General features: G+C 39.8%; 1 protein-coding gene across 1 annotated transcript; it reads left to right on the top strand.

Annotated features, from left to right (window-relative positions):
- Positions 1-5,578: 5,578 nt before the first annotated feature.
- Positions 5,579-30,460, top strand: LOC149211840 (uncharacterized). The gene is made up of 2 exons (XM_089390484.1): positions 5,579-6,095; positions 29,604-30,460. Exons 1-2 carry the CDS (start codon positions 5,685-5,687, stop codon positions 30,168-30,170), a joined length of 978 nt encoding a protein of 325 aa, XP_089246610.1. The 5' UTR covers positions 5,579-5,684; the 3' UTR covers positions 30,171-30,460.
- Positions 30,461-72,089: the final 41,629 nt, after the last annotated feature.

Genomic DNA, 72,089 nt, shown 5'->3' on the forward strand with positions numbered 1-72,089 from the left:
TTAAGGACCAACTCTTGTATCATTTGGGGAAGTTATGCCTTCCACAAACTGAAAGAGTTAACATAATCCGAGAAGCACATACTTCTCTCATATCAGGTCATTTTGGTGTAAGTAAAATAGATGCACAATTGCAAAGGTTCTGTTATTGGCCAAGAATGCATGAAATAGTTTCTAGATATATTAAAGGGTGTACTATGTGTGCTAAAAGCAAGCCCAATAATATAAAATTAGGCTTGTACACCCCACTTTCAGTTCCTTCTCGTCCTTGGGAAAGTGTTTCCATGGACTTTGTTGGGGGATTGCCAAAATCTAGAAAAGGTCATGATTATTTATATGTTATTGTGGATAGGTTCAGCAAAATGTGTATTTTCATACCTTGTAACAAGCAGGTTACAACTGAACAAATAGCTAAGTTGTTATTTCAGCATGTATGGGTTCATTTTGGGTTACCCACTTCTATTGTATCTGATCGAGATTCCTAATTTGTTGGGAAGTTTTGGTCAAGTCTATGGGAGTTGATTGACACCAGAGTAAAGAAGAGCACAACATTTCATCCACAAACAGATGGTCAAATAGAGGTGGTCAACAGGACAGTGATCCAGTTGCTCAGAGGCTATTGCAGCAAGCATCCCAAGCTTTGGGATGAACATTTGTGTTATGTGCAACATTCTTACAACCATGTTGAGCACTCTTCTACTCAAAGATCTCCTTTTGAGACTTGTTTTGGTTTTTTAGCAAAGTCTCCCTTGGATTTTGTCTTTAGTAAAGACATAGCAGTTGATGGACACAGTGATGTGGACAAAGCAACCAAGTTCATTGAACAGATCCAAGAAATTCACCACGCAGTGCAGGAACAACTAGAAATAAGTCAGGCCAAGTACAAGGCAAGGCATGATAAGCATCGAATTGAGCATAGCTTCCAAGTTGGTGATCAAGTCTAGCTGTACATCAGCAAAGATAGAATGCAAGGTGAAGGTAAGAAGCTGAAGCCAATAAGGTATGGGCATTTCAAGATACTTGAGAAAATTGAAGAAAATGCTTTTCGCCTTGATTTTCCAGCTTATATGCATATCTATTCAGTCGTTAATGCAGAGAACTTGAGGCTGTATGAACCTTCATTGATTGAAGATCCCGAAGAGCAAAGTCAATTTCCTTCTATTGATGATCTGTTGCCTGAATATTTCAATAAGTTGCACGAAGACACAGTTCTGGACAAGAAGGTGAGAACTACGCTTAGAGGGGATGTTGAGTATCTTAGAAATGGACTCGAAGGTTCAAAACCAAGCAATACATGATGGATAGAAATTGGACAAGTGAGCAAGTTGTATCCTCACTTGATCGATGCTTAAAAACCAACTTTTGGTGGTCCAAAAGCTTTTCAATGGGAAGGCGTGATCCAAAATGGATCCTAAAAACCCTCTAAGTCTTCAACACTTAAGAACTATCACATAAGATAAACCTTCAAGAATGGCGGAAAACACTATCGGGAGAGAAAAACATGAAGAAATGGTGAGAACACAGCCTATCAGAAGCTAAAACAACATTGCACAGGAGCCGTCGGATCTGGCCGATCAATGGTCTAGATCTGATTGGCATATCGCAATCGGAGGTGGCAAGCGAAGTCTATCGGAGGCTACCATATGAAAGTTGCGATAGCGATCAGTGCTAGTCAACGAGGACCATCGATCAAGTACGCAGATAAACGGCCCAGGTTAACTTGCAATATCACATCAACGAAATACAAGGGAGCGCTTACCAAAGGCCCAGGGACTATGCGATATGCGATTGCGATATATCGCATCGCAATATTGCATCAGAGCGATACAAAGGAGCGGGGCCGATACAAATGCGACTTGCGATAGCTAGACCCGACAGGGTTATGGATGAAATTTAATATATTTTGAGTTCCGGTAAAAGGGTTTTTCTATGTATTTCGCATTTTCGTTAAATAAACGAAATACAAAGGAAATGCGCCTGATGCGATAAAGTTGGACCCGAAAGGGTTTATAAATGCAGTTGTATATTATTTGAAGTCCGCCATAAAGCCATTCATCGGGATTTTCAGTGTTTTAATGTATTTTGCAAATACAAAGGAAACCACGGCACATGGGCACTTGCGACTTGCGATAGCAATCAAAGGCGGACCCGATAGGAGTCTAGGGTGGATTCAATGATTTTTGAAGTCCGATAGAAAGAGTTTTTGTGGGTTTTTTAGAGTTTTTAGTGTATTTCTCTATGTAAACAGAGAACGACTATTTTGGGGATTTCAAATGTGCTGATGGTCCCTTCCGTTGCAGAATAGGTGGCCACCTTCCCTGAAGACATTTAACAAATGATTGCTTAACGCTCAGAGGGGATTTGAGCAGACAGAGGCCGGGAGCCAGAGAGCTCAGAAGGGAAAACGAACAGACCAATGCCAATTGGCTTAAAAGCCATTGAATGATAAAGACAGAGGTAGGCAGTGCTAAGACATAAAGAAAACAGAGACAGAGAGTGATCCGAATCGGATCCATAAAAGACTGTCAAAGAACCTTGACTGTATCGGGACGAAACAAATCTCTAAAGAATCCAAAACAACAATAAAAAACACCCTGAACCAGTGGCAATGGCAGCCAGCGTGGAGCGACGAGGACCTTGGTCAAAGCGCGCTGACCAAGGCCCATGGAGACTGCGCGGGAGGTCAAAGTAGCCCCTGGGAGCCTCGGATCGGGAAAAGAAGGTGATTTTTTATGCGCTAGTCGCGCATCGCTGGGCAAACAGGGCCAAAGTGGAGGAGCCTTAAGCACTCGGTCGCGTTGGGAGCCGGAGAACCGCGGGTGGAGAAACGAAAAGCGCTAAAAGGACAAAGGCGGGACCTGCGCTCTGGAAACCGGCGGTATTGATCGGGGCGCCCTCAAACGGTAAATGGTTTTGGAGAAAGCGGAGCAATCCCACTCAACGATTGACACGTGGTGACGAAGGTGAGAGAAAACCGTCGTTGATCGCGCGTTATCGGTTGAGCAAGTCAACCACGTGGGACATGCGTATGACGTTGGATTTGGAGGAGCCCCGATCGGACAACTGAGATTGTGCCCGATGAAAGAAGCGGAATCAACAGGGAATTAAGCCGCGTTCTAAATGGATTTGGAATCCGTTTGACCGCCACGGTGGAGGAAAAACGCATCCATGACGTAACTGAAGAAACGAACCGACGAGCAGGCTGGTGTTGTTCAGATGAGGACACGTGGCCACTTCCCGAGCGTTCATGCTGACGCCGAACAAGGAACGCCAAGCGCAGCTGCAGAAGGCGAATCGACAGAGGTGGAAAAGGAACTGAACAGGCAAGGAAATGAATGGCTAAAAGCCATGAATAGAGACATGATACACAAGGGGAAGTCGGAGTGAAAAGTCCGAGAGACAAAGAAAAAAAGACCAGAATCCCAAGAGGAGGACGGAATACACAAAGAAAGAAGACAGTAAAGCAGAAGCAAGAAGAGACAGAGGGCCGAGCTGACCAGCGGCAGCATCAAGCACCACCGAGCTTGAGAGATTCGAGCCACCCCTAGAGAAGGGATTTGTCCGGGCTGAGCACCACATTGGGCTCTTACCACTGTGGACCAAAAGGTCACAGAGCTGGTAGAAAGAAGAAGATTCTGTGTACTCCAGTGGCTTGGGGAATCCAAGAACCACCCTGCCAAGCAACACCTGCTTCGGGAGAACTCACATTGAGTCCCTGCATTGTAATTCTTTGCTAAAGGCATAATAAAACAAGGCCACCACTGAAAGCTGGACCAGAGACGTAGCCCTGGAGAATAGGGTGAACTCCTTATTAAAATTGCTTGTGTCTTTGTGGTTGCTTACTGCATTTCTCAGTTGTCATTCCATTTAAATGTCTGTGTATTGGAAATCTGATTGATTTGTTGCTTAAATAACACAGAACACACACTAGCACATGAGTCTGTAATACCCTTATGTTTAATAAAACTTCAACTGATGTCACTCATAGGGTGATTATCAAATCAGAGAGTGAGAGGGAGAGTCTGTTTACTCAGAGAGACTTGAGGGATTCAAGTTGACCCTGTTGTTTTGTTCCTGTTGTGTGAGTCTCAATTGAGTTCACATTTGTAAAAACTCTGCTCTTAAAGACATAATAGAGAGGTCATCACTAAAGATTGGACCAGGAGACATAGCCCAGGAGTTTTGGTGGACTCCTTGATTATTTTGTTGTGTTATGTGTGTGTGTCTATTATGTTTCTCTAACTGCTCATTATCTATATTATTCACAATCTTATCAATCCATTGCACTAAATGATATAGGCAAATCCTAACATGAGCCTCTAATGCCTTAATAATAATCTAAGATTCCATTTTTAGATCAATAGTTCAAGCAATAAAGAGTATATGGCATCATCTCCTTAAAAATATGATAATCCACTCACATCAAAAGTTGTCATAGTTTCTCCAAATCCAAACAAAAATTGCAACATGGTTAAACGTTTTTGTAAGTTTCAATATGATAATTAAATATAAAAAAGCTATACAACATTGCATTACGTATTTACGGTGAAAACTTGTAATACTAAATGGACACTTTCTCTCATTCACTTAGAAAGTGTAAATTTGTTAACTTAGTGGCAAAGGCATTGAGTAAAGCACCTAATAAAAACAATAGATTCAATAGATTTAAAAAATCAACCTCAAAACTTTATGTATAAATCTTAAAAATCATCGCACTAAACTTTATATATATATATATATATATATATATATATATATATATTCCAACTAACATGAATTGTTGACCACTTGTAAATCTATATAACAAAATTTACTTAGAATTATATATTGTCTTTTGCAACACATCTAACCACATATAATGTTGTATACCTCATTTTCAATTTTATTAAAATCCTTAAAAATATATATAAATTAAATGATTAAGATAAAATATTTTAAATTTATGATATAATAAAATAGTTACATTTAAAATATTTTAAACTAATCATATTAAAAAAATAATTAGTCAATATAGCCGTTACTTAATATAGTCGTTACCTGGTCAAGAAATTTAGAAATTTAGTTATTGGATGTTTTGCTCTGACTATATAATATGTAAAGCTAGATCTGATTCTTCAACTTGTCCTGACGATGAACCACACTGGTTAGTTCAAAAAGCGTCGACAAATGCTCTTTCATGTAATTTACGCCGAAACACTTTCATAATTCTTGATATAGATCACAAAACCTAAATTCAACAAGAAAATAATGATTATATATATATATATATATATAAATATATATAAATTAAATTAATATTTTATAAGTTATTTGAATTTTGGTTTCTATCCACCTTTCATAAATTTTAGATACAAATAATTTTATGATAATAAATATTTTTATATCATAAAAAAAACTTTATCTTTATTTTTTAATTTTATTAAATTAGAACTACCGTTGAAACGGGAAAGTTGTCCTATGACATGTATACCTACATGGGACATGATCATGATACATACATGCTTGCGTACATGTCCTGGTGATTAGTTATCAAGTATACACATAGCCCCTTTCATGATTAATACGATGCATTTTGAATCTCATAACATACATAAATTTGTGTGGTGAGAAGACATTATCCATTTACTTCCAAAAAATTGGGACGACATGAAATTGAACTGAAGCATGAAGTTAGCACCAAGACTATAATGCGTTTGGATTGCATTCTTTCACCATTTGGGCACCTCTGCCAATTGGGCACTGCCAAAGTATGGAGCCCATGCAGTCTGCATTCTCCTCATCAGTATATTCCACAATTCACAACAGTTCGAGAGTTGGACCGCCGTAAAATTGAACAATATTACAGATTTCCACATAGATTGTACGCTTTCGGAGATAAAAGGCGAAATGGGTCGTGGAATTTCGATCCAGGACGCACTGGCAAAGCCAAGTTCAAGAGCAGGAGCCCTTATGTTGATGACGATAACGACGATGGGTATGATGAGAAGAAGCCATGGTGGACTTTTCCGGACGAAGAGGATTATTACGATGAGAGAGAAGATGATGATGATTATGAGGAGGCTTCTGAACTATCCTGGACAAGCATTGGTGTGCAGAAGGTAATTTATAAACACCCACATTGTTTTTCATGTGTTTATCTGAAGTAGAACTGCTCCTATCCCAATTGAATAACCCAATTCATAAGTTACAATTTACTGAATTAATTACTCATTAGTATTGGCCTAGGTCTTGATAGCAGCTGATCTCTTTAGGTATGAAATATTGTTTTTCTTGCCTCCACTACACACGCCTCCACTACACACACACACATAATGTTCTCCTCCAGAGAGCCTAAAGGATCTATGGACGACTGTAGAGAAAACAAATACAGGTTGTACATTTTATTTCCTCTTGCAGCTCCACGGGATGCAAAAACTCCTTTCATATGTCAAATGTCTAGAATACCTTTCTTTTCATTTTAATTATAGTGCCAAAACTCATGGGGTATGACTCAAACTCCCTACTAGCTGGGTGCCAAAACCAGGCAAAAATCAGTAACACGGCAACAGTCAAAACTCTGCAAGAGCTTGGGGAAGTATATTTTCAGACCCGGAGAATTATGGGTGAAAATTGGCGTACAGTCTGAGACATACTTTTACTCTCAGGCGTCGCAGATTTGTTCCCCTAGGCAAGGTTTTGAAAATTGATTCAAAAACAGCTTTACTGCAGCTGCCTAGTTTATCGGGCAAGTTCAGCGTGCTATGTAAATTCCTCAGACTTTGTCGCTTTATTGGTGTAGTCTTACTCAGAAATTAACAATGAAGTATCCCATACATTTAATCTTCAATTTCTCCTTTGTTGCACATCAAGCACATACAGGGCTCTCAATCTTTTCTTCCATCTGTCTGTCTTTATTGCTAGATGATGTGAACTTATCCTGAATTGACGTATTAAATGTCTCTTGTGCAAATATACCTCTTTGATTTCCCACCTCTTAAGACGAGAGATTTCAGGCTAATGAGAAAATCTATTGGAAGCAATCCCACATACTTGAGAACCTACAATCAGTGTTTCAGAGTATTCTCCTGTCATGGCATTCTCTGGTATATTTCTCTAATCACTTATGAAGTATACTACGTGTCTATCTTAGCAGGCAATATATAGACAGAAAAATCCTTAAATTAGAATGTAGAGGAGCATGCAGCGCGTAGAATTTACTGGCTCAACCAAATGGCAGAAAAGAGTGCAACTCAAAATTGTTCAATGTATCAGTAAAAGACGAAGATGCTTGGGAGCACAGCAAATGGCCTGTATTAGCTAGTATGCAATGATCACATGATTAGGGTTCAGCTAGCCATAATCTCAAACCTTGGGTAGTGACACTATGCGCACAAGCTATTTGTCAGCTTTGTTAACAGCTAATCCCTTAACCTCAAACCTTTGTCACAAATGTTCTAATTTCTGGTTTAGGGCACATTTTTGTTACTCTTAGAGAATTTTTATGGCCAAAGATCTACGGCACTCGGACTTTGAACCTGAACCTGAGGAGGATGCTCTCCCAAAACAACTAGATAATGACTCTGGAACATAAGAACAAACCCCTTACCATTATAAAGAGGGTAACCTTCGGTCTCCCCTTCCATAATGGGTAGGTTTGGTAGTCTTGATATCTTCAAGTTTTATGTGTATATTAAAAAAATTCTAGTTGATCTTGGCAGCACCATGAATACTCTTGATACGAAGTAGGTTTATTGATTGGGTTTCTATCTTGATACATTTGAACACTTCCCTACCTGCATCGTGAATCATAAATAATCAATATGAAGGTGTGGTACATAATGTGGAACTTAGAATGGAAGATTACACCCTCAATAATGATTTTTATGCATAGCCATTGGAGTAAATGTCGTTTTGGGTATTCAATGTCTTATCTCCATAGGGACCTACACCACTAACCATTGAGAAAAATTCCCCTCCTTTCACTAAGATTGTTGTAAAATCACTGTCAAAGGCCTTCCACATGAAAGTATCTAGACCATCGACTCCAAAGTCCAAACACATGCCCAATATTTTTAAGAAATGCTCTTGAACCTTTCCTTGAAGAAGCGGTATCCAGCGCCTTATTTCTGTAGGGACCTAATCCACTAAACATTGTTAGCTTTACTTGGTTGCTCTGCAAGGGATTCTTCTTCACCAGATTGGTGAACTTTTGTAAATCATGTATAGTGTAATCAATAATTTGAATTAACCTCATTTTATGTAGAGTGACTATTGCTAAAGTGAAGGAACAATGGTAGAGAAGCCATGAGGAAGGCATAGCATTAGCGTGAGTGCAATTTATAGACAATCTTATGGTTTGAGGCATGCATGTGCCATCTTTAACTTCTACATATTTAGAGTGTGCTTTGAAGCTTAGGAAGACACATGCCTTTTCTATGTTTAGAAGCATTTTATTGTCTTTAGTTAAGCATAGTTCTCACTTTAGGATAAGGTGGATGATAGAGGAGGTTTTTTAGATTTAGATTGGGGCACATATTCCAAGGAGGGAGGTGCTCTAATCTAGGAAACTTATGCACATAGGTTGGGTACATTTTTCTGGAGAGCCTAGGGTGTGAAAATTTCTAAATAGAAATCCTATTGCAGTGATTAATATTATTTATTCTACTTATTATCTCAGAAATGATTTATTCACAATGTTCTTACAGTAAATATCGAAATATATTCTACTGCAGTCTTCACAATTAAAATATTGCAGAAAGTAAATGTAAGGAAAAAATACTGTCACAAATACAATCACAATGACACAATTATTTTTGGACAATCATCCACAAAAAAACCCAATGTGGGAAAACTGGTGCAACAGATGATGGTTTCTTTATTATTCTTCAGCAAATTCTCATGTACAAATTACAACTAGCAAAACAAGAGTGAGAAATTTCATAGACGCTTCCGGACAAATTTTTGATCTAGGTGAAGTAATCCTCTTCCTCGGAATCCTTTTGCGTCCCTTTGCATCAAACTTCTCACACTGGCCTAGTGTCTAGCTGCCCATGCAGGCTCTGTGTCAATCTGCCTCTTTCTGTGTCACCCTATTCCTAATCTGCATCTTGCTGCCATGCACTCTCGAAAGATGATAATGCCCTCTCTTCCTTTCTCACCTGCAACTCTCCCTCTGATTCGATTTTCTCTTGCCGAACTTTGACCAGTGAAAATCGATCTTACTCGGGTAACTGAGTATCTGCCTCTAGGGTATTTTCCAAGTGCCCATCAAGCCTCATTTTATAATCCTCTCGCTGATCAATCAACGACCCAAATTAGATTTTAATCAATGGCTAGGATCATATTGACTTGATTTTCACCTTCTCCTAGAAGTTTTACCCATACTTTAGATTAATACCCATTAATTATTTTAATTTCCTAAGTCATTAAAAATAATTAATTATTTTAATAACACTGTCTCCAGTTGGAATTTCCCAAAACGATTTCTGGGTATTGGAGAATCATGCATCTAAGCCTCCCTGCAAATTTTGAGACATAGAGCACATCCGATGCTACCAGAAATCAACCCTCCCTCTTAGCAAGGATTGTGCTCTAGCAATGCAACCTGCTGAGGCATCACTCTGTTCTGTAACATCTCCCTCTGTGCTGCTGCTGTCTATTGCTAGCACTGCCACTGCCAAATGTCCCTGCACTGCAAACTATTGTTGCTACTGAAACATATTTTCTACCATACCCATCTGCTCTCTAAATTGAGTGGACTTAGCTCTTCCGAGAGCCTTTGTGAGTATATCGGCTACCTGCTCGCATGTGGGGACATACTGTAGCTGTATTGCCCCACGTTGAACACAGTCTCTGATAAAGTGACATCGGATATCTATGTGTTTTGACCGATCATGAAATACTGGTTTCTCAGACAGTTTGATACAACTATGATTATCACAGTAAACTCTGGTCAACTCCATCCTTTTTATGAACAAGCTCACAAGCAATTTTCAGAGTCATATAGCTTCACATGTAGATGTGCTGGCTGCCATATATTTTGCTTCTGCTGAGCTCAGAGCTACTGATTTCTACTTCCTACTGCACCAAGATATCATCCCTGATCCAACATTGAAGCAGTACCCCGAGGTACTTTTTCGGTCTACTGAACTACTTGCCCAATCTACATTTGTGAACCCATTCATATGACGTCCTCCCTTTGGGAGTATTTCAACTCATATCCGACTGTTCCACTTACATACCGAAGAATGTGGCTAGCTGCTGCTCAATGCACCCTTTTTGGTTCTAAAATGAACTAACTAAGAGTGTTGACAACAAAGAAAATGTCTGACCTAGAGTTGACCAGATACATGAGCGACCCAATGAGCTGCCTATACAAGGTGGGGTCTAATTCTTTGTCTCCTGATGCATCTATTTTCTTCTAGTTGGTGATCATGGGAGTAACCATGGGTCAACAATCCTGCATTCTGAATCTCTTTAGAATTTCTGTAGCATATCTTCCTTGTCTAAGGAAGATCTCCCCATTCTTCTGCCAAACTTCCAACCCTAGAAAATAATGCATCAACTCCATGTTTTTCATGTCAAATTCAACTTCAAGATTCTTCTTGCAATCTTGTATGAGCTTGGATGACCCAGTTAGGAACAAGTCATCTACATATAATACCAGAATAAGTGGTTCATTCTCTACCATCAAATAGTAGAGATTGGGATCAACATCACTCTTGACAAATCCCAACTGCTGCAAGTAACTATCAATCTGACCATACCATGCTCTGGGTGCCTGCTTGAGCCCATACAGGGCTTTCTTTAATCTGCAAACATGAGTTCTCTTCTCATGAGTTTCGAAGCCTTCGGGTTGTTCTATATACACCTCCTCTTCTATCACCCTGTTCAAGAATGTTGTCTTGACATCCATTTGGTGAATCTCCTATCCCATTTGAGCTGCTACAGATCTAACGGATCTGATAAAGGTGTATCGAGAAACTGGGGCAAAGGTCTCTTTATAGTTTATTCCTCCTTTCTGAGCATACCCCTTTGCCACGAACTTTGCCTTGTACTTCTCTATACTGCCATCTTTAGCATACTTGATCTTGTAGATTTATCGTGATCCTACAACCCATCTATCTTATGGTCTAAGTACTACTTCTTGTTGGGCGGTATAAATGCAAGATTTACACCAACATTTAATTTATGAATCCGGGTAAGTAAACTTAGAGGCGTAGCACAATATATGCTCGAATAAGACCTCAGGGATTTGTTAAATAAAAACCAAGCTCTTGCAAGAAATTCAAAAGCAGCATCATTCAGGAAAAATAAACAAGAATCTACTTTTGGCTCCTCTTCTGGGTTGAGTTGACTCCTGCAGTAAGTCTTCCTCAATTGTCCAGAGCACAAGGGAATGTAGGCCCCATTCAAAAGAAAGCGATTCAAAAAATAAAGAATGCAAAACCTCTTAAAAATTACTGCTATTTTGCAAGCATGAAACTAGAAATCACACAACAACTTCATTCCAACTAATCTAAGGAAAGAATCAAGATAACAATGCACTGCTTCTCTTAAAGACAATTTTGTACTTTAGTTGTAAGAGAAATATGCAATAAGAACCAATATATAATTCGTGTTGTTTACCCTGATCTTATTAAATACTTCCTTATAATATATGAAACATTTAATTATAATGAAGAATTATGTGAGCGTTTTGTCAACAAGATTCACAATCTTTCCTTACGCTGATCCTAGCATTTGCTTGCAAAAGTGCGAGAATAAATGTTTTTCTACAAAAGTGTTGGAATCTGTCTCATATAATATTCAAAGGCAATTATGAGTACATGTTAAGTTAAGTTAACCAGAATTCTTGCTCAGCAATTATTTCACCATTGCATTCTGGAAATAAACTTTGTCATGCAACAATGAGATCAGGGTAAATCTTTGTAATAATAAATAAGAGACACAGTTAAAACATTCACCGTTTACTTTAGTTCAGCCTTTATGAAAATACATCCAAAAGCATTGATATTAAACTTAAATAACTAGAGCAGTAAAATAAAGCTTTTGGAATGAAATTGAAAATGAAATGACTAAAAGAAGAGCTATGAAATGAAATTGCGAAATTATCTAAGATCACACTCACACCAAGCAAACTAAAATGCAGCAAAAGAAAGTTAAGAGGTTTGGGGCAACGGACTGGCTGGTGGGCCCAACCATCCAGCTTGTTGCCCTTGCAGCGATTAAGTCACAATCTTTAGAACAATATGGAGAAACAAAATTACTCAGAAGTGATTGCCAAATAAACTCATTTCAGAGTAGAAACCAAAATTCAGAATTTAATGACGAAGAAATTCATTTCAAAAGTCTTGTTACAAATTCATGTAACAATGTTGCGCTGGTTCTAGTGGTTCCCTCGAGGGATCATCCCACTAGTGCGCAACTCCTCCCTGCACAACAAGATCGATTCGCTCCTCCTGCAAACAAATATGATTTACATAATACAATCTGCCATATCCAAAAAATCCCAGCGTTCACACCTATGGGACTCCTTCCTTTTATAATGTTCTTTCATGATAATTTTGGCTCTATTCCTTACCAAATAACATGAGGATTAAATCCCAACTAATATTCATCAATAGAATATCAGTACAACTATTTACCCATTGAAGGAATGAAGATCTAGCACGAATTTCCCAAATCTGGCCGTTTTCTACAATTTTGGAAAAATCGGTTTTTTAACAGAATGTCTCCAAAGAGCTCTGTGTATCTCCTTAACCATTACGAATTTCGGAAAACTGTTTGGAGGCAATATAGCTTGTTATATTTGCAACAACAACCTCTCTCAGAATTCTTTGTTCAGATCCTTTGCCTCGAAAATCATGCCCGAAAATGATTGTTTGAAATCTGAGATGCTAAGATTCTAGAAAAATAGTCTATTTTTTAGAAAACTACCTCAAAGACCGTTATGTAACTTTTAGACCATTACGAATTTTAGAAATCGGTTCGAGGCTTTGTCAATTTGTTATACTGGGAACAAAAACCATGTTCTAGAATTTCTCCATTTGCTTTCACCTGCACGGAAAATGAGGCAAAAGTTGGCAGTTTGGAAACTGTTGCGAATTTGGGGCTGACACATTAATTATTGCCTAAACATAAATCCGTACAACTTGGGTGTATCTTAGCTTATGTGGAAGTGTTCAAACAATATTTTGAACAAAAACCTCTTTCATATTTCCCTAGAGATGTGTCAATGTATGAAAGCCCCAAATTAGCGCAGGCATGTTGGTGGAGGCATGTTGGTGCAAGCACAACTAGTATAGGAACCACTACTATAGGAATGTTAGCACCTGCCACAAAAGAGCTTGACATTAATGACATTTTCACATTAAATTAACAAAACAAGAAGAGTTCATAGATCAACAACTGTCAGCTCTAAATGCCTCTAGATAATAACTTAATAATGCGCAAAACGAATAATAATGATTATAGACACTTAGTATAGGCATAAAATTATTCAGTTAAATCATGAAAATTTGGACAAAATGGAGGCTCAACACTTCCGAGACACCATTCGTCATGATAGAGTTGTATTCTTCTACCATGGCATCCATCCATACTTGGTGTTGCACAACATCCTGAAAGCTAGAGGGTTCTTCAACCTGAGCTACCAATGCTTAGTATTTCTCAAATTGTCTACGCTGCCTTTTCTCAGTTCTAGGAGCTCCAACAAACTCCTTTGTGTCCCTTAGTGTCTGTCGTACTTCTCTGTTGGTTCTACCATTGATGGTGGGAGGCTCAACCAACTCCTCCTCTTGATCCTGTTGTTCCATTTGCTAAGAACTATCTGCATTTCCTCCTTTTGAGGAGATACTGGTACTGGTCACTATACTCGATCCAAGTGTTTGTCCTCCTGCCTGTCCTCCTTGCTGCTCCTGTTGCTCTTGGACTAATGGAACATCTCCTGACTGATCTTTTGTAGGCATCTCACAAGATATCCTGAAAGCTCTGTCCTCCATGAACTTTGCATCCTGTCTCACTACAATCTTCTTGCTACTAGGAATGTAGATTTTGTATGCCTTTGAGGTCTCGATGTATCTTATGAGATACCCTTTTTTTGCAGTCTAATCTAGTTTATTGCGCTTCTCGTCTAGAATGTGACAATAAGCCATGCTTCCGAATATCCTGAGATGACTTACTTCCTACTTCTTGCTGAAATTTGGTACCGGAGGACAGGTGGTTCCCTTAGGCTTTGATCTTTGGCCTAGGGAAAAGTGTCCAAAAGAATTTAATTTTTCTCTTAAAATGACTTTATAATTTTATAAAGTTAAATCTAATTTAAAAGTGACTTTAAGTGATAAAGTTATTAAGTCTAATTTTAAAGTGACTTTTATAAAGTCAATGAAAAATTAGAAAGGAAAAGTGACTTTGGAAATAAATGACTAAGTGGGTCTTTATTGAAGTGGGGTGAATTAAAAAATAGAAAGTGAGATTTAAATGAGCATTTAATCTCAACCATTGATCTAAATCTATTTCAGCCATTGGATTTAGAGATCACCCAAAAGTCACTTGGATCACCCAAAAGTCACTTGGAGTTATATTAAAGGAGGAAAAGGTCATTCATTCTTTCATGAGCAGATTGGGAGAAGGAGAGCAAGAGAGCAAGAGAGATTTCTGAGCAGGAAGGAGAAGGAGACAACAGCTTGGCACACATTCCAAGGCAGCAGTTGAGCAGATTTGTACAGCTGATTCAGCACATAGTGAAAGACAGATTTTTGCACAAACATCGAGGAGCAGTTTGCTGATTTTTCTGCACACAAAACGAAGGTCGTACAGCATTTATTGCTGTCCTGTTTGCTGTAATTTCCAGATTGCTGTGAGGCACGGGAAAGGAGATAAGTTGTAAATTTGCTTGCTGATTTTTTGCTGAATAATTCTCACTGTAAAAAGACAATTTTCAGAAATAAAGAAGAGCTCTCAAACTGGTTTTCCCCAAGAGTTGTAGGGGGTTTTTCCAGGGTCAAGTTGACCAAAAATATCAGTGTTTTAATGGTTGTTTTTAATTGCTGATTTTTATTTCTGCAATTTCCAGCATTCTGAAAAATTTCCAGAATTTGTGTTTTCAGCGATATTTTTTTTTTTTTCAGTCTGTTAAATGTATGGTTATGGGAATGGGCATTTAACTACATGGGAGAAATAAGGTGAAACTGAAAACCGGGGTGGGAAAACAGAAATTTCTACATGATATCAGAGCTTGAGTGTTGAAGGGCAGTTTGGGACAGCAAAAGGAAAAATTACAGTTGCTGATTTTTCACTCAGAAAATTCCAACAAGCTGATTTTTTCATAAACAACAGTTTTATCTTTACTACAGCAGTGCTATTTTTCAGTTTTAGGACAGCAGGATGTCATTGGGATTGAGGGTGGAGGATAGGCTGGATGGGCATATAAATTACAGCGTTTGGAAGGAGAGAATGCAGAGTATCTTTGAGGAGGCAGAAGTCTGGGATATCATGGTGCATACCGCACAGAATCCTGTTGTTGTGCCCACTGATGTTACTCAGTTGGCTGAGTATAAAAAGAAGAACAATAAGGGTAAGAGGCTGATTCTAGACGGAATCAAAGACCATTGCATTCCTCATGTGAGAGGAAAGAGCAATGCCCATGAGATGTGGACAGTATTGTCCAATCTCTACCAGAGTACCAATGAGAACCGGAAGATGGTCGTGAAGGAGAAGCTGAAGAACATTAAGATGGGGAATGATAGTGCAGCTGGATATCTCACAAAGATTACCAATGTGAGAGATGAGTTGGCAGCGATTGGAGAGGCCATTCCACCCACTGAGTTGGTGCGGATTGCAGTGAATGGCCTCCCCCGTTCATGGTTGAACTTTGCTGATGGGGTTTGTGCACGTGAGACCCTTCCCACATGGGAGAGGTTTTGGGATGATTGCATTCAGACAGAGATCAGGAAAGGTCAGCTTGGGGCAGCCAAGCCAGTTGAGCTGGATGAGGATGTAGCACTGGTGGCAGGAGGCAAGAAAGGCAAAGGTAAAGGTAAACAGGGTAACTCACAGAAGGACTATTCCAAGGTGAAGTGTTGGAATTGTCAAAAGATGGGACACTATGCAGTTGTGTGTCCGGAGAAGAAGAAGAAGAAGGGGAAGAACCAGGACGTGGCAGCTTCAGCAGAGATTGAGGACTTTGCAGGTCGTTTTGACCGGGAGTTTGCGTTCACTACGTGTGAGTCCTCTAGTGCAGGATCACCTGCCACACAGGTTCAGAGGGAGCATGCTTTTCCCTCGATTAGCGGAGCATCTTCAGGTATCTGGTATGTGGACAGTGGGGCTTCACGTCACATGACAAGAGTCCGGGAGTACTTCTCAGAGCTTTCAGAGAGTGGCACTGATATTGAGGTAGTACTCGGTGATGACAGAGTTGTTAGAGCAGTCGGGGTGGGGACAGTGACATTTCAGAGGGAGTCCAAACCTCCCTTGAAGGTGTCAGAGGTTCTTTATGTGCCAGGGATGAGGAAGAACCTCATATCCGTCTCAGCTTTGGAGGACAGAGGATATGAGGTACTGTTCAGGGGAGGACAGGTGTTGTTGTATTCCAGGGACGCTCCAGCTGATTCAGCTAGAGTGATAGGTGTACGCCATGCAAAGGTGTACAAGTTTGCATTCCAGCCCCTTTTGGCATTGAGCAATAGTACCGACAGCAGAGCTAACAGTTCTGAGCTGTGTGAGATTTGGCACCGCAGGATGGGACATATGTATCATGGAGCCTTGAGGACATTGCAGGAGATCACTACAGGTGTGCCAGATTTCAGTACTGATCACTTTGATACTTGCAGAGGTTGTGCGATGGGCAAGTTTGCCAAATCCCCTTTTCCCAGCAGTGACAGCAGAGCGACTGGGATACTTGATTTGATTCATTCCGATGTGAGCGGTCGGATGTCTCATGTTTCCTTGAGTGGATATGAGTACTATGTTTTATTCATTGATGATCACTCCAGGAGGACCTGGATTTATTTTTTGAAGACCAAGAGTGAGGTCTTCAAGCGGTTTCAGGAGTTCAGAGCTCTTGTGGAGACTTAGACAGGTCGAAAGATCAAGTCCTTGAGGTCGGACAATGGAGGAGAGTACACCCTTGGAGAGTTTGTTGACTATTGTGGAGGCAAGCATTAGGAGGGAGTTCACTGTTCCTTACAACCCCCAGCAGAACGGGGTTGCGGAGAGGAAGAACAGATCCATCATAGAGGCTGCCAAAGCTATGTTACATGATCAGGGGTTGCCATTGTTCTTGTGGGCAGAGGCTTGCAACACAGCTGTTTACTTGCAGAACAGGAGTCCGCATCGTGCTTTGGGGCACATGACTCCGGAGGAGGCTTTCTCTGGGAAGAAGCCTGATATTGGTCATCTTCATATCTTTGGATGCATTACATACTCCTATATACCCAAAGAGAAGAGGACCAAACTAGAGCCCACCGCAGAGAAGGGTATCTTTGTGGGCTACAGTGAGACCTCAAAGGCCTTTCGGATTTACATTCCTGCACAGAGGAGAGTTGTTGTCAGACGGGATGTGAAGTTCGAGGAGGACAGGGCCTTTAGGAGGTCACGGGAGTTAGAGTATCTGGATCAGCCAGACCCTCAACAGCAGTTGAGTCAGTCGCAAGGATCCAGTGGGCAGGGATCAGGAGGATCCGGAGGTACATCTATGAGGATGTCAGGTCCATCAGTGAGCAGTGGCTCGCCGAGCCAGAGGGGTGGTGCTCCGGGCAGCATGCAGAGCAGTTCACAGAGCAGTTCACTAGGGAGTCCACTGATGGACAGTTCACACGGTACCTCAGCTTCTACAGGTTCAGGTGCAGGCAGGAGGACAACAGACAGACAGTCAGGAGTTCAGGCTACTGATGGTGATGAGGAGGAGGAGTTTCATTCTCCTATGGGAGAAGCATGCTCAGGGAAGAGGAAGCCCAAGTGGCTTCAGGACACCTTGAGAGATGCCACATCTGTTGCTGAGCCGAAGAGGCCGGTCAGAGAGAGTAGACCACCTGAGAGGTTTTGTAGCTATATGGCGATGGTTACCAGCATCCTTGACTCTGAGCCTTCTAGCTATGAGGAGGCAGCTAGCCAGCAGGTCTGGAGAGAGGCCATGCAGGAGGAGTATTCTTCTATCATGAAGAATGATGTTTGGGAGGTGGTGCCGAGGCCTGAGGGCAAATCTGTGGTTACTTCCAGATGGCTTTACAAGGTAAAGCATGCTGCAGATTGCAGCATTGAGAAATTCAAAGCGAGGTTTGTGGCTAGAGGGTTCTCCCAGGTAGAGGGAGTTGATTATGAGGAGACCTTCGCTCCCGTGGCTCGATATACTTCGATCCGCTCCATTATATCGATAGCAGCAGAGATGGGTTGGAAGATCCACCAGATGGATGTGAAGACCGCATTTCTCAATGGCTTCATACAGGAGGAGGTGTACATTGAGCAGCCACAGGGCTTTGAGGTGCATGGGAAGGAGTCCCATGTGTGCAGATTGAAGAAGGCCCTTTATGGCCTGAACCAAGCTCCCAGAGCTTGGTACTCCAGGATAGATGCATACTTGCAGGGGATGGGTTTCACAAAGAGTGAGGCAGATCCGAACCTTTACTTTATTGTGATTGGTGAGGAGCCTCTTATTCTGGTGCTGTATGTGGATGACTTGATCATTACAGGTGCAGAGAGACTCATAGAGCACTGCAAGAGAGATCTTGCGACGGAGTTTGAGATGAAGGACATCAGCTTGATGCATTACTTTTTGGGTTTGGAGGTGTGGCAGGAGGAGGGGCATTTCTTCCTGGGGCAGGGGAAGTATATTGTGGACATCCTTAATAGATTCCACATGGAGGATTGTAGACCCATGTCGACACCGATGATCACCAACTGGAAGAAGCTTCATGCTTCGGATTCCGAGTTGGTGGATCCCACATTGTACAGGCAGCTGATTGGTTCCTTGATGTATTTGGTCAACACTAGACCAGATATCTGTTTTGCAGTCAACACGATGAGTCAGTTTATGTGTGAGCCTAGGAAGGTTCACTGGGTGGCTGCAAAACACATTTTGCGGTACTTGCAGGGGACAGTGGATTATGGTCTGGACTACAGGAAGGGAGATGGAGTGAGATTGGCAGGATACACTGATTCTGATTGGGCAGGTTGTGCTTCTGATAGGAAGAGCACTTCAGGGTGTTGTTTTGGGTTGGGTTCAGCAGTAGTGTCATGGTTCAGCCGGAAGAAGCAGTCAGTAGCACTGAGTTCAGCGGAAGCAGAGTATATGGCAGCCAGTCTAGCTAGTTGTGAGGCCATCTGGCTTCGCAAGATGTTGTTTGGCTTATTTGGTCAGCCGTTGAGACCTTCAGTGATTTATTGTGATAATCAGAGTTGCATTAAACTCACGGAGAATCCAATATTTCATGACAGGTCAAAGCATATCGGGATCAGATATCATTTCATCAGAGACTATGTTCAGAAGGGAGCTGTGAAGCTTGAGTATATTTCCACTGATGAGCAGGTTGCAGATATCCTTACCAAAGCCTTACCACGGGGCAAGCATGTCTACTTCAGAGACAAGATGGGTGTGGTGAGGAACACCTTCCTCGGTAAGAGGGAGTGTTGAAATTTGGTACCGGAGGACAGATGGTTCCCTTAGGCTTTGATCTTTGGCCTAGGGAAAAGTGTCCAAAAGAATTTAATTTTTCTCCTAAAGTGACTTTATAATTTTATAAAGTTAAATCTAATTTAAAAGTGACTTTAAGTGATAAAGTTATTAAGTCTAATTTTAAAGTGACTTTTATAAAGTCAATGAAAAATTAGAAAGGAAAAGTGACTTTGGAAATAAATGACTAAGTGGGTCTTTATTAAAGTGGGGTGAATTAAAAAATAGAAAGTGAGATTTAAATTAGCATTTAATCTCAACCATTGATCTAAATCTATTTCAGCCATTGGATTTAGAGATCACCCAAAAGTCACTTGGATCACCCAAAAGTCACTTGGAGTTATATTAAAGGAGGAAAAGAAGGAAAAGGTCATTCATTCTTTTATGAGCAGATTGGGAGAAGGAGAGCAAGAGAGCAAGAGAGATTTCTGAGCAGGAAGGAGAAGGAGACAGCAGCTTGGCACACATTCCAAGGCAGCAGTTGAGCAGATTTGTATAGCTGATTCAGCACATAGTGAAAGGCAGATTTTTGCACAAACATCGAGGAGCAGTTTGCTGATTTTTCTGCACACAAAACGGAGGTCGTACAGCATTTATTGCTGTCCTGTTTGCTGTAATTTCCAGATTGCTGTGAGGCACGGGAAAGGAGATAAGTTGTAAATTTGCTTGCTGATTTTTTGCTGAATAATTCTCACTGTAAAAAGACAATTTTCAGAAATAAAGAAGAGCTCTCAAATTGGTTTTCCTCAAGAGTTGTAGGGGGTTTTTCCAGGGTCAAGTTGACCAAAAATATCAGTGTTTTCATGTGTTTTAATGGCTGTTTTTAATTGCTGATTTTTATTTCTGCAATTTCCAGCATTCTAAAAAATTTCCAGAATTTGTGTTTTCAGCCATATTTTTTTTTTTTCAGTCTGTTAAATGTATGGTTATGGGAATGGGCATTTAACTACATAGGAGAAATAAGGTGAAACTGAAAACCGAGGTGGGAAAACAGAAATTTCTACACTTCTTCCCTGTGAAGACCCCTTCGGGCGTTCTCTTCCCCAATGTTTTCTGAGGAGTTCTATTCTGGATATACACTGTTGTGTTGCAAGCTTTTTCCCATAGATACCTAGGTAGATCCTGATCATACAACATAGCTTTCGCTGCCCTAACAATAGTTCTACTTTTCCGTTCTGCTACTCCATTCTGCTCCGGATTATATGGAGTTGTCCACTCTCTTTTGATTCCCTCCTTTGTGCAGAAATATGGAAGTCTTGGTCCGTATATTCTCCACCATTATCTGACCGCGATACCTTTATCTTTTTCTTTGTAATATTTTCAACAAGAGCTTTAAACTCTTAGAAACGATCAAAGACCTCATCCTTGGTCTTTAAGAAATAGATCTAGCTTTTTCTAGAGTGATCATCGATAAAGGTGACAAAGTATTCGCCACCACTAAGAGCTCTTGTGGACATAGGGCCACAAATATTTGAGTGTATCAATCCTAATACACATTCTGCTCTATTGTTACTTCTGGAAAAAGTTTCTTTAGTGTACTTCCCTAGTACACATCCTCTGCATAAGTCATCATGTTCACTACTAAGGACTGGTACTCCTGTAACAGTCTCTCTGAGCATCCTTGGTGCTCCATGGTGTAAATGCCCCATTCGCCTGTGCCATAATTCATTTCGCTCCTCACCGTTATAGTTGTTGCCTATCAGTGCCATAGGTGCTCAAGCTGCAATCTATACAACTTGTTGCTTCAAATCCCAATTTGCCTTTTCTTCTTCTAGCTTGGATGCTTGACGTATACTTTCTTTCCCATGAAGTATACATTGTATCCCTTGTCTTGTAACTGGGACATTGAAATCAAGTTCATTCCTAATCCTGGCACATGTATAACATTGGTTGCTCGGATGTTGGTCCCTGCTTCTGTTTGAAATGTTATGGTGCCGCTCCCTACTAGAGTACATTTCGTTCTGTTTCCCATAGTGATTTGGAAGTCCATTTGTTCTTCATGATAGCTCGAGAAATGTTCTTGTACTCTAGTCATATGAGTTGAAGCCCTGCTATCAATGTACCAAACATCCGCTAACGCTGAATTTGCTAGGCATGCGAATTATTCATCTAATCTGGTAGATAATTCTGAGACACTTTGAGTATCCATATTGTGCCAATTTCCGACGCTAACTTGTCCCAGCAACTGCTGCGGGAAAAACTGCATCCTACTTGAGACAACCCCTCTCACTGAATCTTCTGCTGTGTTGTTCCTTCTACCACTAACAAATTTCGATTGAAAAGACTTACCTCTTTGTCGACTCACTCAGAGAGAGTTTTCCCATGAAATCTAATCCTCTTGGCTTTGAATTGCGCAAGCCCCTTGGAGATTTGAATTACTGCCCCTATAGAAATTTTGAATTCCTTTCTTCCTTCAATGTTGAACCTTCTGGCTTCTTCTTTCTGCTTTCCCTTAGCTTTGATACCATGAGAAAATTTCTAAATAGAAATCCTATTGCAGTGATTAATATTATTTCTTCTACTTATTATCTTAGAAATGAGTTATTCACATTGTTCTTCCAGTAAATGTCGAAATATATTCTACTGCAGCCTTCACAATTAAAATATTGTAGAAAATAAATGTAAGAAAAAAATACTGGCACAAATACAATCACAATGACACAATTCTTTTTGGACAATCGTCCCCGGAAAAACCCAACGTGGGAAAACCGATGTAGCAATTGAGGGTTTCTTTATTATTCCTCAGCAAATTCTCATGTACAAATTACAACCAGCAAAACAGGAGAGAAATTTTACAGATGCTTCCTAACAAATTTTTGATCTAGGTGAATTACTCCTCTTCCCTTAAATCCTTTTGCGTCCCTCTGCGTCAAACTTCTCACACTAGCCCAGCATCTAGCTACCCACGCAGGCTATGTGTCAATTTGCCTCTGCACTGTCTCTTTTTGCGCCACCCTGTTCCTGCGCTGCGTCTTGCTGCCTTGCACTCTCGAAGGATACTGATGTCCTCTCTTCCTTTCTCCCCTGCAAATCTCCCTCTGATTCGATTTTCTCTTACCGAACTTCGACCAGTGAGAAATCGATCTTACTCGGGTAACTGAGTATCGCCTCTCGGTGTATTTTCCAAGTGCCCATCAAGCCTCTTCGTATAATCCTCTTGTTGATCAATTAACAACCCAAATTAGATTCTAATCAATGGCTAGGATCATATTGACTTGATCTCCGCCTTCTTCTAGAAGTTTCACCCATAGTTTAGATTAATACCCATTAATTATTTTAATTTCCTAAATTTAGACTTAGGGTCCCATTGAAAATAATTAATTATTTTAATAAAACTGTCTCCGGGTGGAATTTCCCAAAACGATTTTTGGGTATTGGAGAATGCATGTGTCTAAGCCTCCCCGCAAATTTTGAGACTTAGATCACATCCGATGCTACCATAAATCAACAAGGGTTAGGGTTTTGCATCTTCTAGAGTTAACGCACCATTGGAGGATTCCATATCATTATAAACCCTAGTTTTAACCTATATTATAAGGGAGACATAGGGTGCATCACTAGATTGGTTACACAATCAGAGTTTTGAGCTCAAGGCATTGTAATTCTTTCTTTTACGTGATAGAGACTCGAGAGTGATGTGATTGAGTGTTGGAAATCAAGCTTGATGTTTTGTTTTTAGTCTGATGTGTTTGTAGATATATAATTCCTATTAGGAGTGCAAATCTACCTACCATGCTCTAAAAATTAACATGGTGTCAAAGGCACGTGACTAGATATCTTCTAATTCATGTATGGAGAGTGTTGTTGCCTGTGAGATGGAGTTGTTGTCTCAAGATTCATTGAGTGTGATGCCTAGAAGTCTCCAAAGATTGTAGCAATCTATTCTAGAGATAGGCACTTGGACCTTTGAGGGATTTGTGAGTGTGATTCCTGAGAAACTCAAGTGATTGGAGTGTTGGTTTATGCTTGAGAGAGGTACTCTACACCTATGATAGATTGTTGATTTGTTGTATTTCTGGCTGATATATTTGTTTGAGGTGTGCATAGATGTTATAAGAATGGCTAACCTAGGTTTCAAAGAGTGTGATTGGTTAAAGGGCGATTCCAACTTTGTACCATTGGAAGTGTAGGCTGCAGATGTTGTTGGGAGTTTGATTTTTGGACAATTGTAAGGGGGGAGGCTATAGTGGCCATCGATATTGTGCTGTTGGATGAACACAATAAGAAAGTGGTCATGAACAAATTTTTTTATTCTTCACATTGAAGAGTAGAAGTTGGCTAAGGATATACAGTATCCTTGACCTTGTTGTATCAGAGTGTGAATATTTCCAACAAGATGCTCTTGAAGAATAGGGTCATCGTCACACATGAGTGACACAAACATAATGGCTAGCTACTTGATGAAAATCATTGAGTTGAGAGATAGACTTGTTGGTATTAGGAAGAAAGTTGAGGTTGAGGAGTTGGTGCCTATAGCACTAAATGGGTTCTTTGCATTTTGGGAATCCTTTGTACAGGTTTTCTATGCTCATGAGAAGCTACTCACCCTTGAGAAATTTTGGGATGACTTTGTCGAAGAGGAGACAAGGTGAGAGAGAATTGCATCTCTAGTGGATGCGATCTAGAACCCATCCCTCATTGGGAAGGTGAGGAGAGGAGGTAAGTAAGGAGGACTCGGGAGGGGTCAAAAGAGAAAGAGGGAAAATTGAGGTTCTTTTAACCAGGGAAAGAAAAACTTGATTTTCCTGAAGTGTTTCAAGTGCCACAAGATGGGCCACAATGCATCTTAGTGTCTTGCAAAGATGAGAGCCAAACAACAACAAAATCAGTTTGCAAGGAGTGCAGAAGCTTCAGTTGGAGTGGGTGAATTAGCATCTAGGCTTGAGACAACTTGAACTTTTTATATGGTTTTGTGCCTTTTCACTAACACCATCTTTGGGGTGGGGTGGGATGTGGAAAGTGGGGTATCACAACACATGGATCTGTCACTGGGATCTGGACCACTTATACTTGAAATGGATTCTCTTTTAGGAAACAGAACCAATATAAAACACACCAGAAAACCAAGATCTGATACGGATTTGAGATTCTGAGGAGAAGCAGATGCAGATGTGGGGTGCCCTAAGGTGAATCTGGTAACTATGCCAGGAACACAACTATACCAAACAGATCAGCCTGAAGAAAAATCACATCAACAACGTATCATAGGTGTGGATCAACACGCCAATCACTGGAGCAACTTGGGCATCACACCCCCAACAATCTATCACAGGGTGCAGTTCGCTTGAATCACTGAAGCAAGGGCATCACATCCACTGGGATCCTCTGAAATCTCCCTCTCACAGGCAGCAGTGCACTCAATACATGGATCTGGAACGCCTTCGATAATGTGCTCTGATACCATGTTGAAATTTTCAATACATGAGAGGCAGATTCTGCACACAGAAAGCCTTAACAGCTAAAACAAAAAACAAGGACTATCAAAACTGTAAATTCTGAATATGCTAGAATATGCTAGCCTACTAACACATCATACTGAAAATATAGGACAGAAAGTATAGAACTGAATTCTCAAACCTGCAAACTGCTTTTCATTAAATATAGAAAAACAGCATACTGGTATAACACAAAAATACCCTGCTAATCACTAGCATACAACTCAATCTCACAAAAGCTAAATTGAATACCACATTTCTTCTGCCTTTCTTTTATAGACTAAGAAGGCTATGGGAGAAGATAAAAACAGCCATCCCTGTGGGCACCAAAATTAGAAAAGCAAAACCCTAATCTGATTTTGTCCTAGAGAAGTGCACTTCCCTTCTTAAGTTAACTACTGAGGGAGGTGTGCCCACTAGGAGAGGCTTATCATCCATGCAAGCATGCATTTCTACCTAGAATGGTGCCTCCTATCTAAATATGGAAATTTCCTTAGCTTATGCTCTTAAGCTAACTTTAGAATAAAATCTAATTGGAGATAAAAGCAGCCGACTCCTAAATCTTGAATTCAAACTCCGAACTATTCTAAAACTGGAATGCTAATTCTGGAACTGCAGTTATAAAACTGGAAGTGGAGGAACCTGGTGCATGCATGCTGGAGGCATGCATGTGTATTCTCAATTTCTCTCCTACATAATGATAACTGCAGTGCAGTACGCTAGACAACCTAGGGCCATGCCCTCATCATGGTTGCACAAGTATGCTGGACAGAAATTCTAACTACTGCTGGTGCTGTTGGCACACCTCTGCCGTTGAAGGAGACTGCTGTGCTAGTGTGGGAGAGAACAGTGACTGATCCATCAAGTAAAACTAACATTTCATAGAGATGTTGAGTCCCTTCCTGTTTGGGTGTGGGCACATATGCTTGCTTTTTGGCCCTTTTAAGGAGGGAATTTCTTGGTACTCTTGTTGTTTGTTTGATGTAACTCTGTTCTATGATGTAACTATTTTTTGTATGATGTAATGTATGAAGCATTTCTAAAAAAAAAAAGGTTTAAAAATTGACAGTTTAAAGATTGCAAAAAACTTAAAATAGGCAAATGCTATTTTATTTCTGAACATTTTTTCAAGAAGTCCATGGGTGTGTGATCTAGTGGCAAGCAGCAAGGTGATCAGGCTTGTGCGAACCCAGAGATCCGGGTACAAATCCCACGAGTGAGTGTGGATGAGGACAGTTGCATGTTCATTTTGACAGCATAGAAACACCACTCACAGTGTGGCAGCTTAGCCAAAGGACCGCTGTAAGATTCTATAAGCTGCATTACACAAATGAGAAAAAAATCTGTCAAGATTGTCAATCTTCATCAAACTCATTCAAACATGATCAAAATCACCAAGTCTTGTCAAACTCATTATGTCTTGGTGAGGTTGAGAAGATATGACTGAGCTTGACCCAATAAGCAGTCTTGCCTTTTTTAAGAGCTGAGCTGGGTAGACTGAGTGAGTATTCAATAGACTTGGTGAGTGTAGTTTGGTCTGATGTAAACGTTCCTTCAATATACATACTGAATATGTATTTTAGCAGTCTTTATACAAGATTGGTTCTGCAAATGGTACCATTACAAGATACTCACACTTTTTGAATCCAGCACTTGGGGATGGACCTTTTCAAAGCAGAACTCTAAAGAGATATGTAAAAAGGCACAGAGGTCAAGTAAATTGAACTAAGCTGAGGTAAATCACACTTTATACAACGTTTTTTTACTATTAGTGTGAGAGATTGTGTATATTAATTCAGTGATTTTCGGATTAAAATCCACTGAAAAATCGTCCGTAAATGCTCCCTGGTAACCCAAATTTCAGCATGGTATGTTGTAGATCAGGAGGCCCTTCCAAAGTTTAGATCTTTTATTGCTTCCTAAGAGTGAGCAATGGCTATCTATTGGACCTAGTTGCAAACTCCATTTAAGCAAAAGGTGAAAGTTTGAAACTAATCTTATATACAGTGCAATGGAATCCAGGGAGTTTTGAAATCCCGATGTTTCCATATAATGCATTTTTCCCATGATTGCAAAGTTATAAATGTTGTTGTAGCCTTGCAGAAATAATTTAAGAATAAATAAGGCATGAATTACACAAGAAGGAAACCTTGATGATAAGAATATAATATAATTTTGTTTCAGAAAAAAGTGGAGAATCATAAATCATTAAAGAAGAGATAAATGCACATTTACAAGGGGACCAATCTACAGAGGATAGGCCATCGCAGCTCTATGGACCTACTATGGGGGTCAATACAGGCCAGCATTATTCACTGTTGGGCTGACCTTATTCAATAGTTACATGAACTAATATCTAAAATTTAACTAATCAAGGTCATCCTTCTACATGTCATTACAGTACGTTTTCTCTTTAAAATATAGTGCACTCTCTAGAAAATGGAGCAGAATTTCAGGCATAATTTGCCCCTTTTAGGGCAGTTTCCTTTTGTCTACTACGGTGGCCTACATTGTGTCATCATCATATTAGCACATATTTACACATTCTAAATGCTATTCCGGAGCACTATCTTCACAACGAAGGAATTATAACAAACTAATTTCAAGTATGCTCACATATGAAATGATCACTTCTCTCTTCATATCTCTTATTAGTTATACTAAATTGCATCATTGTAAGCCATAGACTTGGCCCTAGGTTTAGTGATGGTAAACTTGTGGTGGATCTTCCTCCACAAAGGGGATTTCACCTGCGAGTGCTATTCTTCACCTTTGGGTGTTGTTTTCGACCTTCAATGCTATTCTATACCCTTCGGTGTGATTTTCACATTCCAGTATTGTTATTTACCTTTTTCACTATCATCTAAATTACAAGCGAGGATGATTTTACCAGAGGAGTGGAGCCATATAGATGAGCCAAGACCATCCACAGCATTTGCCACATGGTTCAAGGAAATGAAAGTCATGTTTTCCTGGCCATATGTGGCCTTGGCTGCATAGGAGGCTACCTCATCCCTTAAAATATCCAGTATAATGGATGTATCGCCAATTTCCTCAAGCGTTCAAGTAGACCACGTTACATGTTAACCACTTAGTTTCTAGATTAATGTCTATGAAGTTGTAGTGGTAGGGTGACAGGGAAATTGATCTATAAAACTGGTATCGGGATTCAGAGAAGGTACAAAGCTTCCCTTTGTCCTTCCAATTTAGAATTGGAAGAAATAGCCACTCCGTCTACTCTGTAGCCTAATGAAGTCATGAAGCACAGTTAACAGACCAGATCAATCAATTGAAACAATGGAAATGCAATCATAAACAATGACTTGAGTGACAAACCCTTTAGAAAGAACTCAAATTAACATTTATACTTGGAGAAAATAAAATTGTAAATACTACCTCCAAGAAAGTACTCAAACTTAAAATGTCTAGATGTGGAACAGTCCTCAAAATCAAGGTTAAAAGTTGTGGATCTACAAATTAACTCAAGTTTATAGATCACTATTTTCAAATGTTCATACCAACAATTACCTAGCAAGAATATCAAGATTCGGATGTTTCACAAACACAGGAGACAAAGAAAAGTAGACTGACCATTCAACACACCCCCCCCCCCCTCCAAGAAGAAAGTTTCTTGATGAAAAAAATAATAATACAAAGACTGTGGAGACCTCACCTTGGCTATGAAACCAAGCAGTTTTAGGTGGCAAACACAACTTGACGGACTTCACACAATGAGACAACTTTTAGGACCAAGATAGATGGATTTGAACAGTGATTGATATTGGAGAAAATCAAGGTATTTGTAATCACTTTATTCTTATGTGATGTTGGGGCCCTATTGGAGATCATTTTCTTGAAGTATTCTTTGCTAATTATGTCCAAGTTATGCCTCATTATTTCATTCTTTACATTTAACAAAAGTGCCATATTTGGATTCAAGTGAATTTCTCAGTTGAAACCATTAGATTGACTGCAAAGATCAAGGTGGGATAGCAGCATCAAGTGTCCCAAAGATTGTGGTTTCTGATATTGTTGCAGCAGTGCTAAGGCCCAATGTTTTGTCACTTTCTAGTTAAGATGTTTTTTCTTTGAGAGTTAATTGACTATTTTAGTATTTTCCCCAAAGCCTTGTAGTTAATTCATTAGGAATTCTCTAATGACATTATATGGCATGTGATATTTCTATGCATCTCGTAAACTGTATAAAATTGCAGCATATCAAGTTTTATGGTCTGTGTAATCTATTTCAGAGGTATTTGGGGACAAAATTATATGCTCACAATGCAACCACAATATGAAATTTTAGCTTATGAGTTATCATAACATGGATAATTTTGCCCTAAGAATACTTAATAGATGCTATTCACTATGCTGAAGGATGTGCCCCTTTTCCTTAAAAAATAAATCCATTGCTTAATAATGCTGTCTCGTGGGGGCATTTTTTTTCTTTATGTTGTCCAATTTCTCATGAAGTTGCATGTTTTTGTAAGGGAAATCTTATCCATGTGTCTCCGATGCAGGCTGTTAGGTCATTGACTTGGATTTTTCCAGCAGTGCTCATACCATTTTTGCTTGGAAATCCGATGGGACTTGTGATGGCCTTGGTTCTTCCTTTTGCCCAAACAGCTATTGGTACTTTGTTCCAACAAGCTTGGAAAGCAATTCTGAATTCTGTTGCACCGGCTCCAGCAAAACCAAAGAGGCGGCGCAAGACAGCATCCTATAGAAATAGGACTCGGTCTGATACTGTATATTCAAATCCAAGGGAAGCAATGTCTAGTGAACAATATGCACCATACAATGCCGATGAGGCACAGCTTGATGCAAGTGGTAGTACACCCCCAAAAGCAAGCCAGAAGTTTTCTTGGGCTGATCCCGAGGAACCTAGAAAAGATGGCCTAGCAGATGGGTTGAATTTGGGTGGGTGGGAGGACTTGGATAACGGTATTCAGAGCCCTGCAAGAACTGTAAAACATAATAAAATGGGCAAACTCAGTAGAAGGGTCAGAAAGAGGGAAGTTCCATTGCTTTTTAGGTTGCTTATAGCACTATTTCCATTTCTAAGTGTCTGGGGAAAATATCTCTAGTTCAGTGCATTTAGATCAGAAGTCAAAGACTTTGTGACATTTACAAGATTACTGCTTTATGCATCGGTTCATGTATGTCCATGTAAGATCCTATACTCTGCAATGATTAATGACAATGAAACGAGAAATAGGGGCCAGAGACTTTCTGGTTATAAGAAACGGCCCCTTTCCTACACATATTATTTTCATTAGTGAATCCAAAACCATTCAAACATCAAAAGTTATTTACCATATGCAATCTGTCAATGTTATAAATCAAATTGTACTGTGGAGATAGTGTTGGGGTGTTATTTTGCTCAGAATTTTCGGGTTTTCCTTCATATTTTTATTTGTTTTCTATTTTTATGGCGGATGTTTTTTGCATGCTGCCATGGGAAGAAAAGCCTATAATACAAAGAAACTCTATAATGTTTCCGTTTTTGGGTTAACATTTTAGCTCATAGATCCCTGTTATCTTTGAATCTTTATTAAACCCTAGTTAGATAGTATTCAAAATATAGAATGATTTAATCAATAAAAGTTGTTCCAAATGTAAGTCCGGCGTGACTCTGATGGAAGAATAATATTTTCTGCCTCTTGTATGGTGTTTCAGACTAGTACAAGTGGGTTACTTGTGATTCCTGACCACTTGAGGATAGTTGTGATGATTGTCTCGAGAGACATCTAAAAAAAAGTTGTATAATCCCAAGTGAATGGACAGAGTCACGGAAAATTGGGATGTAAACGCCATGGAGATTGCTATTGGATTAATATTTTTATAGAAAAATATCTTAAAATCCTAAATCATTTTTCTTTTCTTTTTCAAGGACAACATATTTTTATTCGCACTTTTTTCAAACATGTTCTGCATTTGGGTTATCCATATTCTTCATGTTTGTTATTAGAAGTATTAATATGTAACTAAATCTCATCTCATCATATGTTCTGCATTTGGATTGTTCATATTCTTCATGTTGGTTATTAAAAGTATTAATCTATAACTAAATCTCATCACAAGGAGATGCCACTCTAGTAATACATCCAAATACGATAGGTCCTTGTATGTATGTCCATGTAAGATCCTATACTCTGCAATGATTAATGACAATGAAACGAGAAATAGGGGCCAGAGACTTTCTGGTTATAAGAAACGGCCCCTTTCCTACGCATATTATTTTCATTAGTGAATCCAAAACCATTCAAACATCAAAAGTTATTTACCATATGCAATCTGTCAATGTTATAAATCAAATTGTACTGTGGAGATAGTGTTGAGGTGTTATTTTGCTCAAAATTTTCGGGTTTTCCTTCACATTTTTATTTGTTTTTTATTTTTATGGCGGATGTGTTTTGCATGCTGCCATAATTCTATAATGTTTCCGTTTTTGGGTTAACATTTTAGCTCATAGATCCCTGTTATCTTTGAATCTTTATTAAACCCTAGTTAGATAGTATTCAAAATATAGAATGATTTAATCAATAAAAGTTGTTTCAAATGTAAGTCCGGCGTGACTCTGATGGAAGAATAATATTTTCTGCCTCTTGTATGGTGTTTCAGACTAGTACAAGTGGGTTACTTGTGATTCCTGACCACTTGAGGATTGTTGTGATGATTGTCTCGAGAGACATCTAAAAAAAAGTTGTATAACCCCAAGTGAATGGACAGAGTCACGGAAAATTGGGATGGAAACGCCATGGAGATTGCTATTGGATTAATATTTTTATAGAAAAATATCTTAAAATCCTAAATCATTTTTCTTTTTCTTTTTCAAGGACAACATATTTTTATTCGCACTTTTTTCAAACATGTTCTGCATTTGGGTTATCCATATTCTTCATGTTTGTTATTAGAAGTATTAATATGTAACTAAATCTCATCTCATCATATGTTCTGCATTTGGATTGTTCATATTCTTCATGTTGGTTATTAAAAGTATTAATCTATAACTAAATCTCATCACAAGGAGATGCCACTCTAGTAATACATCCAAATACGATAGGTTTTTGTATGTAATAATTATGCTATTCATTTTATTCTTGTTGGAAATAATACTGAGAGGGGGGGGAGGGGTGGTGGCCCGGGGGGAATCAGTATTATCAAATTCTTTTCAATATACCTTCCAGATTTATACTTTAATTTATTCTTCGGATATTGATCATTAACTTGTATGTCAGTACCATATAATAATGAACAAGAACAAGAAAAACCGACAATCACACCAAGGAACACCAGATATAAGGTGGAAACCCAATGTGGGTGAAAACCACTTGCTGCAATATGTCTCTATCTTCTTTCAATTAGAAACTTCTTTTTACAATGATTTTGTACCGGTGCAGTCTTTTACCAGTACGCAGGCTGCAACCTACAGAGAGCTACAACCCTCTCTCGTTTTCCAGACTCTCCTGGAAGGGAGCTACAACCCCCTTAGCTCTTGTACTAGCTGAGCTACTAGTACGTAGGTGTTGACCTACTTCTTTTCTTCCAAGGACCACGTTTCATTAATTTTCAGACTGGATCCATGAACATCAAATAATCATCTAGTACATGTGAATCAACCAATCACTTTTTACAATCAACCAATAACTTCTCAGAATGCAGTAACCAGAAAAGCAATACCAGTAATCTAAACCCAGAACTCTGCAGCAATAGATAAAAGGTAGCCAACAATTATTTCAAGAAAAGTCCGCAACTTCACCAATAGAGACCTGCGAATATTCGCAGTTCTTCTGTGTCTAGACTGCGTAGCTCTGCATCTGCACTGTTTACCCAACAACGCACCTCCGCACCTGGTCCTTCTTCTGCTCTGCGTACCTCCGCACCTGCGCCTTCTGCTGTGCTGCGTACCTCTGCGCAGTTCCGCACCTGACCTGTCTACCCGACAGCGCACCTCCGCACCTGATCCTTCTTCTGCTCTGCGTACCTCCGCACCTGAGTCTTCTGCTGCGCTGCGTACTCCGCACTGCGCCTTTTGCTGCGCTGCGTACCTCCGCACTACGTCTTCTGCAGCGTTGCGTATTTCTGCACCTGCGCTGTGGATCGCCTGTGGACCTCCGAATAGAGCTAAATTATCAGTCCTTCAATGTGCCACAGACTGTCAGATCCACAGATCTGATCATGCGCCAAAGAGATCACGACCTATCAATAGATCCGCCTTACAATTTACAGTTTTCACCTTGATTTAGATCTAACTTTTCAAACTGATCACCCAAAATTTCAGATCTTAAGATATTCAAATTTCACGAGTGTCAAGCCAAATGATCTCCTTTTCTTTTTATAGGCAAGCCCTTACTCAAACCAAGGATCAAAACCATAGAAAACCAATACAAGGGACCCAAAACCAGGGTTCAATAATTTAGATGCTATACCACGGACCAAAACTATAGGATCATGTACGTCGGACAAAATACCGTGGATCAATCATAAAAATTCCCACATGCGCGCGCTTTTCTGCATTGCAATGACTGAATTTGACGTCCACACCTTTTAAACGGAGTACCTGCGGGTATGTCCACACTTCTTGTTCGGGGCACCTATGGGTCCGCGACTTTTCTTAGGCTCACCTGCGAGTATCTCATTTTCTATGATTTTGAGAGCCTGAACAGAGATCTGCCACTTGAGTGCGTTGCCATCAAGTACAACACATGTGCCATAGCGCCAAACCTGAATTATAATGCCAACAATCTCCCCCTTTGGACTTGATAGCAACCCCAAGATCCTCAAAGGAATTCTCCCCCTTTGACGTCAAGGGCAAAGGGTTATGTTCCCCCTGAGAACATGCTGAAGTCTCTGCGCTGCTGTGTTGATCATAATCCACCATAATCCACCATACACCATAAATGACCTTCCTATTACCAAAAGACTTCTATACATACATTCATCACCCAACCAAATGGGGATCATCCTCCCAACCAAGTGGGGTTACATCAGAAATTTACATATGACAACCAAGTACATTACATCATTCATCCCGGACATAGGCCGTTACATGACCTTGACAAAAGAAATATAAGATATAGAGACAAAACATTAGCAGCAATATTCAGATCATCATCCATGTACTCCTTCTGTACATGCTCCTCCAAGATCTTCTACAATAATGCCAACAATGCATTATTAGAAGAATATATACCCCCCCTGAACCTGTGCCATTCGATCTTCGACCAATCCATAAACCAACGAATGTACGCGTATACCCCATATGAAACTCGTGTACAACCAACAATATCTGAAACAGATCAGATTCAACAATAAGATGATGCATCAACTACCCCCAGCTTTTGCCTGAGGTATTCAAAGGTCTCCCTGGGCAGTGGTTTGGTGAGTATATCAGCAACTTGTTCCTTAGAAGGAACATACTCCAACTTGACCTTTTGTTCAAGCACTTGTTCCCGAAGAAAATGATATTTGATAGGTATATGCTTGGTCTTTGAATGCATGACTGGGTTCTTTGAAATGCTGATATCACTTGTATTATCACACAGGATGGAGATAGGTGGAGTACAAGTGATTTGAAAGTCCTGCAAAGTTTGCATCATCCAAAGAAGTTGTGTGCAACAAGATGCAGCAACCACATACTCTGCTTCCGCTGTAGATAAACCAATTGAACTCTGTTTCTTACTGAACCACGATACTAATCTGGAACCCATGAAGAATGCACCTCCACTAGTGCTTTTTTTGTCATCCACGCTTCCGGCCCAATCTGCGTCTGTATAAGCATGAAGTGTGAGATTTGTATCTCTAGGATATCATAAGCCATAGTTTTGAGTTCCTTGAAGGTACTTGAAGATTCGCTTAACTGCCTGAAGATGAGTTTCCTTTGGATTTGCCTAAAATCTTCCAACTATTCCCACTGCATGCATGATGTCAGGTTGGGTACCTGTCAAATAAAGCAGACTTCCAATCATGGATCTATAGGTTGGTTGATGCACTGCTGCTGATTCATCATTTGCACTGAGGCTGCATCCTGTAACCATAGGGGTACATACTAGTTTCGAATCTTCCATGCCATATTTCTTCAAGATCTGCTTGAGGTACTTGGTTTGAGATAAAAAGATACCGCCTTCATTTTGTTGGATTTGTAGACCAAGAAAATATGTCAGCTCTCCAAGCAAAGACATTTCGAATTCTTTCTTCATTACCAAGGCAAAGTTTTGACTCATAGCTTCTTCATTACTACCAAAGATAATATCATCTACATACACAACAAGTATTAGCAACTTGTCATTTTCAATTTTTATATAAAGATTGCTATCTGCTGATCCTTTTGAAAAACCTTGTTGATGAAGGTATTTGTCCAACCGATAGTACCAAGCCCTTGGAGCCTGTTTGAGACCATAGAGAGCCTTTTTTAGTCTGCATACAAGATTTGGATCATTCCCATGGATGAAACCATATGGTTGCTCAGTGTACACTTCTTCTTCTAAGTCTCCATTCAGAAAGGTTGATTTCACATCCATTTGAAATACTTTGAACTTCTGAAAGCTAGAGAGAGCAAGGAACATTCTGATGGCCTCAAGTCTTGCAACGGGAGAAAAAGTTTCTTCAAAGTCTATTTCTTCTTGTTGAGTATACCTTTTACAAACAAGTCTGGCCTTGTTTCTAATTACTTCCCCATTTTCATTCAACTTGTTTTTGAAGATCCATTTTGTCCCTATGACATTCTTATCTTTTGGTCTAGGAACCAACTCCCAAGTGTTGTTCTTTTCGATCTGTTCAAGTTCTTCATCCATTGCCTTGACCCAGCATTCATCTTTGCATGCCTCTCTCACATTTTTTGGTTCAGTGGAGGAGAGTAATGCCAAATAGCTTGAAGCTTCTGCAATTGTTCTTCTTGTTTGTATGTCTGCCTCCTTGTGCCGCAAAATTTGAGATTTTGGATGATTCTTTTGAACATCCCTGGATGGAGTATTTTCTTCTATCCTTATCTGTTCCTCTGGTGCCTCATGGGTTTCTTCTCATCATGAATCTGATTTGATGTTGATGGATAGTCCTCATCATCTTCATAGTCGTCAGATCTTACCTGCCTGGGAGTGTTTTCTTTTTCATCCACCACTACATCAATGCTGTCGACAATTCTTCCAAGCCTTTTATTGTAACATTTGTATGCTTTGCTGTGAGGAGAATAACCCAGGAGAATGCCTTCATCTGCTCTAAGTTCAAACTTGCCAAGATTTTCATCATTATTTTTAATATAGCATTTGCTTCCAAAAATTTTGAAATGTTTCACCGAGGAGTCTCACCATACCAGAGCTCATGAGGAGTTTGAGTGTTGTTCACTCAAATATTTGTCTTGTTGAGAATAACAGCTGCAGCAAATGCGACTTCACCCCAGAAGGTTGCGGGAGTTCCAGACTCATCAAGCATAGCACAAGCCATTTGTTGAACCATTTTGTTCATCCTTTCTACCACTCCATTTTGCTGAGGAGTCCTAGCTATAGAGAATTCCCTTCTTATTCCATGTTCTTTACAAAAGTCGAAAAATTCACTCGAGGTAAACTCCCCACCTCTATCAGACCTGAGGCATTTGATTTTGTGATCTGATTCATTCTCCACCAAGGCTTTGAATGATTTGAACTTTTCAAAGGCTTCATCTTTGTGCTTCATAAGTCCTATCCAACACATTCTGGAAAAATAGTCAATGAATAATATGAAATATTCTTCTCCTCGAGGTGAAATTTTCCTAGATGGGCCACATACATCAGTATGGACAAGTTCAAGTGGTCTGCTCGCTGATCCTTCCTTCTCAGGGAAGTTAGTTCTGGTTTGCTTACCAAACTGACATGATTTGCAAATTGTATTGTCTGGAATTTTGATGTCTGGAAGACCACGAACTGCATGGTATTTACATGCTTTCCTTATCTGTGAGAAGCTAAGATGCCCCAATATTCTGTGCCATAACCAATGTTCATCATTCTTGCTTAGATAGCATTGATATTGTCCTTCTTTGAATATGTATAAATTATTTGGAGTCCTCACGCCTTTGATCATTGTTTTTCCTGTATCAAGATCACGAACACTACATCCATTTGATCGAAATATTACCTCTGTTCCTTGATCACACATCTGACTGACACTCAACAAATTATGCTTTAACCCATCAACATACATAACATTTCTAGTTTTGACTTTTTCTTTCAACTAAACAGAACCTTTACCTTTTATGAGCGCAGGGGTGTCATTTCCAAAAGAGACCTTCTTCTCCTTCTCTAAGGCACTAAACGACTGGAGTTTTTCCTTATCACCCGTCATGTGTTTCGAACAACCATTGTCAATGTACCATTGATTTTCTTGCCCTTCTGCATATAAAGCTATACCACATCTCTCTAGTTGTGGTTCCTTCATTCTCCATGTTTTGACACTTGAGGTAGCTCCTTCTAAGTTGTCTGCCGAAACCTGCTCCTGCATTCAGAATCTTCATGACCGAAGTTATTACAAATAGAGAATTCTATTTCATTTTCAAGAGCAGAAAAGTTATTGTAGGTTCTTTTCACGATCCCAATAATACTCCTTTATTTTTGAGCTTCTCTAGTCATGATTGTCTTATAGGCAACACATTGAGCTGCTTTGTGGCCAAAGTTATGACAAGAAAAACATTGGCCATTGAATAAACTCCTGCGATTATCAAATCTATCAACCAACCGATTGTAGTTTCCACTGACATCCATTCTTGAAGCAAATTGGGAAGATTTTCCCTGTGGCTGGTTGTAGCTTTTGTTCATCCTTAAGGTGGATTTCCCCTTATTTCCCTGGTAGTCTCTGTTCATTCTTGAGGTAAATTGTCCATGATTTACCTAATGATTTCTATTAGGCCTTTTCTTGCTCCTCCTCGCTGCATCAAGATAACTTTTGGAGGTGGATGCTTGAGATGCTTCTCCATTATATCCCAGACCTGTCTTGATTAGTGGAGAACGATGTACATCGATAATCTCATCCAAAGTTTCAGATCCTTTAACAAATTTAAGATTAAGAGCTTTTGTTTTCTCAATCTCTTTTCTAAGACTAACAATTTCACATTCTAACTTTTCATGAAGTTTTTCTTTTTCAACAAGTTGGAATTGAAGAGTATCAATGATCACATTCTTCTCTTCTAAACATATTTTGAGTCTAGAAATCTCTTCATAAAGACCTTCTTCATCTATAGCATCCATAAAATCATCATCTTCAAAAGCCATTAAGAGTCTATAATTGTTACCTTGTTCATCTTCGTCACTATTTGAAAGTCCATCACTGTCTTCATGAGTGTAGTAACTTTTCTTAGTTACATTTTGTTTCTTGTTCCATCTGACAGGTTCTTTACCTTTATCAAGCTTGTCTTTATGTGGACACTTTGCAGCATAGTGACCGACTCTTCCACAAGCAAAGCATTTGAAAGGTAACTTACCTTTGAATCTTCTAGCACCCCGTTGAAGATTCTTGACAAAATTTGATTCTTCGTCTTCTTCTGATAGATGTCCTGACTCATAGTGATCTTTGCCTGAAGCCTTGAATGCAACTTCTCTTCTGTCTGATGGTCCTCCTTTCCTCATTTCGTAAGCAGTCAGAATTCCGTGCAGCTGTGACATGGTAAGATTTCGTAGATTCTCTTTTTCTTCTATTGCAGAAACTTTAGATTCAAACCTAGGGGACAAAGATCTTAGAACTTTTTCAACCACAACAACCTCTTTTATTTCTTCACCTAAGTTTTTCATACAATTAACAATCTCATCTACATAAAGGAAATAGTTAGCCACACTTTCATCATTGTACATTATGAGATTTTCATACTGAATTCTGAGGGTTTGAAGTTTTGCTCGTTTTACATGTTCATCTCCTTCATAGCTCAGAACAATCTTGTCCCATATTTCTTTTGCGGATTTATACTGCATAACCTTGACAAATTTTGATTGAGATAGACATTCTAATAGAGTATTGACCGCCTTTGCATTTGTTTCATATTTCTTCTTCTCAGTTGGATCTGTAGGAGTTGCTGATGGAAAAGTATACCCTGTATCTATGATATCCCAGACTTCTGTACCAAGAGATTGAAGATAGGCAGTAACTCTTACCTTCCAATATACGAAGTTTGTCCCATAAAAAATCGGTGGCCTGATAGATGATTCTCTCTCGTAGTTGCTCATGATGATGGATCTTCCTTCAAGTGATCAAGCTTCTTCAGAAGGCACTGCTCTGATACCAATTGTTGGAAATAATGCTGCCGGGGGAATCAGTGTTATCAAATTCTTTTCAATATACCTTCCAGATTTATACTTTAATTTATTTTTCAGATATTGATCATTAACTTGTATGTCAGTACCATATAATAATGAACAAGAACAAGAAAAACCGACAATCACACCAAGGAACACCAGATATAAGGTGGAAACCCAATGTGGGTGAAAACCACCTGCTGCAATGTCTCTATCTTCTTTCAATTAGAAACTTCTTTTTACAATGATTTTGTACTGGTGCAGTCTTTTACCAGTGCACACGCTGTAACCTGCAGAGAGCTACAACCCTCTCTCGTTTTCTAGACTCTCCTGGAAGGGAGCTACAACCCCCTTAACTCTTGTACTAGCTAAGCTACTAGTACGTAGGTGCTGACCTACTTCTTTTCTTCCAAGGACCACGTTTCATTAATTTTCAGACTGGATCCATGAACATCAAATAATCATCTAGTACATGTGAATCAACCAATCACCTTTTACAATCAACCAATCAACCAATAACTTCTCAGAATGCAGTAACCAGAAAAGCAATACTAGTAATCTAAACCCAGAGCTCTGCAGCAATAGATAAAAGGCAGCTAGCAATTATTTCAAGAAAAGTCCGCAACTTCACCAATAGAGACCTGCGAATATCCGCAGTTCTTCTGTGTCTAGACTGCGCAGCTCCACATCTGCACTGTCTACCCGACATCGCACCTCTGCACCTGATCCTTCTTCTGCTCTGTGTACCTCTCAACCTGGGCCTTATGCTGCGCTGCATACCTCTGCGCAGTTCCGCACCTACCCTATTTACCCGACAACGCACCTCCGCACCTGATCCTTCTTCTGCTCTGCGTACCTCCGCACCTGAGTCTTCTGCTGCGCTGCGTACTCCGCACTGCGCCTTCTGCTGCGCTGCGTACCTCCGCACTACACCTTCTGCAACGCTGCGTACCTCCGCACCTGCGCTGTGGATCTCCTGCGGACCTTCGAATATAGCCAAATTATCAGTCCTTCAATGTGCCACAGACTGTCAGATCCACAGATCTGATCATGCGCCAAAGAGATCACGACCTATCAATAGATCCGCCTTACAATTTACAGTTTTCACTTTGATTTAGATTTAGCTTTTCAAACTGATCACCCAAAATTTCAGATCTTAAGATATTCAAATTTCACAAGTGTCAAGCCAAATGATCTCCTTTCCTTTTTATAGGCAAGCCCTTACTCAAACCAAGGATCAAAACCATAGAAAACCAATACAAGGGACCCAAAACTGGGGTTCAATAATTTAGATGCTATACCATGGACCAAAACCATAGGATCATGTACGTTGGACAAAATAGCGCGCGCTTTTTTGCATTGGAGTGAGTGAATTTGACGTTCGCACCTTTTGAACAGAGTACCTGCGGGTATGTTCGCACTTCTTGTTCGGGGCACCTGCGGGTCCGCAACTTTTCTTAGGCTCACCTGCGGGTATCTCATTTTCTATGATTTTGAGAGCCTGAACAGAGATCTGCCACTTGAGTGAGTTGCCATCAAGTACAACACCTGTTCCATAGTGCCAAACCTGAATCATAATGCCAACAATTCTTACATCTTAGCCCTCTAGATTCATTAAGCATTCATGTTTTGATTCACATACATTTCTCTCTCATTTTATTCAATAAATGAGTTTCACACGATATCTCAAGTTGAATGTGTTTGGTAATTTGTGCTTTAAATTGCATTAAAACAAGTTTTACACATTGATTGGCTCGATGATATGTGAAACAAAACCATGTGTTTTACAGCAGAAATGGGTTCATGTGTCAATTGTATGTGGTGAGTTCCATCAATATACACTCAAGTTTATTGCCTCAATGGCATGTCAAACATGTGCATGTGATTTAATGGTTCCATGTGTCTGATGCACGTGACTAGTTCCATCTATATTCATTCCAAGTCTATTGCTGGGAAGTAAACAAAATTAAACTAACCATTGCTAGAATTTATGATTGGACATATAACTCTACTAACAGTGTAACTTGGTGTACCAGTGCATAAGATGCTACATATTTTTTATCTACACGATGTAGTATAAACCGGTTAAAACGTAAAACTTTGAACAAAATTACTTAAACTCTATCATTGGCGTATGAATGTTATAATTGGTACAAAATATATTATTATTTAAAACAACAATATCATCATCAATAAAAATTGCAATGCTACATATAAGTAGTGAGAAAACTATTGTCATAAAGTCTCACTAGATCAAATGGAACATATTAATGTGTACTAGAACAATTATGTGCATATAGTGGGTGGAGGGCATAATCATGTTAAAGACACATTAATGGAAGTGAGATTAACAAAAAATGAGGATTACCTTATCTTAGACAATACAAATGACTATGACAATACTATATTTTCCACACTTGGCAAACATATATTAGAACATAACTTTTTTAAGATAGGCTTGGTCAACATCAAGGAGAAAGAAGTTTAGGAAGACTCCCTTCCAAAAGAAGGCCCGGTGATGTGTCCAAGACAAGAATTTAAATGATAAGTTATGTTTGAGACAATATTTAAGATAAAAAGATATACTTTTGTTCTCAACAAAGGCATTGTATTTGAATGTGGATGAGATAACCCAATTTGGACAACTAAGATTTGGATTCTTGGCTAAATGGGTTTGGTCGTTGTCACCCACCAAAATGGGTTGCCCTATAGGAGAAAACATTTCCTCCTATCTTGGACATTGAGCTAGTCGACAACCCTACACATTGCTCATTAATGATGATATCCCACATTCCTTCGCCATCTGCACCAGTCACCATTCACCTCTCACCATTTGGGATTCCTATTGAATGAAGGTGGGATACCAACTAAATAAGTATAACCATTTTGCAATCAAGTACTTTTACGAAATGATTTGTGCATTTTAACAAGTATTAACGAGTGATTTGGACGATTAACTGCTCTTATCTGCAAACTTGTTCTCTCACCTTACGAGGGGGGTATTATTTAGCCTTGGTCCATTGGCACTTACTGTAAGGCCTTAGGGTTATAGGAGGGGCACTACTTGGGAAACTAGGATTCAAGTAGCATGCCTGTTACCCCTTTTATACTTAACGCCTTTCATCTTTCAACATTCCTTTGATACCACCTCTACCCTTCGTGTAACTATCATTGGTTCATTGGGATTTGGCACTCACAAATCCACATCCTTGAGTAGGGCTGAAATACTTTTCCATAGAGGTTGATGCAACTAAAAGAATGAAAAATCATAAGATGGCCATGTTACCCACCAAAAGTTGGCGACCCCGTAGGAAAATTTTTCTCCTAGATATCTCTTTAGCCAACAACCAACAACCCTGATGACCAATGTCGTTGATTCATTGTGCCATTTAATCTACGTTCCTTGCATCAGTCATATGTCCCCTCGTCCATCTATTGAGAACACATGTTTGAAGGTGGGCAATCCGATCCTAAATGTATGTTTTTCATTGTGCAATTAGATTCGTATGCTTGTTTTTCCTTGGGCATATTGGGCATGGATTATTAGGTGATTTGGAAGGAGGGGTTTTGACCGTATTTTTGTTCCCTCACCTTAAATGGGGGGTTAATATTCAATCCTAGACTTTTGGGATCTCCTCTATTGGCATATGGCTTTAGGAAGGACGTTGTTTGGGAAACCTTGATTTTTGTAGCGTAATCTTGTTTTCTCGTTCCATATTTTTCACTCCCTTTCACAGATTACAAGCCCTATTTCATCATTTTCCTTCTCTAGGTCCACATGACCACTAGGTCCGCAAGGCATTGATACACCCCCCTCCCTTTGTCCACCTGTCTAGGTTAGGCCTTGAAATGTTACCGCAGAGCTTGATGCAGCTAAAAAAATGTTAAAAGCATGTCATGGCCACAAACAAGAAACAAAAGAAAAGAATATTATAAAATGCAAAAGATGGTTGGGACATTAAAAATAGCATGTGGGAAAAAGCCAAACATGATCTCTACCACTTATCACTATGGCCATCACCCGGGGCCCATGAGTGCCCTCACATCATTAAGGAACCTATGCACATCCCAACCCCTGGTGGGCGATTGTTGTGGGGAAAAGTATCCGACTCGGATGACCCTATCCCTACTCTAAGGGTGACAGTCCTTAGCAACAACTGAAAGTAAAGCTTTGATTATTTTCCTTTATGAAAGTACAGAGAAGGAAGAAAAGATTAACCAACCGGTGTCTTTCGCTTTTGTCGATCCTGTCCTCTCTCTTTGTCTCTTGTTCCCAGCTCTTTGCTCCCTTTGCCGGCCCAGCTACACACAGATCCTGCACAAACAAAAGAGGGAAACTACAAGAAACATGTACTCATAACTGATGCATGGATTAGAGTGAATCAGATATACAAGTAAATACAATACATCAATGCAATACAAGTATATAGGAGAACATTCAAAGCTTTATTGATAGAAGTAAAAGGGTTCTGAGAAGGTTACAACCATCAATGGCTCCAATCCAGCAGCACCTCCCCAGCAGCAAGAAATCTCCTCTTCACCTCTAGAAAGCAATCACCCAATAGCTCTAACTGTAAACCAACAGCACCTCCTTGCTTTGCACAAAATTCCAGCCTCCCTAGACCTCATGAGAGAGCTCTATATATAGGAGATTTGGAGAAAGGATGAGTCAGCTTGAGGCTGGCTTCAAGCTGACTAGTGTCCTCTCCCTCTTCAGTTATACTTCAGTTCTTGAGTCCACTTGGAGATCCTTGCTTCCACTTGGAGTTTAAGAACCTCTTACTCATCACTGGGCGAATTCCCTGATCCAAGTGTCATTTTGGAAGCTTCCTGGGCATTGACACCTTGAGAAATGAGCCTGCCACTTGTCCAAACACGTTCAGCGCAGGTAGCTAGTGTTGGAGTTGACATTCAGCGCAGGTAGCCAGTGTAGCAGTTGACATTCAGTGCAGGTAGCCAGTGTAGCAGTTGACGTTCAGTGCAGGTTGCCAGTGTAGCAGTTGACATGATCCAGAATTTGCTTGTTTTTGAGTGTTTTCAGGTGGAGAACTGATTTGAAGTGCTGTGGTTTGCTGACCTTGTTCCTCTAGGGGTAAGAACAACATGTTTAGGGACTTTGGATCCCTTTGATTATGGACATTTCATGCTCCATGCTGCGAGGCACAAAAATGTCTATAACAGTTGCCCCCTAAAGTATGAGGTCGTTTATCGGGTGAAATGCTTTATCCAGAGGATCCGAAGTTCATTCAAGTGCTGAGAGGTGCCCTGTAATACAATACAATACAATACATTATTTTTCATTCTGTTTTCATGATCTAGCTGAGGCGGGCATTCCCATGCTCAGCTTTATAAATACATTTTGGTACATAGAACAGACGATCGTCTGATGATAGACAGATAATTCTCTGCTGAAATTATCATCCTTTGAATAGGATGATCATCTGCTGCAATGATGTACATGACAAATGATTTTATATTTCCTGAATACATATCGCAGCCCGGATGGATGAAACTAGATCCAGGGTCTTCAAACTCGTTCGATCTTCACTCTAAGTACAAGTCGATCCATGTGAGAATTGCGCTGAAGTCGAACATGGAAAGACATCGCTTGATTACCGGCCAATAATGAAAACCGTTAACAAGCGCGAGAGGAATCACCGATAATGATAATGACCCTCAAGGTACTGCAGTACAATTCACGTGGCGTGAATAAAGGACTTGGCGTCGAACGCCACGCAAAATCTTCTGGTCGAAGGTCATTGATGTATACCTGTCGCCGGAAGTGAGAAACTTGCCATTGAGGCATGCAAGCTTCAAAGTACTGATGGGGTTGTTCCTAGATCAACTTCTTGGATAATGAGCTGAAGTCGACAAGAAGCGATCCGTCAAAGGAGGGCCTTAATGAATCCCACATCAATGACACGGAACGAAGCTAATGATTTTAGTGGAGGTGAAAACAAACTGTGACATATGATTCAGGGTGGCGATCATGAATGGATGAAGGATAATGTATGGCAGTGGATGGGACACGGTTGACACTTTCAGAATGACCTCTCTTGAACATATAACGACACTGATGCGATGGATCGGTAGCATTACCCCAAAATGTGGATGGTTTGGCGAAGACCATGGTGATGAGACCGGTGAATGAAACAACCCAACCCGATGTGGTACGGAAGAAAAGTGTCATGTTCAAGAGCGACTTGCTACCATTAAGCTTTGATGTTCTCCCAATTTTTCCCCAGTCATTTCTGACCAGTACCTCTTTATTTTTGTCAAGCTTGAGGAGGATAACATATGCTTGTTCTATAACCTGCCCTTCGGGCAAGCCCATCACTATGATTTAACGAGCTTAGCGATAGGGAAACTCGTTCTCGTCTAAAGACAAGTTTGTCGCTATTTAATCATTTTAACGAGTCTAACGACAAAGAAAACTCGGTCCTTTTCATTTTTAGAGAGTCTGAAAAGGTACATAAAGTCAACTCCAGAATTCCTTTTTCGTCATCTAATCCCTTAAGTCCGAAAAAGTATAAAATAATACAGAAGGGATGAATTTTCGATTGCTTTAACGAGCCGAACAAAACAAGCGCTCGATCTTTTTGTGCAATAATCCCTCAGGTCCAAAAAGATTAAAATCTAGAGGAGGGATAGCTCTTCCGGTCGTTTAACGAGCTGGAAGGCCAAAACTCGGCAAACTTTTCATATTTTACGAGTCAGGAGAAAAGAGCTCAAAGAAGACTCGTCTTTTGAGGAACGAGTGATAAACAGGGATAGCAGCAGATTCCAGGTACAGGTTGGAATTTTCCAATCACGGCAGTGTCACAAGGATGGCTAAGTGAAATCACTCTTCGCAGCTGTTCCTCAAAATGGGTAAACAACATATGGAGATGAACGATTGGCCAAATGAACGGATGGAGGTGAGACTGCAAGAACACGACCAAGGGCTTTAATATGGCTGTCAAAGGTTACATTTACCAAGGTTATTTACCAGTTCATTTTTTCTGGGTGAGATTGAACTCTAGGGGAAGATTGCTCACAACTTATGTTTATTTTTAACGAGCATGAACTATGCGCTAAAACTGCTCGGATTCTTGCGTTTATTTTTTAACGAGCATGAACATTGCTAAAACTGCTCGATTTTGCATGCCCCCAGCATCATAATAACACATGTCAAAGGAGGGTGCCCCCCAAGCTTCATTGTATTCAACTTGGTGATTGGAATGAAGGTTTACCTTTCAATTTTGAAAAGGGGATTTGTTTCATTTTTTAATGAGGTTGACATAGTAAAAGAACTATCCTCATAACTCCTTGTTTCATTTTTTAACGAGGTTGACATGAGATAAGAACTGTCCTCGGAGCCCACTATATTTACAGTATTTCCATTAGGGCGACGATCCATGCTGACAAAATATTTAGGAATCTTCTGAATCCGTTGGATATAGAAGATTTCATATCGTAGGTTTCCACTGTGGCTACTTCCGCCAGACTACCTGCCGGCGGTAGGGCAAAAGTACCCATTAAGGCGGGGTCTTTTAGGAGACCTACTCCAATATTTTGGAGTGATTGATTACTTTCATGGATCATTGTGCTATTTCCCGTAACTTGCGAACTGTTGGGGAGAAATGTTTGTTGGTCGACGATTGTAATTTTTCCTTGAAAAGGAAATACAATTCTCCTGTAGTAGGTCGACACAACTGCGGCCATGGCATATATCCACAGCCTTCCCAGTAGGATGTTGTAATCGAGATTTCCGTCGATTACTTCAACATCAACTTCTACTGTTTTTCCCCCCAGTTCAACTTGCAAGTTAGTTAAAATCCCGTAAGGAGTGTATGATCGTCCATCAAATGCTTTTAACGTCGTTGACGATTTCGACAAGGGTGGTGAGCCTAAATTTTTCCAGCAACTCATCGACATAAGACATGTAGATGCCCCTCATCAATAATTGTTCGATGAACAGTTTTGTTGAGGGCTTTCACTTTAACAAGGAAAGCTTGTTGAGCTGGTAACTTAGGGTCATATCCTTTATGATCAAAGGCCACAAAATTGGAATCCATTGGGCCAATCTCACTTATAGCTGATAATAAAGCTTGCTCTTGGGAGGTGCAATTTTGCACTACCTCAGGTGTCGACATAGCGGACGATGATTGAGCCAGGTCCTCTATTATATTATAATCCTGTGTTACTTTTGCACGAGGATTAAATGTCGATTTGTGTACTACTCCCTTTGGCGAGTTTATTATTGGCTTAGGAACGATGGGCGGCACAACTTCGTTCAAAGTTGTTGTCGAACTACTAGGTTGTTTATCAGCCTTGTTATTCGACCGATGTGGATTCCGGTAACCTTTATTCCTTGTCAAAGCATTATTCTGCTGCTTTGAGGTGGACAACATAAGCACTTGGGATCGGGAAGCATTTTGATTGGCAACCAGATTTTGGCTTGGATTAGGGAACGGATCAGTCAATACTGCTGGGGTTTTTGAACTCTTGAAGAGTTTCTTAACTTCAGGTATATGTGGACAATCTTTCGTCCAATGATCCTCATCGCATATATGACACCCTGTCGGGGGTCTCCCTTTCCTTTTCTTTATCTTCTTGCCCCCTGGTTGCTTCATTTGTTTGCCCTTGTCGGTCGACATGGAATTTACTTCTGAGGCAAGAAGTTCTTCATTTGCATTTTGACTAGAAATTTTGCGTTTTCCAGTCATGCCATTACTGGCGTGAGAGTTAGTATTTGATTCAGGAGGGGGAGGAATTGAAAATTCAGGTCTAGGGGCGTCAGGTATTTTGTCGTAGAGCGTGCTCGACTGAGTATATACTAAGTCTAAGTATTGAGCACGAGCAATGACTTGCTCCTCTGTTACGACTCCTCCCTTGGCCACATCTTTCGTTATAGCCGGAAGTAACGACTTTATAAACCATTCAGCTAACAGCTGATCGGGAACGTAAGTTTTCACCATCCTACGACGACGTCACCACTCATGTATATGATCAGATATGTGAGTGGCCGTTGTCTGTTTGAAGTTGGTAAGGAGTTCTGTTCCTGTTTCATACCTTATCGGTAATTGAAAATGGGTTAAGAAAGTCGTGGCTAAGGAGCTGAAATTGTCGAAAGAGGCTCTTGGCAATTCAATGTACCATTTAGCCGCTGGACCTGTCAATGTCCTCTGGAAGAGGCGAAGTCTTATCGAATCATCATTCAGGGTGTTTGATGAACACCATAGGTGGAATGTCATCACATGATTCGACGGATCTTCACCTGGATTTCCATTGAATTTAGGAATGTCCAATGGAAGTTTATGCGGAATCGCTGGCCACCAAGGGGCATAAGCAATTGGATCATTCGTCAGCCGGTTTAGATTTGGTAATTCTAGAGTTGCTATAAAGGGCAACTGTTGGTTCAGGTTAGGCGAAGCATATCCGGGATAAGATGGTATCGCCTGAGCAATGGGTCTTTGCAGACCAGCATAATGCTGACAACTTTGACAAGGTTGATGGGCATAACCATTATAGCATGGTTGCCCATTACTTACAAAGACTTGTTGCTCAGGTCCTTGATATGATTGCTGGAATGGCGGTTGTTGAGATTGAACCAACTGTGGTTGTTGGACCATTTGCTGTTGACCAATACCGGATGATTGACCAAGATGAGGAGTCACAGTATTTGTTTGAGCCTGAGTCGCTCCAGATAAGGAGGCACTACCCTGAGGTGGTGATTGAGCCGCTGAGACAAGAGGTTGTTGTATTACAACAGGTAGCGCTTGTACTTGCGACGCATTCGCCATAGCAGGTGTGGTGGGAATGCTCGACACAGGGTGTACTGGTTGCATTGAAGATACAACTCCTGGTTGTTGGGGTAGTATTGGTACCCAACCATTGGATGTGATTCCAGTTTGACCTGATCCTTGTTGTAAACTCTCATATGGTTGTTCTCTAGGAGGGAACAATGAAAGAGCATACTGCCCTCCACATGGTGGAAATCCAGTACTTAAAGGGCAAATTGGCCCTTGAAGACACATTGGATCAATTTGTTGAGTTTCAACACAAGAAGTACCAGATGATAATCCGGATGAAGAAATAGGAACTAACCATATTGTCGTCCTTGATGGGACTCCGGCTTGTTGTTGACAATTGGCCGGGACAGATGGTATACCAGCGAACATCGTTGGAGTAGCAGCAGGAGGCTCTGCTGCTGCTGTGTCAGACGACACAGTTCTAGATGTCGACGGTTGTTCAGACATATCTAGTCTATCCAAAAGATTTCTTAGCAATTCTACAAGAACTTACGATGCCAAAAGACTAACTTCGAAGATCAACGCAGGAATAGGAGGTGATTATGTTCTGATTAAAATAAATTTTATTAACGACGCTTTAGACACAACTTTGCTTTTTCATGTTTTAAGAGTCGAGAAAAAGCTAAAGATGACTCTAGTCGCCTTCGATGTTTTAACGAGCCCGAAGTGACAAATGCTCGGATGGGCTTTTTCAGTTATAGAGTTTGAAAAAGCCAAAAGAAACTGCTCTGGAGTTCTAAGCAGAGGGTGTGCCAGACCTTTCGCAAAACCACAGAATACGTTTTACGATACGTGTGGTCAGTCTTCGTGAATGTTGTGTTCACTGCATTGCGATCAGTAGGGCGGCCGACACGGCTTCCTAAGGATAAAGGATAATTGCCTATAGGGGTCTCCCAATATATATGCGACGGTACGTGGGAGCACAAGTCCGTATTAGTGCCACCGACTCTCAGGAGGAATCACCCACCTTCGTAGAGATCGACAGTCACTATGTTTAACGACGCCGGAACACGTCTCTACCTAGACCTCTATGTGTTTTCGTTATGTTACAAAGCGTTGTTATGTAAATTGGATTTATTTTAATGTTGATCTTGCTTAGCAGTTTGCCTTTAAGGATCACCACGAGATGTATATAACGAATTCCTGAATGCAGCTAAAATGATAAGCAAGCTTTACAATCTTTTTAGCTTTGAAAATCCTAACTACTGAGGGGAGAGAAAAACATTATCTTTCCACACAGAGAACAAAGCACAAACTAATGCACTTTCCCCTAGATCAATCACGCAAACTTATCAAAAAATGCAAATGCAAGATGCATGTATTTCTTTTCTTTTCCCTTAATGTTGATGTAAGACAAAAAGGAAACTGTCGTATAATTTTCGAATTCAATTTGAAGCGTAAACAAACAAGTTTTTTCTAAAATCAAAAGACGCCTTACAGGTACTTGTTTCGACACTAAAAATGTATGAATTCAAACCATAAGATGAAAAACAAACAAACTCAAACAGCCATGAACAGTAATAAAACTAGCTCTTAAGATCACAAAGACACTTTTACAGTTCAGGATCTGAGAGGCCACAACTATACTGGTTTGCTTTTCACAATGGGAAACTGTAACTGAAACAAGAAATACTGAAAGAACAATCACAGTTTCATCACACAACTGAGGTGGAATAATGTCAAGGAAAGTTGGTTTACAGCAAGTACAAATGACAAGCGATCAGCAGCAAAACAACAGTGAAAACAGGGCCAAGACTCACTAGGAAACCTCAGCAAGACACTGGCTAACTGGTCCAGCGCAGGCTCTGGTCTGTCAAACTGACTTTCAGCGCAGTTCCCGAAGGGAGTACCTGCGCTGAAATGCAGACTGCCTTTGGACAGCCTGCACTGAGACACGAGAGTTGCGTTTACAAGGGTTTCCGGGTCATAAAAAGCTCAAAAATTCACTGTTTTTGCTGAAATAAAAAGCTATAGGTCAAGTACAAGCTAAGGGATGATCAAGAGGATGAAAAGCTATCACAAAGAGCACAAGAGTCCTTGTGGATCAGCTCTTCAAATCATAAACTTGCTCAGAAACTGAGCCAGAGCAGCTGCCCTCTACTTTGCAATTGAAGGACTCAATTGCAGTTCGATTTGGTGCTCTCCTTGTTTATGAGATGAATAGCAAGAAACACAATAAACCAACAAGATACTAGCTCCCCAGTGGAGTCGCCAGTTTGTTGTGGGGAAAAGTATCCGACTCGGATGACCCTATCCCTACTCTAAGGGTGACAGTCCTTAGCAACAACTGAAAGTAAAGCTTTGATTATTTTCCTTTATGAAAGTACAGAGAAGGAAGAAAAGATTAACCAACCGGTGTCTTTCGCTTTTGTCGATCCTGTCCTCTCTCTTTGTCTCTTGTTCCCAGCTCTTTGCTCCCTTTGCCGGCCCAGCTACACACAGATCCTGCACAAACAAAAGAGGGAAACTACAAGAAACATGTACTCATAACTGATGCATGGATTAGAGTGAATCAGATATACAAGTAAATACAATACATCAATGCAATACAAGTATATAGGAGAACATTCAAAGCTTTATTGATAGAAGTAAAAGGGTTCTGAGAAGGTTACGACCATCAATGGCTCCAATCCAGCAGCACCTCCCCAGCAGCAAGAAATCTCCTCTTCACCTCTAGAAAGCAATCACCCAATAGCTCTAACTGTAAACCAACAGCACCTCCTTGCTTTGCACAAAATTCCAGCCTCCCTAGACCTCATGAGAGAGCTCTATATATAGGAGATTTGGAGAAAGGATGAGTCAGCTTGAGGCTGGCTTCAAGCTGACTAGTGTCCTCTCCCTCTTCAGTTATACTTCAGTTCTTGAGTCCACTTGGAGATCCTTGCTTCCACTTGGAGTTTAAGAACCTCTTACTCATCACTGGGCGAATTCCCTGATCCAAGTGTCATTTTGGAAGCTTCCTGGGCATTGACACCTTGAGAAATGAGCCTGCCACTTGTCCAAACACGTTCAGCGCAGGTAGCTAGTGTTGGAGTTGACATTCAGCGCAGGTAGCCAGTGTAGCAGTTGACATTCAGTGCAGGTAGCCAGTGTAGCAGTTGACATTCAGTGCAGGTAGCCAGTGTAGCAGTTGACATGATCCAGAATTTGCTTGTTTTTGAGTGTTTTCAGGTGGAGAACTGATTTGAAGTGCTGTGGTTTGCTGACCTTGTTCCTCTAGGGGTAAGAACAACATGTTTAGGGACTTTGGATCCCTTTGATTATGGACATTTCATGCTCCATGCTGCGAGGCACAAAAATGTCTATAACAGCGATGATGTAGTAGATCTGACCTACAAATATATACAAATAGGAATATGCCCAGAAATAACAAGATCTGAATATAGAAATGCTTCTCTTTATTAATATCAAACCTTTGAGGTAGGGTAACACCATACAATTACTCCTTAAGGAATGAGAACACTCCACAAGCCATATGCTTGCCAATACAATAATCCTTGACATATCTCCATGAAGAGTCTCTAGCCTCTATATAGGTTTCATACATACAATACCATGGGTCATTACCATTTGTTTCTCAATACCATATATCTAATACAATGGGCGTATCACATTATTGTTAACTACTTGCGGCCCTTCCATGATGTGGGTTAACCACTTTATTTATTAACTATGACCCATCCCATTATTACATTATTCCCTTGGGTACCTCCCTATGTACCCCATAATATCCCCCCTAGGTATACTACAATATCCTTTACCTGTTGTCATCCTTGAGTTCCTCGCAGCGAAACCTTTATGAGGTTGTTGTGTGTGCTTCTATCGAACCTCTTACGATAGAATCCCAGGTCTTAACATTTGCAGATCCTCCATCTACCAACTCATTGTCTACCATTCAAGATGATGCATATGTGAACCTTCTTTCCTAGGTTGATGCACCAGGTCCGGTCGCTGCATCATGTAGTCAGTCTTCCTCCCATTCGCCCATTTTCCATTTCGATGAGGACGTCATGGAAGTCATGGCTACCCCTGATTATCCTTGAAACGATATGCACCATTGCATGTACTTTCTCCCATATTTGGAGTCCACCACTCTAAATACACCCAGTACGCCCATAGCATACTAGGGGGGGAACATAGGTCCCTACATCTCATTATCATACTTTGGAGGATCTCGTGCCAAGTTGGGCTGAGATGCTTGAATCCCTTTTTCGAGAACTCAAAACACAATGGTGCTCCACAAACTCCTCCTGCTAGGGGGCATCATTCCCATTGTTGCATACCAAATCAGTCCCCTCCATCACATATGTTTGCGGGCAATATCCCATTCTTGGGGGCATGATGGTTTTCCCCTGGCCATATTCTCAATTGATTAACTTAAGTCTCGGCCTAGATTCCACTGGATTTATGTATGGTCGATTATCCTCCCATTCCTTGGATAGTTTGTCCTACCGGCCTCTCCGACAAGCCATATGCACATCACATATCATAGACATTTGATACCATATCTTCAAATATTCTACTCTACGTCCACATAGCCCCCATGTTTGACTTAGTGGGTGAGAATGATTCTAGACCTCCTCTAGTAGTTCATTCCCGTTTTCCTTAACTCTTCACCAGGCACCATAGAAGCATTAAAGCCATATTTAGACAAGTAATGCCACTTGCCTGAAAGTCGCAGATCCCAATTCCGATGGTCCTTTTTTCTACTACGATCTCCACAAGCTTTAAGGTTTTCTCCTCCTCTCAAATTGGAGGGAAAACACCCTTTTATAGGAGAAAACACAGTTTTTTTGTCGCACATTGCAACCATACCGCAACTCCATTTGATGAACCGTCAGCGCCATTGGAAATCTCTCACCAAGTACTATAATGGGCCTTCCTCAGTTTTTGATGATTTGACACTTCACCAGGAAGCCATTTTTCCAAGAAGGATCACTTCATTGCCTCTCAAAATCAAATTTATTCACAAAAGACATTTGTACTTTGAGGTCCACCTCCTCTTAATACTTTTCGTACCATGTGTCGATTTTCATCATAAGTAACCAGCATTTACTTATGTTTTGATGGTCCCCACCGGGCCTAGTTCTGTGTGGCAGCGCCATCGAGTCACCCTTGTTCAGAGCATCCACGATGAGTCACCCGTGCATCCATGGAGTCTGTTTCACATCCTATTATATCATGTCACTATATTACATCCATATTTGCATACTTTTCATCCTGTGTTGCTCATTTTGGCCTCCAGTCATACTCTCCCTATCCCCTCTGGAGTTGAGTCAGTTGCTGTCAGGTCAACCATGCACTTTATGTTCTGACAAGGGAAGTCGTCTGTTTGTCCCTCAGTACAAATTTCTCCATTATCCCCAGTGTCAGTCCATCAGTCACATTACTATTTTCCCTCGTGCCTTATTTGAGGATCCTCATTGCCTCACTTATCGCGGGTCTTATTTTTTCGACATCAGCTCATTTATTCCAGAAGAATGGCCTAGAGGACGGTGTATCTTGGTTCTAGCTTCCATTCTTGTTTTGCGTCTTGGATCAAGCAAAGGGAATAATTATTTCCCTTTGACTTGGTTGTTTCATGTTCATGATTCATACACTTGATGGTCCAATAGTGCAACAGATTGTACCAGTGATTCCTGGGTGTGTGTGAGATGTTTCAAACCTCATGAGGGGGTGGCCCTTTAGGTAGCCCCCCACATGCCTGGATGCATTCCTATTATGCTACAGCCTCAGATGCAGTTCCGTAGAGTTGATGGGTTCGGTTCCTACTGATCACAGTGCTCATAGCATGCACGTCTCCTTTAGATGATCCATTTAGTTTGTAGAGCCCTTCCCTATTCAGCGGGGCTTCTTCGATTGTTTTACCCTCCCTCCCACCCATTTTTTTAGGGAAGGGCCTTTATATCTCATGTACTCAGATATTATTGTATTCAGTCCTTGCTCATGTTTTTCCAGGTGCATTATGTATATGGGACACATTGTATTATTTTATAGCTTTGTTATGCCATCATGTCATGTATCATTCAACATGTACTTCATTGCTCAGTTTTATGTTTCTGAGCGAACCATTATTTTTGTACTAAGTTATCTCGACGGGTATGGGTATGCCTCCCCTGCCTCATTGAGGTTCGGTACCACAACATAAAAGGAGACTTGCATTAGTCTCGCCCCCTCTGTCCCTATCCTCTTTCAATTCAGCTTTATTGCTCTCTCTCTCTCTCTCTCTCTGAGTCCCCTATGTTTTCTAGTGATTGTGTCTTTACAACATACTTCAATCATAAGTTTTGCTTCTAACACTCATACATTGGGGGGAAATTTGTCATCACCAAAAAATTGATCATCTAGCCTAATTTATTAGATAGATCGAAATACACCATGTAAAGCCAATTTTACCATAGTAAAATTGCTTTCACTATGAGAAATTTACTTAATAAACCACATTTGTTAAGTAATTTATAGTTAAATCCATAAAGAATAATTAAATAAATCACTATTTATTTGATTTTCTTCTAGGAATAATTAATTAAACCATTGTTCAACTATTATTCATTGTCATATTTGACCCAATCATACAAATAAACAAATAAATCATTAATTATCTTATTTTTTCTAAGAATAATTAATTAACCATTAATTAATTATTATTCTTTGTTAAATTTGACTGAATCCCTTAGGAATAATCAAATAAATCCTTATTTATTTATTATTCATTAACTAATATCTTGAGATGATAAATAAATCATTTATTTAATATTTATTATTTCTAAATAAAAGTTTAAATACTTTTTCCCTCCTTACCAAATATAATAAAATATTCCAAGTGGTTATTCCAAGAATGGGATCAATAATATCTTATTATTGCTCATTATTTGAGGATAACTCAATATTTTATTATAAATAGAAATGTTTTTCATTCATTATTCACTTTTGATTATTTTCATTGTTGCACTCACTATTGTAACTCTGATTATTTTCATTGTCACACGCCATATTTTTGTTGGGTTTACACATTATAGAGGAGAGAGACTCTACACACGCTGAATACGTTTGAGGATAGCCAAGAACCCATCCCATAGAGGGGATGGGTAACATCTATTTGTTCCCTTCACAGGTGATATAATAAAATTATTCTTTGTATATCTGGTTTCCATTGGATGATTGGAGTTATTACTCTTTCTTTTTGTTGTTTAACTATGATTGTGGCATAGATCTGGACTTTGGCAGGTTTTGTTTCTATCAATTTTTGCAGATATACAATGTTTAGCAGCCATTTTTATTGTTGAGATTGTTTGTCATACACAATCTTAAGTGGGTTCTTTTCGTACATTTTTTAGAAGAAAACACTACAACAGGATGGAACATTGTAGTTCCATCTCTGGTTGTTTCATTGCATTCATTAATGAGAAATCCATTCCCTTGATTTTCATGTGTAAATATATTGATGTATTTATGGATTTGATGACTGATATGTTTATTGTATTTATATTCATATTATGCTAGTTATATGCACATTTTATGACAGCAGCTATGTATGGCTCTCAACATGTTTTTACTTGTATGTGAATGGATAACGTGCCTATGACCTAATAGATGATAATGCAACAAATGGCATGAGGGAACAATGGTTCATAGCGATTCTCAGATAAATATGAGATCCCTACACTTAATTATGTTGTTTACCCCTGTAGGTTACATGTTGATGATGTATTTGACGAAATGTCTGTCATGGCTAGTAAGGATCCAGTCAAGGTTTTAAACAAGTATTTTCTTTAGTACTTTCATTTCCATGTAAATTTATTGTTTTGAAGAGATGGATCAGTTCTAGGCAGTGTCCTGGGCTCTGAGCTTGAAAAAGTGGCTTAAATCTCGGGGTTGCTGGCACAACACTGATAATTTTGGTCCACAGTTGCTGGCATTAAGGCCTATGAGAGCGATTATAGGTTGTTAATCTCTCTCTTTCCCATAGCATGAAAGAGACCATGGCCCAAGAGACCTAAAGCAACAGTGGGCCCCAAGGACAGACTATTTGAGTGGCTGACTTGTCCTCTGAGAGTTTTTTAATGATGTTGGATGTATGTATGGTGTGTTTCCATCGGTTCCAATTCCTTAAGGTGACTTAGGAGGTCAAATCATATCATAGTGGCGTATCGTCGCATGTTTACCCTAGCTTCCTGGTTGCTTGGGTAGATGTGGGAGGAGTTTGTTACAGAGTGGTATCAGAGCATGGTTAACTCCTTGGATTGGATGTGCTATGTGTTGGTCATGCATGCATTTCAATTTCATGTATGTCTCTTGCACTTATATACTTATTGCAATCGCTTGATGTCGGATTAGGGTTGTAGTATGGTTATTCTGGAGAATTTGTTATTGATTTCATGAAATGTATTTGAAATGAGTATGTGATTGACTATGTATGGATTACATGTCGCTTACATGTCAATTTCATGGTACCTACTTACATACTTGTATGTTAGGCTACATTTTGAATATTTTGATGACATGCATCAGTCTTGTAGGTTGATTACAAGAACTGGTCGATTATGTTCAACTACATGTAGTTATGCGTATTTGTAGTTGGTTTGGCATTGTTTATGCATATTGTTGGTTGCATGTGGCGATGTGTACAATGGAGTAATGGCGTTGTCATGCATGAGTTCATAGCATGCATTGTTGATATGGCCTTGGATTGATGACTAGATCCTAGTTAGAGTAATGTTTATGAGTTGATACATTTACTCGCATATGTTTATATGTTGTTATGATTATGTTATATAACTATCACACTAATTTGGTAATATTGCAGACAAGTATCTCTCCCCGAGCTATACTAAGGTACGTTGGTTTATTGTGATTTGGTTTATCTGACATACTATACCTTGGTTCATCATCTGGTCTTGATGATGAACCACACTTGTTGGCTTGAAACGCGTCGACCAAAAATTTCTCTTATGTGATTTCTACCGAAAGAATTTTCTTAATTCATTATGGATCATAGAAGTCTGAATTCAAAAAACACTATGCCTTGCAGGAAGAAATATCAAATGGCTAGAAAGATGGTTGACTATAGAGACTCTCCCTACGAGTCCGAAGAGCAGTATGGTGTTGGGAACTCTTCCGACTTGGCAGTGGCACTGAGAATTTTAAAGGAGGAGATAAGGAGTTGTAAGGCAGATACTGACATAATCATACAGTCACAAGAAAAGTTAGCAGAGATGAATGCAATAATACTTTAGAGCTTGTCGGATTTGTAGTGACAAGGACCACTACGGATCAGTCATAAGCACGAAGATAAAACTAGCGGGACATATAGTAGTAAATTGCATGGTGGTCATCGATCTGATAGAGATGATACAATTAAAGATGGAAACTTTTTGGACACTCCAGAGAGGATAAGGGATATACATAGGTATGATTCTAGTTCTAATTTAGATAGGCACTATGATCTTCATCGGTATCATCCTTACAGGAGGAGTGACAGGGGGTATTTTCTAGATGAATTTAAGAAATCAAAGCCACCTACCTTTTATGGAGAAATAAAGGAACCACATGATGCAAAGGCATGGTTGCTTGGCATGAGGAAGTTCTTTAGGTTGCATGAATGCTCAGAGAACATGAAAGCTAGAGTAGCTACCTTTAGTTGCAAGGGTAAAGAGGACATTTGGTGGGAAGATGTGAAGAATGTCAGGTGTATTCATGAGGAATATTTGTCTTGGAGTGAGTTTGAGTGGCTATTTAAGAAGAAGTATTTGTCAGAAAGGTACTTTGATGACAAGGAAAAATAATTTTATGAACTAAAGATGGGTTCCATGACAGATGATGAGTACACTAGAATATTCTTGGAGTTGCTGAGGTATGTGCCTTATCTTACTGAGGAAAAGGCCAAGATTCAGAGGTTCATTAGTGGATTACCGGTTGCATTCAAAGACAGGATCAAGTTTGATGAGCCTAGATCATTGGAGGAGGCCATTCAAAAGCTAAGACATTGCTATGAAAAATCGAAGTGCAGAACTAAGACTAAGTCAGACTGGAGAGGTGATGTAAAGAACAAAGGAAAATGGGATAAAAAGTGAGCAAGGCCACATAGTACAGATAACAAGGAGAATGTTGCACTGCCTAAGAAGTTCAATGCATCAGATAGAGGACAGGGACATCGGCCTCAGGAGCAGAGTAAGGAGCCTGTGTTGTTGGACTTGTGGTAAAGACCACCTTAGGAGAGATTGTCCACAACATCAACGTGGTAAACCTCAGATATATAGTGCATAAGAGGTGCAAAATGTTGGAGATGTAGGCCAGAGTATTCCCCGTATCTATGTTGTTGTGGACAATAGGTAGACCGAGCATCTTGCATCTATGATTGAGATGGATGGTAAGCTTTGTGATCAAGTTATTTCTATTTTGATTGACCCTTGATATAAATATAGCTATGTTAGTCCTAACTTGGTGGATAAGTGTGGTTTGAATTAGCAGTTTCATTCAGAGTCTTGGTTAGTTCAGTAGGCTACAAGTACTAAGAAGCAAATTCATCATTGGTTAAGAGCTTGTGCATTTGATTTGAATGGAATGTCTACCACAACACATTTGAATATATTACCGTTGGGTTCATACAACATGTTATTGGGCATGGATTGGTTGTATTTACATAGAACCAAGGTTGACTGCTATGAAAAAGCTATTGAGTGTGTTGATGACAATGGAGAACCAAGAGTCTTTCAGGGTAAGAATAAATCCACATAAGTTAGGATGGTGACAACTATGCAAGAAAAGTGTAGCCACATGAAAGGGTGCAAGCTATTTGCAGTACATATTTCTAGTGATAAGGGTAAGGAGGTTGAGGATGCAGATGTGTTGAATAAGTACCCGGTTTTACAACAGTTTAGGGATGTATTTCCTGAGGACATTATAGAGTTGCCACCTCATAGTGAGGTAGACTTTTCTATTGAGTTAGTTCCAGGGGAAACTCCATCATCGAAAGAACCTTACAGGATGAGCACACCTAAGTTGGTTGAGTTAAAATTGCAGCTGAAGGAGATGTTGGACAAGGGATACATTAGGCCAAGTGTATCACCTTGGGGCACACCGGTCTTGTTTGTGAGGAAGAAAGATGGTACCCTTAGATTATGCATTGATTACAAACAGTTGAACAAAGTGACTATCAAGAACACATACCATTTTCCAAGGATTGATGACGTGTTCGATCAGTTAAAGGGAGCATCAGTGTTCTCCAAGATCGACTTGAGATCTAAATACCATTAGGTATGCATCAAAGAGGAGGATATATAAAAGACTGCATTCAGGACCAGGTATGGGAATTATGAGTTTTTTGTTGTTCCATTTGGCTTAACTAATGCTCTAGCTACATTATTGTGTTTGATGAATAATTTGTTGCATCCACATTTGGATAAGTTTGTTATTGTGTTCATTGATGATATACTGATATATTCTAAAAATGAGGAAGAGCATGTCGAGCACTTAGCAGCAGCGTTGAGGTTGTTGATAGAGCATTAGTTGTATGCTAAGCTTGATAAGTGTAGTATCTTTCAGACTGAGGTGCACTACTTGGGACACATTGTCTCCAAAGAAGGCATTGAAATAGATTCAGAGAAGATAAGGACCATCATGGAGTGGGTAGCTCCTAAGAGTGTGGATGAGGTGAGATATTCCATGGGTTTGGCATGTTATTACAGGAGGTTCATTAGGAACTTCTCGCAGATTTCTTATCCCATTACATCATTGTAGAGGAAAGGTAAGGAGTTCAAATGGGTTGAAGAGTGTGAGACTAGATTTGAGAAGCTTAAGCAGTTGTTGACACATGCACCAGTGCTACAGATTGCAGATCCAGACAAAGTTTGTAGTATGCACAGATGCTTGCAAGAGAGGGCTTGGTGGATTCCTAATACAAGATGGACAGGTGGTATGTTATGAGTCCCGGAAACTAAATGAGCATGAGAAAAACTATCCCATGCATGATCTCAAGTTAGCAACAATTATACATGCAATGAATGTGTGGAGGCATTATCTTCTTGACAAGCAGTTTGTGCTTATGAGTGATCACATTCGGTTGAGGTATTTGTTTGACCATCCGAATATGAATTCCAGGTAGGCTAGATGGTTGGCCACGATCACTGGGTTTGATTTCGAGATCAAGTACATCAAAGGCAAGGAGAACAGAGTGGCAGATGCTCTTAGTAGGCGCGTACAAGTGAATCACTTAGCAACTATGATATCTTATGGGAAAAATTTACAGGATAGTATCTTGCAAGCAGTACGACATGATGTCAGATATATTGAGATTGTGCACATGTTTCATTAGGGTGATAATACAGGTACATCTATAGGTCATGGTACAGGTACATGTACAGGTGGCAGTACAGGTACAAGTACAGGTACATGTGCACAGGACTTGGACTATTGTCTTGCAATAGATGGATTGGTCAAGTTCTAAGACAGGATATATGTGTCGAATGACAGTGATCTCAAGAAGGTGATCTTGAGGGATTTTCATGCGAAACCATATTCAGGTCACCCAGGCTACAAAAATACACACACGACGATGAATATATATTACTATTGGCCAAATTTGAAGAGGGATGTAGCAGATTTTGTGGCTAGATGCTTTGATTTCCAATGAGTGAACGCAAAATGCAAACATCAATATGGACTTCTACAACTAATCATGATCCCGGAATGGAAATGGGAGGTCATTCCCATGGATTTCGTCACAGGGTTGCCGAAGACAGTGAAGCGGCATGACTCGATCATGGTCATTGTGGAAAGGTTAACAAAGATTGCACACTTCATTTGAGTGAAGTCTACATTCTCATCCAGTGATGTGGCACATGTATTCATCAGAGATGTGGTTAGACTACATGGTGTCTTGAAGAAGGTTATGTCAAATAGGGATGTGAATTTCACTTCCAAGTTTTGGAAGGAATTATTTGCAGGTTTGGGCATAGAATTGGCCTTCAACACATATTATCATCCACAGACGGATGGACATACAGATAGGGTCAACAGGATTTTAGAGGACATGTTAAGGATGTATGTGATGCATCAACAGTGGAAGAGGGAAGAGTATCTCCCTTTGCTCAAGTTTTCATACAACAACGTTATCAGGAGTCATTGAGGATGAGTTATTTTGAGGCATTATATGGGTGGAGTTGTAACAATCCCATTATTTGGAGTGATCCAGTTAGCAGGGTATTGATTGGACTAGATATGTTGGCATACATGGAATAGGAAATGCAGGTAATCAAGAAGAATCTAAAGGCAACATATGATAGGGAGAAGAGTTATGCAAACTAGAACAGGTTGTTCCAGGAGTTCTAGGTTGGGGAACAAGTGTACTTTCACATCAAACTGGAGAAGATCTCCTTGCGGATTGGATCATGTGCCAAACTTGCACCACGGTTTTGTGGACCCTTCAATATTATTAAGTGGAATGGGCCAATAGCCTATTGACTTGCACTACCTCTGACAATGAAAGTCCATGATGTTTTCTATGTCTCATTACTTAAGAAGTATGTTAAATATGTTGATCATGTGATTGATTGGTCTGTATTACAGGTAGAACCAGATGCATAATTCCAGTTGGAGCCTCATTGTATATTGCATAAAAAAGTGCTCATGCTCCAGAACCAAGCAATAAAGCAAGTTAAAGTGCAATGGAAACACTTTGGACCCGATGAAGCTATAGGGGAGATGACAGATTAGATGCGGGCTAAGTATTCTTCCTTGTTTTCCGGTTGAGGCAAAGCAACTTGATATGGTGGTTTGGTGATTTCTTATGGTGGTGTGGCAGTTGCTTTATGGTGGTTTAGTATTTGATTATGCTGGCTTGGTATCTGCTTCATGGTGGTTTAGTATTTTCTTTATGTCGGTTTAGTATATGCTTTATGGTGATCAATATATGCTTTATGATGGTTGATATATGATGTTTTTGATATATGCCTGTATATGACGTTGGTATATATTTGATATATCTTTTGGTATATGATTTAGCATATGTGTTTGGTATATATAATTTTGATGATGTTTCTATATGTACACCTGTGTATGGATGTAAATACCGTAACGAGTTGTGTTATAAAGCTCCACTGTGCGGTATGGGTGTTATGTTATTATGCTATCATGTGGTTATTTTATCATGATGTTATGATGTCATATGAGTTTGTCTTGAGCAAGACTTTCATTATAAATATCGTAATGAGTTGTGTTATAAAGCTCCACTATGCAATATGTTGTCTTGGTGTCATGATGTTATGTCTTGAGCAGATCTTTCATTGTAAATATTGCATCGAGCTGTGTTATAAAGATCCATAAGCAGTATGTCATATTTCAGCAAGTTGCTAAGGTTTATGTGTGATTGAACAACGAGGATGGTGCCCCCCAAGGGGGAAGATTCTGTAACATCCCTGGTGAAAATTACATGTAATAAATGTTAAAAAAAATAAACACAGATGACTGGGACACTTATTCCAAGATGAATGTTAGGAAAGACATCCTAGGGGGTGTTCACTGGTTGTTTATGGCTAAGGAAATTGGCAAAGGCAATGGCTAAGGCATTAAAAGGCACTTTTGACACATTTATTTATGAAAATAATGGAAATTAGGAGAAAAAGGGGGTGAGAGGTCACAGGTTGCATGTGAGGAGGAAAATGAAGACAATAGAGGCCTCATTCATAAAAATCCCTCATCAGTTGGTAACCTTTTATGAGTTCAATGTTGGAGCTCTCTAATTTTCTCTCTCTATCTCATACTTTTAGATACTTAGAGTTTTCTTGGAGCACTCTTGGAGGGTGTGGCATATTTGGATTATTGGAGCAAGAAGGTAAAGGAAGAGCAGGAAGGCACACGAAATTATTGGCCTCAGCAACTACATTAGATTTGCTTGTAGGTTCCGAGTTGCATGTATGATTTCTTCACTATTTTGGACATGTATGGCATATGCATGTGGATTTTTGGTCATGCTCTGTCATTGGCATGGACGATTGCCTGGATTGACGGTGGATTGCCTAGCATTGCCATTTCCTAGATAGCCATGGTGATTGTGGGTTTATATTCATTATTTTGTTTTGGATGGTTCGCATGTTTCCTTAGCTTGGGTTGAGTTATTAGTTCTTGGATCTTTGGTTGGAAAAACACTCTGGAGACCTGTAACAGCTTGGGTTGAGTTACTAGTCCTAGAGCCTTGGTTGGACAAACACTCTGGAGCTCTTGGTGGGTTGAGGTACTAGTCCTGGAACCTTGGTTGGACAAAAACTCTGGAGCTCGGAGTCAACTCTGGGTTGAGTTACTAGTCCTAGAGCCTTGGTTGGAACAAACGCTCTGGAGCCCTAGATGGCTAGGATGGAGACCGATCTGGTGATAGTTTTGGTGATGTTTGATCGTGAGGTGGAATCACTATTTGATGGGTTGAGGTGGATGACCTCTGGAAGCCTTGGATGAGTTTTAATTGATGTGTTCTATGATATCCCATTCATACTTGGAATATGGCATGGGGATGAATGGCTGAAGAGAAATTTGGCTCACCCATTCTACGGTTGGGTGGAACGTGGTAGTCCGATATTTGGTTGGTTCGTTGCATTCATTAATGAGAAATCCATTCCCTTGATTTTCGTGTGTGAAGGTACTGATATATTTATGGATTTTTTTGACACCTAATAATCAGGATTGGGTGAATAAGTGTAACTTATGTAAATAAATAATAAGAAATATGAATAGTCACCGGGAGATGAAGTGAACAGTCTCTCCCTCATGTATATAATAAAGACCAACTTGAATGAATAAATGTGAATTGATTTGGAGGAGTTACTGCTTTGCCTGACACGGTGTCAGAGCCAGCTCCCAAAATTAGTTTTTGTGTAACTCCTAGTGTCAGTTTCCCACCTATATCCTGCTTGGTTGCCTGAAGCCTGCTACAAGTAGTGTCATATACATTTTTTGATATTGTATACGTTTTTAAATATGCGTCCTGTGCCATATAAGTTTTAAAATCTGGCCTCCCTCCATACGCTGCTGCTCCACAGTGACAGAGTCCTGTACACCATTGAGGCCTACTCTCCTGCTGCCAAATGGGCACTCCATAGGCAGTAGATTGGGGTATGTATTACTGATAAGATTGAGTCTGCCCATAGGGCACAAGGATACTGGATGGTCCGGATACTGTGTAATATCTGTGACCTTGTCCTTGAATCAGAGGTTGATTTTCAGGTAGCTAATCCGATTCTATCCAATTGGGATCGATTTCTGCCCCCGGAGGAAGTGGGGGTGCATTGGGCTTGAACTTGGACCCCATGTCTGCTTGGTTGATTGTAGCGAGAGAAAACTTCGCAATAGTTGTAATGGAGACTTGTGGCTGTGTTGACAAGAGTGCAAGCATCCAAGCGAAAGAGTTTGCATATGATCCCTTCAAGGTATATAAACACAACTCCCTCCAAGGTATATAAACGTTGCTCCGTTAAAGCTGTATAAATGATGGTGTAAAAGTAGCTCCCCTCAAGGTATATAAACATTGCTCCCTTCAAGGTGTATAAATGCTGGTGTGAACGTTGCTCATATATACATTGTTCACATTTATACGCTGTTCACATAGATGATATTTTGAAGACTTTCTCGAAAGTCCAGAAGTTGAGTTTGAAGAGTTATATAATAACTTATATATTATTTCTCTTGAATTGCAACCATATTGTAATACAAAAAAAAATGGTGATATTCTATATGCATAGAATATAGTTTTGATTTTTGTATATTAAATCAAGAAGGAAGAATAAGGTTGTATTATTTTGAAGCACATTTTCCTAGCAGAAGTATTTTTACAGTACACAGATTTTTTTGCCAGCAGAATTTTTTTTTCTTATAGTATGCATTCAATCATATCTATCGTGGGAATAGTTCTTACTGGCAAGGAGAACTATCCTGAATGGTCCCGGATGATAAAACACACCCTCATTTTCAATGAGTTGTGGAAAGGAGTGTGTATTGGAGATGGAGACAAAGAGCCAAAATAGCCTACCTCAGACAAAGAGTTCACCATTTTGGAAAATAAGAACAACAAAGCCTATGCATTAATTGTAGCATCTGTAAGTGAAGAGGTGAGTCGCCATATTTCGCCATTTTCAACTGCTTTCGAAGCCTTACAAAAGCTGAAAGAACTCTATGACTCACATTCTGCACTTGAAGTTGTTCAACTCATGATTAAACTCTTCACTCTTGAATTGCAAAATAATGATCCTCTTGCTCTTGCATCCAAAGTAAAATCTATAATGCATGATATCAAAGCCACTAAATTTGAATTGGATATTCCTCTTATCTCTTTTCTCAAGGCACTTTATCCTACTTACTCCAATTATCTTGAGTCATTGCAAGCAAATGGAAATCTCAAAGATATTACCTTTGACTCTCTTGTGAAAATATTTGCTGAAAGAGAGAAAGATTTTGGAAAGAAGACAGCCCCTGAATCCTCTGAAGAGGCTGTGTGCCTTTCTCACAAAGAAATGAATCTTGCTCAAGATTCTTCCAGAGGAAGAGGTGTTCGAAGAGGAAGAGGAAGATATTTCAGAGGCGGGGGGGCAGACACTCTCAAGGAGAAAAGTCAGATTTGCACTGCATAAGATGCAAAAGAAATGGATCACATGTGCCTCCACATGCAAGTTACCATGGGACAAAATTGAGCAGCAAAGAAACCAACAAAAAGGTAAAACTAATGACACAGAAAAAGGTAAAGCGCCTGAATCCGCTCATTATGTTGTGGCACAATGTAATATTGGAGTAAATGAAGACTTATTTAATGCTTCACTTTCTTCTTGGAGAAATGATTGGTTGCTTGATTCAGGAGCAACTTGCCACATGACTCATAGAAAATATTTTTTTGAAGAATTTACTAACAATGTTGATGGAGCAGTATACTTTGCAGACCAATCAAAAATCAAGCCATCATGGCTTGGCATAATTAGGCTAAAACTGCCTGGTCTTCCAGACTTCCTTCTGCATCATGTTCTATATCTCCCACAGCTGAAGAGAAACTTGTTGTCCTTGGTCCACATCCACCAGCAAGGTCACTCTATTCATATGTTTTATGGCAAGCTTGAGGTGAGAAAAGCATTTGACCACTCACTTGTCATGAGGGGAATAGAATAAGAAAGGCTTCTCAAGCTACAAGGTACCTCTTCCTGTGCACAACATTTCTCATACAATTCTCATTATGAAGAAGGTACACTTCCATCAAGTTTATTATGGCATGCTATATTTTGACATTTGAACTATGACAACCTCTGCTTGTTGAAGAAGAATGGTGTTGCTGGTTTGCCTAAAATTCCTAGGAAACTTAAGCAATGTGATGTTTGCATTCTAGGAAAGCATAGCAAACGGTATTTTCATGATTCACATTCAAGAGCATATAGAAAACTTGAACTCATTCATTCAGATTTATGTGGTCCAATTCCTATTCCTTCTGCAAATGGAAATAAATATATGATGACATTTATTGATGACTACACCAGAATGTGTTGGGTTTATTTATTAAAGAACAAATCTGATGCTTTTCAAACATTCAAGAACTTTCATACATGGATTGAAAATGATGCACAATTTCATATTGGCTCTATTCGCACTGATAATGGAAAAGAATACACTTCAAATGAATTTGAAAACTATCTTCGCTAACATGGGATCAACACATCAAACAACTGTGCCTTATAATCCCCAACGGAACGGTGTAGCTGAAAGAATGAATAGGACAATCTTAAATATGGTGCGCTCCATGATGTTTTTCAAAAATGTAAAGTTGATGTTTTGGGCTGATGCAGTTCTATGTGTTGTATATATAAAGAATAGATGTCCATCTAATGCTATTAGAAACAAGACTTCATATGAAATGTGGTATGGGCACGTTCCTTCGTTAAAGCATCTCAGGGTCTTTGGTTCCACCTGTTATGCCTTGATACCAAAGGTACATAGAAACAAACTTGGTGCAAGAAGTCGTAAGTGTATCTTCCTGGGGTATTCAAACACCTCCAAAGCATACCGTCTCTATGATGAAGTCAATAAAAAGTTTGTTGTATCTAGAGATGTAATCTTTCTTCAATCATCCAAAACTGACAATGTTGTTGAGCGACAACTTGATCGCTTGGATAGATTCGCAAATGCAAAATCATTTCAAGAATTTGATAATCAGATTCCACATCTTGAATGGGGGATTCCTATACTAGATCAACATGCAGAATCTTCTTCTGAAGAACTCTCTCCCCCGCATGAAACTCCAACAATGGATGATGCTTTAAGTGATGTGACTGATAGAATTGGGAGACTCAATCTTGATTCAGTCCCAACTCAATCAACGGAGCAACTTGGACCATCTGAGAAAGGTCCTCCAAAGTGGTTGATAAAGACACTTGAAAGTGTTCATCCTGATGAGCTGGAAAGACAGGAACTAGAAATTCAAACCGACAAGATGGAGGTGATGTAGATGACTTTGATTCACCTGTTGATGTGGATGTTTCTTATGATTGTGAATTGAATTTGTCTACGGATTTCAAACCAACTTCCTTCAAAGAAATTGCTTCTCATGATGAATGGAAAGAAGTGATGCAAAAGGATTATGATGCCCTGATAAAGAATGGCACTTGGAAGCTGGTTGATCCTCCATTAGGAACCAAACCAATTGGCTGCAAGTGGGTCTACAAGAACAAGTATAAATTTGATGGCTCCCTTGACAAGCACAAAGCCAGGCTTGTGGAAAAAGGTTTTGCGTAGAAGGAAGGGGTTGATTATGAGAATACTTTTTCCCCCATAGCAAAATGGGCTACCATCCGGACACTCTTTGCCCTAGCAGCTCAACACGGTTGGAAAGTCCATCAAATGGATGTAAAAACTGATTTCTTGAATGGAGATCTAAAAGAGAATGTTTTTATGTCCCAACCTGAAGGATTTGCTGTGAAATGACATGAACATAAAGTATGCAAACTTGTGAAATCCTTGTGTGGCCTCAAACAAGCACCGCGAGCCTGGTATGAAAAACTAACTGAGCATCTTCTGAAACTCAATTTCAAACATTATGATCTTGATGATGCAACTTTATTTGTCAAGAAAGTTGGCAAAACAGTTGTATATCTTGTGGTATATGTAGATGATCTTTTGATGACAGGGAACAATGAAAGCTACATTGCATTCATAAAGAAGGAATTGAGGAAAGGTTTTGAAATGACTGATTTGGGCCATGTTCATTACTATCTTGGTATTGAAGTAACTCAACATCCAAAGTCCATATTCCTTTCTCAAAAGAAGTACATTGGAGATCTGTTGAATAGGTTTGGCATGACAAAATGCAATCCTCTTACTACTCCAATGGAACAAAACTTAAAGCTCACATCCATTGAAGGAAAACAATTTGAGGATGCAACAAAGTATAGACAGCTTGTAGGAAGTCTCAACTACCTAACTACTACCAGACCAAACATTTTGTTTGCTGTTGGAATCCTCTCCAGGTTTATGCAAAAGCCTTCTGAGGGACATTGGTCTGCTACAAAAAGAGTTCTAAGGAACTTGAAGGGAACTCAAGACTTTGGAATCAAGTATACACAGGTGGCCGACTTCAGCTTGATTGGATACTCTGATTCAGACTTCGATGGAGACAAAGAAACTGGGATATCTACTTCAGGTTATGCTATGAGTCTTGGATCAGGTGCTGTCTCCTGGAAATCATGCAAACAATTAGTTCCAGCAGATTCCACAACAGAAGCAAAATATGTGGTAGCAGCTAAAGCAACAAAATAAATTTTTTTGCTTAGGAAAATTCTTGAAGATTTGCAGGTAAAACAAGAACAATCGACTCCACTCATGATTGACAATACCTCGGCAATAAAGTTGGCCAAGAAACCAAAGTTCCATGATCGAACGAAGCACATCAATACTAAATATCATCTGATTCGACATCATGTTGAGGCCAAAACAATCCATCTCCGCCATTGTTCCACTAATGAGCAAATTGCAGACATCTTCACCAAAGCGCTTGGAAGAGAAAAGCTTGAATGATTCAGAACGATGCTTGGACTCACCAACATCCCTTCAGATTGGGGGGGGGGGGGAATGTTGACACCTAATCATCAGGATTGGGTGAATAAGTGTAACTGATGTAAATAAATAATAAGAAATATGAATAGTCACCGGGAGATGAAGTGAATAGTCTCTCCCTCATGTATATAATAAAGACCAACCTGAATGAATAAATGTGAATTGATTTGGAGGAGTTACTGCCTGGCCTGATAGATTTGATGGCTGATATGTTTATTGTATTTCTATTCCTATTATGCTAGTTATATACACATTTTATGACAACAACTATGTATGGCTCTCATCATGTTTTTACTTGTATGTGAATGGATAGTGTGCCTATGACCTAACAGATGATAATTCATCAAATGGCATGAAGGAACAATGGTTCATAGCATTTCTCAGATAAGTATGAGATCCCTACACTTAATTATGTTGTTTACACCTGTTGGTTACATGTTGATTATGTGTTTGACAAAATGCCATCATGGCCAGTAGGGAACCAGTCAAGGTCTTGAAGAAGTATTTTCTTTAGTACTTTCATTTCCATGTAACTTTACTGATTTGAAGAGATGGATCAGTTATGGGTAGTGTCCTGGGATCTGAGCCTGAAAAAGAGGCTTAAATCCCAGGGTTGCTGGCACAACATTGACACTTTTGGTCCACAATCGCTAGCAGGCAAGCCTATGAGAGTGACTTTAGGTTGTTGGTCGCTCCCTTGCCCATAGTATGAGAGAGACTATGCCCCAAGAGACCTAAAACAACAGTGGGACCCAGGGACAGGTTGTCTAAGTGGCAGACTTATCCTCTGAGGGTTTTTTTTATGATTTTGGATGTTTGTATGGTGTGTTTTCATCGTTTCCAATTCCTTAAGGTGACTTAGGAGGTCGCATCATATCATAGTGGCCTCTCATCCCATGTTTACCCCGGATGGCCGGTTGCTTGGGTAGATGTGGGAGGAGGATGTTATGGGGAACAACCCTTTGGAAAATAGTAGTCAGTCAATTGGGTCAAAGTCACCTCTAGAGTAGCATGAACCAGATCAATATGAAACCAACAAAGAGGAAAAACCTACAAAAGACAAAACAACACCCTACACCACAGTTAGTAATCTGTATAATGAAGCCAGCACGACCAAACCAAAAGGGCGCGCGTCAAGAAAACAAAATAGGACCACCGCTAGAGGAAGAATTCCCTCGAACTATTTATCAAACCATTGACAATGTAATCGAACCTAATCTACCCATAATGACAGAAAACCCTCACTTGGAGAGTAAATCTGCCATAGCATTCTACACACGAAAAATGTGGTAGAAAGAGATGGAATTAAAAGAAACTGTCATGTGTTTAATTTGCTCCAACCAGTGAAATAATGATGGCACCTCCTTGAGAGGATTGTCCCTTGGCCCAATCAATAATAGTTTTCGAGTCACCAACAATCAAAATCTCCTCCACAGCCAGCGAAGATGTCTTTTGCAACACCCCCAAAGATCCAACACCTCTACTCTAATGTTGGTGCGAGACCCCCCTGGACAAAAGAAATGGAAGGTTAGGGAAGGTCAGAAGAAGATAATAACACCACACCCACACTCACCACATGCAGAGGCTCCGTAAAAAAAACCAACAGGGGGAAAATTATCAGTGTTCTTATATATCCATCAGTGCTTATGGAAAATTGGTCTCCATTGACCAATTTCTAGAAAGTAGGCCACACTTTTCAAACAGGTGGATCTCGAATTATGAACTTTATTCTCGAAAATGCAATCGTTTCTACAACGCCAAATGCCCCAAAAAATATATAGTATAATTTCCCTGAATTCTTATCGGTGATTCGACCAATTAAGGGGACATGTTGCGATCTTGACTACAACTTAACTAGTTGCCATATTGAAAAGACCCTGTGAATCAACTG

This window comes from Pinus tabuliformis, chromosome 1_1, assembly GCF_031772625.1.
Source record: "Pinus tabuliformis cultivar Carrire ecotype Pingquan chromosome 1_1, CPIR1, whole genome shotgun sequence".
NCBI classification, from domain to species: Eukaryota; Viridiplantae; Streptophyta; class Pinopsida; order Pinales; family Pinaceae; genus Pinus; species Pinus tabuliformis.

Excerpts from the sequence above, each read along its gene's own strand:
- LOC149211840 (XM_089390484.1), top strand. The coding sequence starts at position 5,685 with ATGCGTTTGGATTGCATTCTTTCACCATTTGGGCACCTCTGCCAATTG. Across the intron at positions 6,096-29,603 it reads CAAGCATTGGTGTGCAGAAG|GCTGTTAGGTCATTGACTTG; the intron begins GTAATTTATAAA and ends TCTCCGATGCAG.